This window comes from Podarcis filfolensis, assembly GCF_964270895.1.
Source record: "Podarcis filfolensis genome assembly, chromosome: 9".
NCBI lineage: Eukaryota > Metazoa > Chordata > Lepidosauria > Squamata > Lacertidae > Podarcis > Podarcis filfolensis.
Genome location: NC_139610.1, coordinates 68,743,455 through 68,815,543, shown reverse-complemented (window position 1 = coordinate 68,815,543; position 72,089 = coordinate 68,743,455). Strand labels below are relative to the sequence as shown.

The 72,089-nt window shown below is 44.8% G+C and overlaps 1 protein-coding gene across 2 annotated transcripts; it reads right to left on the bottom strand.

Moving 5' to 3' along the window:
• Positions 1–21,161: 21,161 nt before the first annotated feature.
• On the bottom strand, positions 21,162–70,289 carry NPFFR2 (neuropeptide FF receptor 2). 2 transcript variants are annotated; one of them, XM_083571569.1, is made up of 4 exons: positions 69,772–70,289; positions 26,419–26,758; positions 25,166–25,265; positions 21,162–22,541 (listed from the first exon to the last, which is right to left on the bottom strand). In XM_083571569.1, the coding sequence occupies exons 2-4, from the start codon at positions 26,744–26,746 to the stop codon at positions 21,695–21,697; spliced, it is 1,275 nt and encodes a 424-aa protein (XP_083427695.1). In that variant the 5' UTR covers positions 26,747–26,758; positions 69,772–70,289; the 3' UTR covers positions 21,162–21,694. The 2 variants fall into 2 exon arrangements, with proteins under 2 accessions (XP_083427695.1, XP_083427694.1); XM_083571568.1 differs by having other exon boundaries at positions 26,419–26,763; positions 69,776–70,287.
• Between the last annotated feature and the right edge of the window lie 1,800 nt (positions 70,290–72,089).

Below are 72,089 nucleotides of genomic sequence, written 5' to 3'. Positions count from 1 at the left end.
GTACTCTCATTTTGACTCAAGAAGATCACTATTTTATAGTTCAAATCAGGAAAATTAAATACAGTGGTACCTCGGGTTAAGTACTTAATTCGTTCCGGAGGTCCGTTCTTAACCTGAAACTGTTCTTAACCTGAAGCACCACTTTAGCCAATGGGGCCGCCTGCTGCTGCCGTGCCACCGGGGCACGATTTCTGTTCTCATCCTGAAGCAAAGTTCTTAACCTGAAGCACTATTTCTGGGTTAGCAGAGTCTGTAACCTGAAGCGTATGTAACCTGAAGCGTATGTAACCCAAGGTACCACTGTACAGCAAATGGACAAAAGTACAAAGATTCACAAAATGTTTAGGGGTATGCGTACCCCTGGGTACACCCAGAAAAAAAGTACTGGTTACATCCATCAAAACTTATTTACAATGTAGAATTTATCTTAATTCTGCCAGCGTTTTCAGCTGTACACAGTTATTTCCCAAATAGTCAATAAACGTTTTCCAATCTTCTCTAAACGTATGTTCTTCTTTTTTTCTTATTTTATATGTTAAGTCTGCAAGCTGCGTGTATTATGTCAACTTAAGCTGCCACTCTTCTTTGGTTGGGACCTCTCTCATTTTCCATTTTTTGGGCTAACAAAACAAGGGCCACAATAGTGGCATACATAAATAAACTTTTTTGACACCTGGGAATTTCAGTGCGAATTATCCCCAACGAAAAGGATTCTGGTTTGGGGGGCGGGGCAAGTACTTTTAACCATTTTTTAAAAAATTCATTATGGATCATTTCCCAATACTCTTTTGCCCTTTTACAAGTCCACCACATATGAGACACACAATAACTATTATTAAAATTTATTGAATTTACATCCCAGACTTCTTCCCCAAGGATCCCAGGGCAGCAAACAATTGGTTGGCTGGTTGGCATCCATCTGTCTTGGGGGACAATGGCGGAGTGTGACTTTGGGGGTAAAGTCAAACCATTGGACAGTTACAGCAACTGCTGTGTCTGTAGAGACTGATGCTGGAGAGACATGTTTTGTTGCAGCTAGGGCAGATGAAGGTGTCCGGTTGTGCTGCTGCAGATGCACTATGGTGTTTATTCTCTCTGCACTCCTCTCAGTGGTCATTCTTCCTCTGGTCATTGCTGTGGATACACAACCTGATTGATTCTCTCCAAACACTGCGGTTGTCTGCAAGGGATTCCACACAGTAGGGTTAGATGTACCATTAAAAGACATGGGCAGACTTGCTTGGGAAATGGCAGTTGATGATACCAGGTCTAAGTGTAACGGTTGCAAAAGCAATGCTTAAAAATCTACAGTCGTCTCCATTTTATACAACATCCATTTGTTTTAAAGTGCATTGTGATTTGAAGTGACAACAATCAAGTCCTTCCAAGGGCATGCCTGCATGCCAGACTTCCATTCCCATGGCAGCTGCAGTTCATTGATCCGATAATCTCAACACACACACAAAATGGCCACCATCATCAGCCATATGAATTGCTGCTCAGCAAGTCAATCACTTACCCAGCCGCAGATGAAGGAACTAAGAAAGCCATCTTCTGAAATGTAACCTGTCAAAGTAAAGTGGACTCTCAAGTGCCATAATTAAATCCCTGGATGAGTCAATAACCGAAGCACCCTAATCAAGTATCCAGCTTGCTTTTTTCATGGTCAGCCACTGAGACAACAGCTGGTGTGTCTGTGCATGTGAACAAGGTCACTGAGTCTACAGAACAGAAATATCTAACTGCTTCTCCCTCTCCCACACTTATTCCCTGTATGCAATTAATTCATAACTGGGACATGAATCATGAAGTCTCCACTGTTCTGCCCTCCCTGCAGAAAAATGTTCTGCAGAACATTGTGCACGTAGAGCAGCTGTAAAGAATATTATTCCTCTGGAGACCCTTGAAAAAGTCAATTGGGGGCTGTAGCCAACAGCAGGTGGTGGCAGAACCGAAAGTGGGTGGCGGTAGAAGCATGCAAGATTGCATAGTTCTCTCTTCCTCTGAGCCACCACATTACCTTCTCTGTTTTCCACCTCATTTTGTGGGCTGCATGAAAATACAGCTACAGTCTCCTTTTCCTCCTTTACCAAGTATTTGACTCCCTTGTCACCCACAGATCCAGCTGCCGTTCCAGGTAGTCTCCTGTTAGTGATGCATTTAAATCATTGTCACTGGTCTTTGTTTTTCTTTTTCTTTTAGTAAGGTGAATTCTCGGGGCAGCTGACAGCAAGAAATTGAAATAATTAATAAAGGTAAAAGCAGCAGTAAAAGTATATAAACGGGAGCTGGCAAAACACTTGGCAGAAAGTGAATCATTATCTCCCTAACATGCGGAAGACTATTGCCTTCATGATCTGTTTGTGGAGCTCCCAGGTGTATCTGGCTGAGCACTGGGGAAATACAGGAAGCTGTCTTAGTCAGACTATTGGTTCAGCTAGCTCAGTATTGGTCCAATGGGATTTCAGACATTACTTGTTGACAGCCCTGCTGGGGAAATGCCAATAACTGAAGCCGGAATCTTGCATAACTGAGGCTCAGGATGCTAGACAATTTGTCTGATCCAGCAGTTGTTGTTGTTGCTTTTTTATTTGTATGCCGTCCATCTGACCGGTTGCCCCAGCCACCCTGGGTGGCTCCCAACACAATATTGAAAACACAATAGAACATCAAACATTAAAAACTTCCCTAAACAGGGCTGCCTTCAGGTGTCTTCTAAACAGATGGTTGTCTATTTCCTTGACATCTGATGGGAGGGCCTTCCACAAGGTGGGCGCCACTGCCGAGAAGGCCATCTGCCTGGTTCCCTGTAACCTCACTTCATGCAGTGAGGGAACTGCCAGAAGGCTCTCAATGCTTGATCTCAGTATCTGGGCTGAATGGTGGTGGTGGAGACACTCCTTCAGGTATACAGGGCCAGGGCCATTTAGGGCTTTAAAGGTGAGCACCAACATTTTGAATTGTGCTCAGAAACGTATTGGTAGCCAATGTAGATCCTTTAAGACCGGTGTTATATAGGCCCGGTGGCCGTTCCCAGTCACCAGTCTAGCAGCCGCATTCTGGAATAGTTGTAGTTCCCGAGTCATCTTCAAAGGTAGCCCCATGTAGAGTGAATTTCAGTTGTCCAAGAGGGAGATAACCAGAGCATGCACCACTCTAGGGCATCCTAGGATAAGGACATGGGTTTTCTTGAGATCTACTGCATCCTTACGCACTCCAGTATTTTGGTCTTCCACTTTTTTCCCATTAGTAAGGTGATACCTTAACTCTTTGCACTGTGTCTTTCTGTTGTTTCCACTTCTGCTGCATCTGATTGCCTGTGACAGGACACAGCTGATTCCATTTAAATTATTCCATTGCCGCTGCAATTGTGCGAACCATAATGAAACATAGGAGGTGTGTAGGGTGGTGCAGCCGAAAGCATTCTGACATTCGCTACCTTCCCTCCACAAATCCCCTGTGGAGATGAGGAGAGAGGTAATTGAACTCAGCTTGTGTGGCATGAAGATCAAGGCATTGAGACCAAGACGTTAAATGCAAAGCAATAGACCTGGAAGCAGGGGTGCTATAATTTTTCTGTTCCCAATGTTAACATTAAAAAGGAAATTAAAAATGGAAGAAAAGAGAAAAAGTAGCTGACACAGCCAGCCAAGCCATTAGCCGGGGTAAGGCCACAGGTGAAATCTTGCCAGAAATCAGTGAAATCTTGCCCAAAATCTGTGCGCTCAGAGAAACGCAAGAAAACTTGGGAGCATTCCATTATCTAAGACGCGTGTCAACAAAGAAACATAAAAGAATTAAATGATACAGACTTCTAACAGATTTATAGTCCTCAAAAAACCGAGCTGAAGAAGGCGTTTACTCCGAAACAGGGCCCTGTCCTGGTCACCACTACTGAGTCGTACATCTGATTCACACTCCGGATACTCCTTTTCGGCCCTATTTGATTCTTTAGTCCTTATTTTGATTCTATATAATATGGACTCCTTTTGACTGCCATTGAGACTTGTACAAAATAATTGTTGTGTACTGGTATTTCATGTACCTCTATACTATATCACTGCATATTTGAAACTACATTATTCCTGTACTTAAACGTTTTACCTTAAAACTATCGTACTTACATGTTGTGTTTAAATCTACTATCAGCTTCAAACTGTTATTCTTAGCAGAATATATACGTTTTTCTGTTCAACTCTCGAGTAGGAATTATTCCTTATATTGAAACTTGTGGCCTGAGTTCTTGGTATATCCTTTTTAGCAAAATCTGTGCCCGGCAGCAGGATGGGCAGCTCAGGTGGCAGTGGTACGAAACAGGATGTACCAGTCCGGAAGCTGTCGTGTTTCTAATTAGGGTTCTAAACTTGCAGTGCTAATCCATTGCATTCTAGTATTCTCTGTAGGGATTCCCCCCCCCCCCCGAATCCATTTCTGGAAATTCAAAATGAAATATATAATTGAACCATCTCATGATAAGTAACTTGGGAGGGGTACAAAGAATAAAGTTATTATTGTTGTTATTATTAAAATTTTGATAATATTCTTTATTGATTTAAAAAATGTCTTTATTATTATTTCTTTGTTTCTTATCTTTGTTACTTCTTTATTTTTTATTTTTTTCTTTCTTTATAAATTTTCTATTTTATATAATTTTCCTTTTCCTACCTGTTAAGAGATAGTACATAATGTTTGTTGTTATTATAATTTTGAACGCTATTTTGTTGGCGAAGCTGACTTATTTTTTGAGCAGTTACTTTAGATACCAGGAAAACAGATGTATTGACAGGTGCTTTCTTTTCATTTACATGGTTATTATTCCGGTAATTTATAGGATACATTCAGACATCGTTTCCTTTTTATACTCACAATTTAGAACTCACAAGAAGCGGATACATTTATGAGCACTTCAGAGAGTCCTTGAAGAGAACAGTGAAAAGGAATTTTTTGTAAGATGGACATTAAAACTTTCACAATCTACAGTGTGAGAGGCTACATACTGACAATAGCTTCCATGCCAGATGAATTTATGGCTGTGCACATAAATGGGCTTTTAGAATAAAAATAAGTATGCTTTCTCCTTATCTGAGTGTTTCCCAGGGTTTCTGAAGCTCCAAATAGCTTGGTCTCGGTTCTGAAGCATCAAAACTGACACATCAGGAATTATGTAACTGAGCGAAAAAATGATCTGGGAAAGACACAATGAGCTGAATCCAAAAGGTTATCTTGCTCTATCACAAGAAGATTCATTCCATTGGAACAAGGGAATCTTTGGATCCAACCCAATATATATAGATACATGGACCAAAACTAAAATGGTATCGCCCCTGAGCAAGTTGGCCTAAATTCAGTGGTTGGACTCCTCCTTGGGTTCAATATTTTCAGAAGAAACAGAGTTACATCATGGGAGACCATGGGAGATCGTCTTCTCTGTTCAACAGAGTCATGTCAAATTTTGATATCCAGGTAACTTAGTGTCAGGAGGCAGTATCATTGAGGGATAGCTGGGATGGAACTAGGAGCTCTTAGGTGTCAGGTGATCCATCAGAGTTACACATTGGAACATCATCATAGGCCTAGGACAGGAAAAATGTGCCCTGAAGGTCACATGGGGCCCTTTGCCTAACCATGCAGCTGAGGGTAGCCCAGATAGAGAGAAGGAGGATATGAGAATTGGAGGGAGCAAAATGGAAGGTACAGCGCTAGGAAGTGATCAGTTCAGACCACCAGCGCGGGCAATATGTTTGACCCCTGATAACCTGCTGAGCAGGGAGAAGAACAGAACTAATAATTTTGTTGCTGCTGTCCAGTTGTGTGTATATTCTGAACTTTTGCACCTTTGCAATCTCATGCCGTCCAACATTTCTCCAACGAAAATAGGGATGTCCTATTCAATAATAATAATAATACCCCACCCATCTGACTGGGTTGCCCCAGCCACTTCGGGTGGCTTCCAACCTATATAAAAACATAATAAAATGTTCAACATTAAAAACTGCCTACAGGGTTACCTGTCTTCTAAAGGTTGTATAGTTACTTATCTCCTTGGCTCAGGGGTCACAACACTCCATACCTTCCAATGTGTCTCCGATGAAAATAGGGATGTCCTAAGGAAAAGCGGGACATTCTGGGATCAAACAGAAACTGAGGGTGGCTTTTGTAAATCCAGGACTATCCCTGTGTGGTGATATCACCCCTTTAAAACTGGTTTATGGGAGTGGGTTAGAACCTCAGAAATAATGAGCTTGCATACAGCTGTCTCCCGTTAAGGATTCAAGGCCGGTGTCACAAGGTGATTTGGTGGAAGAGGTGAATGCCGATGATCTAAGTTCCCATAAAACCTGGATTGCTGGGAGCTCCAGCCAGCCAAGGTTAGGTCAGTGTTTACTTGGGCTTTTGACAGCATCTAGTTCCTTTGCTCAGCTAACTGAGTTTGAAGTGTAAGCGTTTATGTTGATTAGCTGGATAAATTAGCATTTGTTGTTTTCTTACCTTCTGAGCTATTTTAATCTGTGTAATTATTTGGAGTTTTTCTCTCTTGTAGATTTTTTTTTTTTAGTAAAGCCTGTGTATGATTTTATGAAATTTGGTCTGGTCTGTGTTCCTGAACCCTTTAATTTTGACCATGCTTTTTGGAGCAAGGGTCATCCACCACACCCTGGAGAACAGGGGCACTTGGAGGGTCAACGATCTGCTGGTTTGATCCATATACTCATGAACTGGTGCAGTCTCTGTTCTTCTTTGCCATATCTTTAGTCAGCTCGGGTACTCTCAGCAATCATCATCTCAAACTAAGCTCTGATGCCATTTCCAAACTGGAGAGATTTACTTCCCCAAAGCTGTGCATATTGAACCAAGGGGGGAGGGTAAAGAATGAAGACACAGTACCTTTCCTTCACCATATGGCAGAGTCGTGCTTTCCACAAATTCACCCAGATGGCTTAATCTCTCCACCAAGTGCAAACTTATTACTTTCTGAGCAAACAGAAGAACAGGAGAGATAAATCAAGCGGCAAACCTTTGCCAAGAAAGGGGTGTTTGTAGCATGCAATCAAGTATGTGCAAACTTTGTGGAAGAGGAGAACTACAAAGAGTTTGGGGCTTCACAGCTTTGCTGTCCATTGCACCAAGCTGTGGCTCTCTTTGTAAAAAGAGTCCAGGGCTCAGAAAGACCAGCTCTTCAGTCATCCAGAGAGCCAGTTTATGTATTTAAAAAGGAAGAGGATAGAGGATTGACACGCCCTGGAAATAAGACCAGAACTAGGGCTTTGCTTACAGAAACAATGTTGTTGTTGTTTAGTCGTGTCTGACTCTTCGTGACTCCATGGACCAGAGCACGCCAGGCACTTCTGTCTTCCACTGCCTCCCGCAGTTTGGTCAAACTCATGCTGGTAGCTTCGAGAACACCATCCAACCATCTTGTCCTCTGTCGTCTCTTCTCCTTGTGCCCTCAATCTTTCCCAACATCAGGGTCTTTTCCAGAGAGTCTTCTCTTCTCATGAGGTGGCCAAAGTATTGGAGCCTCAGCTTCACGATCTGTCCTTCCAGTGAGCACCCAGGGCTGATTTCTTCCAGAATGGATAGGTTTGATCTTCTTGTAGTCCATGGGACTCTCAAGAGTCTCCTCCAGCACCATAATTCAAAAGCATCAATTATTCGGCGATCAGCCTTCTTTATGGTCCAGCTTTCACTTCCATACATCACTACTGGGAAAACCATAGCTTTTACTATACGGACCTTTATTGGCAAGGTATGTTTTTATTTTACTGTTCATGGCTGAAGCCTGCAGAGAAGCAGGGTGGTTGGGAAGGGATGAGAGCGAATTTCTGGAGTCTCTGTAGCCCCAGCTATAAATGAGTTGCAGTGCCATGCAAGCAACCACAAGTACTGTACTAGCAGGGGAGCCATCCGCAAAAGATAGATCAGTGAGTAGATAATGTTGGGCATTCTTGCAGATGGTTAGAATTATCAATATTAGAGAAGAGGCCCTATTCTGAGGTCCAGCGCCAAGGGCCTTCTGGCGGTTCCCTCACTGCAAGAAGCAAAGGTACAGGGAACCAGGCAGAGGGCCTTATCAGCAGTGGCACCCACCCTGTGGAACGCCCTCCCATCAGATGTCAAAGAGATAAACAACTACCTGACATTTAGAAGACATCTGAAGGGAAGTTTTTAATGTGTGACATTTTAATGTATTTTTTAATCTTTGCTGGAAGCTGCCCAGAGTGGCTGGGGAAATCCAGCCAGATGGGCGGGGTACAAATAATATATTATTATTATTATTATTATTATTATTATTATTATTATTATTATTACCTCCTACTGGCAATGGTATTATTCCTCTGGAAACAATGACATCTAAGGCCACATGCAACAAAAACAGGGGCACATCATCCAGTCATCATGCCCCATTTTGCTTCCTGGGAAGAAATTATCTATTTTCTTTCTTCCAAAGGTGTCATCAATTTCCTCAGACAACCATGGATTTGTAGCCCTTGCCAAGGCAGGGGAAGATCCCGCTCTTCACTTTATCCAACTGCTTGGTGCCTTCTATAAGGACTCTCATGCTCATCACTTCTCGCTTGAAAGCTAAGCATATCCCGGCACCGTCTGAGATTTGCACATTATCTTCCCTGGGCCTCAAGGGAGCTCAGAGTTTCCCAGCAGCACTTCCATCTCTTGAAAGTTTCCCATTTATCTGCAGCTTGCTTTGCCCGGCTGTCAAGTGCAGCAGCTTTTCCGCTGATGCCATTTTAGATTGCGGGGGAAATGGATGGAGACTCTGCTGCTATTGTTATCTTACAGAACAGAACTCCATTCTGTGGCAAACATCTGGATGCAAGTCAGAAGCATAAAGGACTAACACTTGAGCTGTCACTTATATCTTTCAGGCCTAGCAGAAGCTTTTGAATAAATGAGCACTCAGACTTTACTCTGTGGGTGCCCTTTGTGGGATCGCGTGTGGTGCTTTGGACCCAGGGAACTTTCCAGTTTGTATGGGCTGGCCTGCCTCTCAGTGTTATTCATGCCCAGCCTCAGTAGACAGGTTACATAGCTGGGGGCCAGTCCATAGCTGTCAACCACCCCTTATTTGCCAGGAAAATCCCTTATCCCAGTGCCGTGTCCCGCTGCTGTCCCTTATTGATGATGTCCCTTAAATTTCCTGGGTTTCAAAGGAAGCAGCTCCTCTCCCTCCCTCCCTGCCTGCCTGTCCCATCACCGCCGCTCCTGCTAGGCCATACTGCTGCTGCACCGCTGAAGGACCCAGATGAGATAGGCAGCCTGGCGCGGCCTATGAATTGCTGAGGAGACTTGAGAGGAGAGCAAGAGAGGAGGAGGCGCGGGCAGGTGTTCCAAGGGCTAACCATAGAGGGGGAAAGTGGAGGAAGGACTGCAAACACTTCTCCCATAGATTTGTAGTAGTAGACTAGCATAGATGATCTGATCTGCGGGTTTACTTCGGGCGCTATTTCCCCCCCCCCCATCTTCCTCCCGCCCCGCCTGATGGAACTGAGAGCTGCAGATGGAGCACGAGAGAAAAGATACAGAACTGCAGCAGCATCTTCGTAGCTTGGACTTCGTTTTGCCCAAAAAGTGGTTGCTGCTTGTAGTTATTTAATTGCAGTGTTTCATCAGCTGGTGTCTTGAGCACCAACCTCTGGAAACGAAGGGCTAAAAACCGGCGCTGCTCTCCAAAATTATCTGGTCCCTTTTAACTTTGTATTTCAGCTGGTTGTCTAAAATCCTTTATTTTGGCTGCTGATCCCTTATTTTCGAGGCTGCTGGTCCCTTATTTTCAAATCTGTAAGTTGACAGCTATGGGCCAGTCGCATAAATAGGGGGTGGAGCCAGCAGCAGCCAGGAAGTCAGCTCAAGAGTTTCACCTACCCAGTGGCGGAGATTCATGCTCTGGCACCGGGGGACGGAGAGCAGATGGGGCGGGGCTGGTGCGCGTCCTAGGGGCATGGTACACCGCCTGCGATGGCATGGCACCCAGTGCGGGGGGGTGGCAGCCGCGATGGCACCCCACCGCGATCGTGCTGCCAGGGATGGTGCGCTCCCCCTGCACTCCTCTTCCTCCGCCAGTGCGCCCACCCAAACCTCCCTTTGTTTAATGTTTCTTATTTACAGGTTAACCTTTTTCTTCTTGTTTAGTGGGCGCTGCTATGGTCTTTGACTGATTGCTCTTTAAATTTTCCTGCATTGGCAGGTTTTGTCTTCCCCATAGCAATTCGTCACAACTTTGGCAGTTTAAGGCTTTGAGCGGAATCCTTCTTCCCTACAATGGGTGTGTGTGTGAAGTGGTGACTCACCCCCCACCCTGCAGCAGCGATTTGAGGGTCCCCTCTTAAAGGGGTTGTCACCCATATGGGCGTCGCTGGCCATACACTGAAAGGTTGTCAGTGAACTACCCTGCATGTGGGGATATGGGGTGGGCTGCCTGTGTATACTTCTTGAGGGCTTCATTTAATCTTCTCTTTCACTTGTGTTTTGTATTACTTCTGAATCTCATTCTAAAAGAACCACCTTGCATTTGGCAAGATAATGGGTCTTGGCAGATGCTATTTGGAAGTATGGGTCTCAACAGATGCCCAGTGTTGCTGACATGTGATACCAGCTGCTGGAAACCACAGGAGGGGAAGAAGAAGAAGAGGAGGAGGAGGAGGAGGAGGAGGAGGAGGAGGAGGAGGAGGAGGAGGAGGAGTTGGGATTTGATATCCCGCTTTATCACTACCCGTAGGAGTCTCAAAGCAGCTAACATTCTCCTTTCCCTTCCTCCCCCACAACAAACACTCTGAGAGGTGAGTGGGGCTGAGAGACTTCAGAGATGTGTGACTAGCCCAAGGTCACCCAGCAGCTGCATGTGGAGGAGAGGAGAGCCGAACCTGGTTCCCCAGATTACGAGACTACTGCTCTTAACCACTACACCACACTGGCTCTGGGGAGAACACTGTTGCGCTCAGGTCCTGCTTGTGCGTTTCCCGTAGTCTTCTGGTGTCAGGGACTGGAATGAAGAGGCAGAGGCATGGTGGGGGTCTCCCCCACCCCCCGTTTCTCCTGTAGCTGACAGGGCGGAGAGAGACAGTCTTGAATTGCAGCCAAACGATGAGGAAGATAGTGAGGTAGAGATGGGTGAGCAGCCAAGCTACGCTGAATCGGGAGAATTAAGGGAGGGGAAAGAGCAGCCAGCAAACTCTTCAATAGACAGAGTGGCAGATCCTCCGTCCCCTAGGATGCGGCAGTCATTGAGGGTACAAGAGTATGCAGCTGTGTTTGGCAACAGGAGGCTTCTGTAGGGGCTGGGGAAGGGGAAGGGAGGAGGAGCCAGAGTGAACAACTCCATCATGGAGTAAAGACTGGAATTCTTTGTTACTGCAGTGACTGAATAAATCATACTGAAAAGCCTTCTTGTTTTCTCCCGTCTCCTTGAAACCCTCAGGAGGGGAGGGTGAGGTTCCTCAAGCCTGACATCTGGCCTGTCATTGTGAGAACAGGACGCTGGACTTGATGGGCCACTGGCCTGATCCATAAGGTTCTTCGTCTTCTGTTCTTACTTTGCTAATAGTTACAACAGCACCGTTGGTGAAATCCTCTCAACACCGAAAGCCTTATAAAAATGTTCAGCCTCTTACGTCAACATACATTCCAGAGCGAGCGCTTGAAGTACGGAAAAGAGTTACAGAAAGCATTAGCTTGACTTGGGGATATTTGCCAATTTCGAAACAGTGTTGTTTATCAGCCTAATGCATCATACTGTACATTAATGCCCCCAAAATGCAATCTTATGGTAATCATGAACTTCGTATTACGCGAAATGGCTTTCGTTCTTTTCTTTTTTTTAAGCCATAATCCATCTTAAAGTTGATTTGCCTTTTCCTCAAATGCTCAGTCTTTGTCCCCATAGGCGGCGTTATATCTTCAATTTGAATATTCAAGCCTAAATGTAAAAATATGTGAATGCCACAAGAGTTCGGCAATACCCATCACACCCACAGAATTAAAAAATAAAAAGGAGCCATGAGGATTTGCACCAACGGCGCTTTTTCGCGCATGAGTCCTAAACCATCTTTCATCCTCTCCAGTACTATTATGCAAATATACAATCTCCAATTAAGATAGAATAGTGAATCAGAATGCATATCTAATCTGAGAGAGCATTCAGGGCAATGTAGCATTTTATGGTGCCCACTGCGAAGTGATTTAGGCTTAAGAAATGCTTTAAATCTCATGTGCTGAAATGCCTCAAATCTGCAATGAGTTAAAGGTGTGGTTTCTTGCCTCGGGATGCAATGCAATGTTCGCCTGCCCAAAATGGAACTTTGCAAAATCCATTTCTTTGTACGCATCCTTCTGAGCATTACTTACCTGTTCAGTTAGGGGGCGGGGGTTGGAGAGAGAAAGATCTTTCTTTGATAATATTAATTCTGCCTGTGTGGAAGAAAACCAGTCTTCAGGCTTATTTTAAGGTGCAAAGTTATGTGAAAGATCACGTTATTGGAAAGCAATAGTACTTGAGATGGAACAGACAGAAAACCCAACCGAGTGCACCCCTGCTAGGCTGATTCCTCTGAAGAAGCAGGCACTTAATCACACATTAATTCATAGGTTTTTCTGCTATACAAAAAGAATTAAGGCAGGTCATTTCAAAGAATAAAGGTGTACTGAGCTCATCAGTTACAGACAGTCCTTTTTCGGGGGGGGGGGGTTACGCAGGGGTACACATACCCCTAAACATTTTGTGAATCTAAAGGGAGAAGAAACTAATTTATTTTAATTTTTTTTAAGTTTCTTCTCTAGCATGGTGAATCATCACTTCTGTTGCTACCTCCAATGGTGGCCTCATTTCCTGTCATGGTGTTTCCTGAGTCTCAGATGGAAGCAAGCGTTTAATGTGTGAAGTAGGAGTTGGAATCTAGCACAGTGATTGGTCAATTTCGTTGTATTTACTGTACTTATTTTCCCCAATTTGAACTATAAAATGGTGATTTACTTGAGTCAAAATGAGAATACCCCTAAACTTTTTTTTTTAAATAGAAAAAAGCACTGACTACATCCCTTAAGGAACAGCAGCTGTCCTGCGCCATTTACCTGTGAGTTTGGCTGGTTTTGACACCCCTTCCTTCACACCTGAAACAGTAGCTCTATTTATGAAGTCGTGTTTTGTTAATCTGCTGTTTGCCTGTTGTTTGTTTTGTTGTGATGTTTTGTGTCGTGAGTTTATGGAAAATCAGGGTTCAAAGTTTGATCCCGATCAAATTTCCCCATCAGAAATTAGTGTCATGATCAGTAAAGAAAATTCTCTAGAGAAATTGAAGAAGCAATGAGAAGAGTATGAAATCTGCCCAGTTATTGCTGTTTTATCCCATATCTATACCCCACCCCCAACTCCTGAATTTCCCTCTCAGTCTCCTTCTTAACCTTCTTTTTCTCCCTGTGTTTCAATCCCTAACACTCAAAACCATTCCCCAAGCCAGAGATCCAAGCAAGATCGGAATATTAATTACCATTAATTATCTCAAATCATGCAATACATTTTTTTGGCTCTAGTTTGTCTATTTTTAAAGGGTGGGGAGAGAGAGTTCAGTTTGTGTGTTCTAGACCTGGTCAATCTGGCACACACCCAGCAAAGTTGTTCAATTATTTGATTCCATTCCAAGTTGCATACAGAAGCATAGAACCATAGAATTGGAAGGGACCCTGAGATCATCTAGTCCAACCCCCTGCAATGCAGGAATATGCACCTGCCCCTTACATGGATCAAACCTGAAACCATGGCATTATCAGCACCACACTCTAACCAACTGAGCTATCAATTTTTCAAAAAATGTTTAAGCTGGTTAAATTGGTTTAAAGGATTTGAGAAATTTGTAAACATGTTAAGTATAAGCAAGTTGAAAAAGTTTAGCTTCGTGCTGGAAAAGGGCCAAGGTTTAAATAAGGTTTAAGATCACTGTGACCTTATAAAAGCTGGAAAATCTTTTTCCCCCAGGTGTTTGCTAAGTGCATGTATGTTCTCTCAAAAAATCATTTGTAACCTGTTAAGCTTGAAAGCTTGAGAGACTAGGAAGGTGGAAAGTGTCCAGAATATTTGTTTTCCTCATTCTCTGCCTGGGATTGTTTTTGTTTTTGGCCATTAATTTGTAGGAGACAAATGCTGTTGGAAGGCTAACAAGAAAACTTCTGCTGTTCATTAACTCTATGCTGGCTAGGATTAACATTCGACATTTGGCAGTGACTAAGTTCCAGAAATAAGAACAGTAGCATTTGCAATTATTATGATTGGTGGGAAAGTAAAATGATAGCTGCCAAATTATTTTATCCTGCCATTCTTCAGTGAAAATGGGCACCAGAGCAAAATAATCCTTTAAAAGTCTATAATGAGCCCTTATTGAGGTACCTATTGATTATGTTCAAAGAGGAAATGAACGGTCTATGTCTCAGTTTGTCATTCACCTGGCAATTTCTTTTGAATCCTTCAATTTAAGGAAATGGGTTCTATTATAATGAGATGATTTTGTAAACCAGATCAGACTATCCTCTAAGTCTTCTTCTGGGAAGCTTGGGATCTTAGCTGTTTTCCTTGCCTGGGTGAGCAGGATCAGCTCAATACGTTCTTGCAAAGGGAGACCTGCACCAAAACCTTCATTCAATGTCCCAAAGATCTGTTTCCCTACTCTCTCATCAAGTTTATCATCTTTGGGCAAAGGGTCTGTTTCCTACAGAAGCAGCTCTGCCATCATATCCTCCTGTTTGGTGGGTTTTGCCCTCCAGTGCACATAGTCTGTGTGGTACCAGGAGGATCTTTCATTTGTCTGAAATGTGATGTTGGTTCTGGAAGGCTTCTTTTCATTTTAGCTCTTTTTTCTCAGGCTGGTTGGAAGGGCCAATAGTTACCATGCAACGCACAATAATTTCTTGGTTTTGTTAATTACACCAGTCAAGGAAAGGTAAACTCTGACCGATGTGCAAGTTGCACCCCTGGGTTAAGCACAAATATTATCTTAAATTGTAATTTCAATAAAATCACTGTAAATACCACCCAGAAATCAAGCATATGACCAGGGCTGTCGTAAGCATGTGTGGTGCCGGGGTGCAAAAATCCACCCAGCGCCTCCCCCTGCCTTCTGGACGGAGCTGTTGCAGCCAGAGCTCGGTTGGATGCCAGGTGTTGGAGACAGGGAGGGGGGTTACAGATCAAATCAAATGGCCAGGGACTCCGCCGAGCCGATTTCTTTGTCACCTGCGTTGCCCTCCCTGCTCACGTGTTGCCCTCTGTATTCAGCAAGGTGTCTAAAATTTGGGAGGCAGAGAAAGGCAAGGTGGAAAGTTAAGGCTGGCAGCCGCCGGGCACCCAAGTGGCAAGCCTTCTTCCACGGGCAGCTCGACTTGGAGCACCCACTCGCTTTGGTCCCACAGCAACGCGGCACCTTAAGACTTTGATGACGACTCTGCCGTCAGATGCCGGGCAGGAGGGTGGGGAGTTGGGGTGGAGAGCCACCCGCAGCAGAGCTCACGGGCGGGCTCTTCCCCGGACTCAACTCTCGGGCCCTGGGCTCTCAGCCTGGCGCCCCTGAAAGCCTGACGCCCGAGTGCCCTGCACCCCTAGCACCTGTGGGTAAGATGGCCCTGCATATGACCCTTTATATCCTTTTCAGGATGGCAATTCCATGTTGTCCAGCTCTGATACAATTGCTACAAGCTGGACAGTGTTAACAGATTAATATACGAAGAGTGAGTCTGACTACTGTCTGCATATTTGAGTGGTACTTGCTATGTAGGGTAGGTACTTCCTCCTTGGGTAAGCCTTTGTTTGGATGGAGGGGAGGTTGTAGCCTCTGCCTGTCCCTCCTCATTAAAGGTATCATGTTAAAGGGATCCGGGGGTGTGGATTCTGTCTGATGCCCAGACATGGGCTAGGGCCATGCCACGACCCCAACTGGGACACCTCAGGGTGCCCCTATTTGATGTAAGTCATAGGGCTCCCCCTATTGGTGGTTTCACCTTAGTTGGACTCCCTGCAGATGGGCAGGAGTCGAGATATAGCCTGGCTACACCCAATGCCTAAGCCAAACTGCTCGCATCTGTAACCAATAAAGTTGTGGCCTATTTGAACCCATAAACCAAAATACTTGTGCACATGTGTTTATTATCTACTAGGGAACTACGGGTCACTGGGCCTTGGCACACAATTACAGTGGTACCTTGGTTTTCAAATGTCTCAGAAGTTGGATGCTTTGGTTTTCAAACACTGAAAACCCAGAAGAAAATGCTTCTGTTTCCGAACATACCTTGGAAGCCAAACTGCTTCTGCTGAGTGTTTCTCAATTTTCTCAATTAAATTTGCAGACTGCCCTTTGTGCCTCAGTTTCTGAACGTTTCGGAAGTCAAGCAGTCTTCCAGAACAGATGACATTCGAAAACAAAGGTACCATTGTACTTCCTCCTGTATGAGTAACAAATATTATTCTGCCTAAAAGAAGGTACCATGTTAAAACGAATCTGGAAACTTAATTTCAAAAGGGAGAAAAAATAGGGAATGCTGGAGAAAACAATAAGTTTACAAAACTGTGTCATTTGGATGATTCCATTTTCATTTGAGCCTATATGGTTCTTTGCAGCCTCCTTATTTTTGAGGCTGTCCCAATGCACATTTGTATTTCAATAAAGGTCTATCTTTTCACTTACTTTAAACTGTCCATGTCAGGAAGATGCTCTGATCCATCGATTATTGTGGCACTGCTTTTCTGTAACCTTTAAAGCTGTATGAATACCCCTTTAGAAATGGCATTGCCAGCACTGTGTACCACATTTTAAATGGAAACTATGACCTGACACTGTCAATCATGGTGTGAAAGCTAATGCTTGTGCTTATGTGGGTGGAAGGTACCGTCTTTGTACATTCAAACAAAAGTGGCACAAAAGTTCTTTTCTTTTCTTTTTATTTCTCAGATCCTCATTTTTTTTTCTTTTTTTAAAAAATAAAGTCCTTAAACGGAGGGACGGATTTACTGGGAAGCGAGACAGCACAGCACAAAAGTAACAAAAGGATGCTCAAGAGGGGAGAATCAATACAAAGAAAAGGGAAGTCTTGAAAATCTTTACCATATGCTGGTTCAAAGAAAGCCAAGCCTGAAGGAAAGAGAATGCAATGTTACCTAAGAAGGAGCCACCCAAATCCCAAATTGCCTATTTGGCTGGTGACTGGCCAAAAACGACACCAGCTTTTATCAGGCAAGTCTATCTCTAGGGCTACTGGCAATGGAAGCTTGTTCAATTAAAGACCTCCAGAGATAGACAGGGTGGTCTGGAGCCAATATTCAAAGCATAATTTTCAAGAGCAGTTGGTGGTTAATGGTGAAAAATTGTAACGTAAGACTGAAAAGAAGGCCAATTAGAGAGAATGTCTCTGCCCCCTCCCCTTTTTAAATCACATTGAAACCAGTTTGGAAAAAGTTCCGATTCCCACAAAGCACTGTGAGGACTGCAGTTTTGCCACAGCACTGAAAATTATTTGGCAAGGATATGAACATAAGAACCCTGTTTGATCAGACCACAGGTCCATGCTTCATTAGTGGCCAGGAAGGCCACAAACAGGGCATGAAGACACCAGCCCTCTCCCACTGTTGTTCCCTGATGTCATAACTAAGTTGTTCCGTTGAGATCCATGGGACTTAGTAATGGATAACTTCAATGGGATCAGGGTTAGAGCATGCCCACATTCTATAAGCACAAGTGCCCCATGGGGACAAGGTAGTTTGGGCCAAGAAGTGTTAATGTGCCCAGTGGCTGAGTGTGCATGTGCGAGAGAGGAGCTGCCTCGTATAAGAAGCCCTCTGGCATGTGGAAGATCAAAGCTTCTGCACCCCTGTTTCAGAGTATATGGTTTGGATGTAGAAGCTTAAATCCACAGACTTTCATGTTGAAGGATCTGTGGAAACAGGACAGGGGGAAGACCCTGGACAGTTGCATGCTGAAGGCAGCTCCGAACAAAGTATCACAGACCTGGCATCAAGTGTTGGGGCTTGAGGAGAATGTGTGCAAAATACCAACTTACCAGGAAGATAATTTGTAGATGGAAGGAAAGCAATAAAAAGCCAAACAAGAATTTCCCTGATTTCTTCTCTCCCCTTTGCTAATTGTTGAACGGAGTTTCTTTTCTGACATACACCAGAGATTGGCAACATGGTGCCCTCTAGGTGATGTCAGATTCTAACACTCAACCAGGGTGGTCAAAGGCCAGGGATGATGGGAACTTCCAGAGGGCACCATATTGGTGGTTCTTGTTATGCACGTTAACTCAGAAACATGTCACACTAGGCAATAACCTATTGATTTCCTTGCAGCAAAGCAAGGGTTTTTCATCCAGTGGGAAGGCTTTCTTCATGGAAAAGGGGATTTTTTGTTGGCCAATTTCTCCTGCTTCTGAGAGCCCCCAGCAGCTCCAGGAAATTTGTTTTGTAGGGTTCTCAATGATCAAGTCAGTGTCCGGCACCAGGCCAGTTGGCAGACCAACTCTGTGTTACAAAGATTTCTGCACATGTGACATGAAGGCTGGCAACATCAACGCTCCCATATCTGGGAAACCCTTGCAGATGATCACAGCACCTGGAGACACGCAGATGAGTTGTGTATCCATAGCAGTGACCAGAGGACGAACGACCGCTGGGATGAGCGAACAGAGAAGAAATGCCTTGGTGCATCTGCACCTGCAACAGCACAACTGGACACCTTCATTTGCCCCAGCTGCAACAAAACATGTCTCTCCAGCATCAGTCTCTACAGCCACAGCAGGCACTGCAAACTCCAAACAGCTTGACCTCACCCACAAAAGCACACTCCTCCTTTCTCTCCCAAGACAGACAGAGGCCAGCACAGGGTTCCCAATGGTCCAGAAATTGTATATCACCCGTTATGTTAAATGGGGCATACTCCCATGTAAGTTTGCAAAGAAAGTAGCTGTAGTCACAACTGGCTTTAGCTAGTTTGAGGCTTCCACAAACGCATTGCCAGGGGACTCTGAGAAACCATAATACAACCATGGAAAAGATATATGTATGCAAATTATAATCCTTCAAATATACTCAATTGAAAGCAGCATATTCATTATTATTTTCAAATTTTGTGATTTTATAAACCCTTAACATTTAAAACTGTTCTGTTTTTCCAGTCACGGCTTAGGGAAAACATTTCCCAAATATCAGAAAGGACTAGGAAGGACGTGCACCACCTGTAGTTTGGAATACATCACCTTTACAAAAGGGGATAGGTAGATATTAATTGCATGCAAGCAAGGTAAACATTAGAGGCACAGGATGCTTTCAGTATTTATTGAACTGCTGCCTCAAATACCTATAAAGGATGCTCAAGATACGGGGCACCACGGAGGTGAGAACTGCAATTCCAAAGCATAGTAGCTTGTGGTACCCAGTTTAGAGAAATAGTAAAATGTACTGGTACATGTCTCAAAGACTTAAGTCAGCTTTCCCCAGTTTGGTGCCCTTCCATCCTTCCTGACCATAAGCTATGCTGATTCAGGGAGGTGAAGAATAAAACACCTGACACCAGGGTAGGGAAGGCTACCTTAAGCAATTGAGACACCACACACCCAAGGGACCTGCCTTTTTCCTGTAAATGCTGTTCTTAACATGGTCTGAGGCTGCATACCTATACCCAGGGATACTGAAGCTTTGGCCCCCTGAAAGTTGTTGGATCCAAACTCCCAGCATCCCTGACCATTGCCCATGCTGGCTGGGACTGGTAGGAGTTGGAGTCTAGCAGCATCAGGAGGGACCACATTCCATATCCCTACTATATGGCCACTTACCAGAGAACTTAAAGGTGAAGGGACCCCTGACCATTAGGTCCAATCATGGCCGACTCCAGGGTTGCGGCGCTCATCTTGCTTTATTGGCCGAGGGAGCCGGCGTACAGCTTCCGGGTCATGTGGCCAGCATGACTAAGCCGCTTCTGACGAACCAGAGCAGCACACGGAAATGCCGTTTACCTTCCCACTGGAGCAGTACCTATTTATCTACTTGCACTTTGACGTGTTTTCGAACTGCTAGGTTGGCAGGAGCAGGGACCGAGCAACAGGTGCTCACCCCGCCACGGGGATTCGAACCGCTGACCTTCTAATCGGCAAGTCCTGGGCTCTGTGGTTTAACCCACAGCGCCACCCGCATCCCTACCAAAGATCTTAGTGGGGGTTATTTGTGAGTAGACACATGCAGGATTGCATTGTTAGTGCCTTCTCAATCAGACCATAATGAGCTTAGAACAGAGATGTTTGGGTAATACATTGATCTATCAATCTTCCTTTCTGGAGGTTTAGATCACTCATATGGAAGAGAGGGAGCTTAAGTACCTAGAACTGTGTTGGATCTTCTCAAATGTCAAGGTGGGTTTTATTTTTCCCCCTTTGTTCTGAAACTGGCATATTTGATGTACTGCAATGAGTTACTGTGACAGCTACACAGAGGTAAGCTGGTAGCAGATTGCTTAATTTCAATGACCCATTTGTTCCTAATAACAGGTGCTAACCAGTGGCACAGCGTGGGGGGGGAGGCCCCACAGGTGCGCTTGCCCTGGGTGCAAAATTTCAACACCCTGTACTGCCTCAATACAGTTGTGTGCTTCCATCGCTGAGCTCCATTGAGAACAGCTTCTCCATGCAAACCAGGAAGTGTCTACTCCAGACAACTTAACGACTCCTCTTTTCTTATCTCTACAACTGTGATCTCTTGGGTGACGTGGATACCATTGGGCAGTTGAATGTGCATGTGTACTCCATCTGTTTCCCTCCCACCCAGCCAGCCTTCCGCATGGCCCTGGGCACTGGCAACCCACACTATGCCACTGGTGCTACCCAACCTGAACGTTCAGGATAGCAACTCAAATATGAATACAAGCATCCATGTGCAAGCACATGTGTGTGTGTGAGAGAGAGAGAGAGCTTTAATGTTATTCAATAATAAGTGTCCTCGCTTCCATCTTTGTCAGGAGCAAGATCCCAGTCCCAGCTAAGGCAAGACTGGGGAGCCTGTCCCCCTCCAGATGTTGTTCAACTCCCATCAGTCCCAGCCAGCACAATGGTCAGGAATGCTGGGATTTGTAGTCTTCACAACATTCAGAGGGCCATGGACTAAGGGACACCCCTGAGCTAAGGGAATTCTCAGGGTGATGATACCTTCCATGTAAGTGACCTAAAATATATATTCTAGAATAATTAATAAAAGAGGTAAATGTTTATGTTAAGGCCATGGAGTGTTAGGGCATATCCAGGAGTTTTGATTGTTTTGAGTGACCCAGGATTGTCTTTTCAACAGGAAATATTTCCTAGTCTGAAGGGTGTTGGCCTTCTAACTGACAGTATGTCTTAGATAAAAGCTGGTCAAGCTTACACTGATAGGTTTTGCAACAGGCTGCATCCTGCTAAGATCCAGAGCTCCCTTAGAGTCAGGACTTTGAGACTACTCCAGTGAGATGGTCCAAATATCATCTCTAGCTTATGATATAAACATTCCTGGTTTGTACTGGCATAGGAAACCACTTCACCCCCTGACCCCCTAACCATCAGATGTAATTACAAAAATGTATATACACTGTACAAGCAAGAAAGTCCTAAAACAGCTGCAGATGTTTTTGCCAGATAGGGCTTGAATATCATGGCTCTTTTGGCAAAACCAAACGGCTGAGGTAGTTTATAGCAGGTCCTGCTTAACACCATTGTTGTTGGAAACCTGTTCGAGGTTCTCCATCATCAAAACCTGCGTCTTGTCCATCCAGTTCCCTTTCTGAGTTGACTTCCCCATCATCGCTGATGTAAGGCTATGCTCCGGCTCCTGCGGATCAGCTGCTGGCAAAATGGCATTGCTCTGTCCACGCTGGGAGTAGGTTTCCCTGGGCATCCCATCCCTAGAGCAGAGCTGAAGCCGGAAAACTGCCTGGAAGCCTCGCCGGAAGTTCTCGTTGAAAAAGCCATAGATGATGGGGTTGACGCTACTGTTGAAGAAGGCCAGCCAGTGAGCGAATGGGTAGATGTAGATGTTGATGACCTGCAGCTGTTCCTCATTCAGGTCAGCGTAGTCAGAGAGCATCGCCAAGGTCCACAAGGGCAGCCAGGAGAGGATGAAAAGCAACGCCACGATGATGAGCATCTTGATGACCTTCAGCTTCTTCCTACAGACAGAGTGGCGCTCCTGGCCCTGCTTCCCAGAGGCAGGCAATGAGGTGTTGAAGAGCGTGATCCCAATCCGGGCATACATGATGACAATGAGGGACAGAGGGGCCAGGTAGATGTTGGCAAAGAGCACGGTTGTATAGATCTTCCTCATGTCCTGGTTCGGCCAGTCCTCCCGGCACCAGTATATGGGGCTGGTTCTGTTGCCGTAACCGAGCAACACTCGGAAATGCCGGGATTCTTCCACCTTCAACATCACGGCAGACGGGCACATGATGGCAATGGCCAGGACCCAGATGACAACTATGATGACAACCGCTGTCCAAATAGTGAGCTTCTGCTTGAAAGGGTAAACAATGGAGCGGAACCTGCGAGGAAGAGATAAAAACACCTCTAAGTTCATAAACAGACAACGTTTCCGTTCTGCATGTCTCATATTCTCAACGTGTCTCCTCGGTGGAAAATAGGAAGTTGCCATATATTGATGCACCTAGTTTGGTACTGTCTACACCGACAGTGTCTCTCTTGGATTTCGGACAAATAGGGGACATTCTCAGCCTTACCTGGAGATGCCAGGAATTGAATCTAGGACCTTCTGTATGCAAAACAGCTGCTTTAGCAGTGAATTAGAGTCCTTCCCTTATTCTGGCAGCAAAAAGGAGGAGCGGGACAGTGATCAGTACAGGTCCTCTCCACCTACCAGAGTGTTACATGATGTTGAAGACTCTGTACTGTACCCAGCCAGTAAGAACAGTATTATCTCATCTTTGTAGGCTGCAGAAAGAAGAATTCACTGAAGCATTCTAGCTATTTTCCAAAGGAACATCTTTCAGTTGAAAGTGAGGTTCAGGCCGCATGTGTTTGTGTGGAATCCCAAACATCAAGGAAGGAATTCAATGCCACCCTGTCACAAAAGTTCTGACAGTGCACAATTGCTCCTCTCCTCCTTCCATCATCCACTGTTCTGTGAGTTCTGCTGACCACCGCCAATTGAAGGGAATAGGGTACCGGGGAATGAGAGAAGGGAAAGCACGAAGTGAGCTTCCACTAGCAGGACCAATTAGTTGAATCCAGTCCTAGGAATCTGCCCTTGAGTGGGTGGTTGATCGTATGGGTTATTCCCATTTATTTATTTTGGGGCATTTGTATTCTGTCTATTAGCATTTCCAGGGCCATTAGCCTATGATCATAAACAATGATCACTAAAATGGCAGATTTTTATTTGGGGCGGGGGGAGAATAAAAGAAGATGCTATGAAGTTAACAGAACCTGGAAAATATTAATAATAACTGTTATTGTGGCCAGTACTGAAAATTATTCAGTCAGATTGATGTGAGGGAAATTGGAGTGGGCTCTGCTTTCAACAAATACAAAAACCAGAGGAAGAGAGGGGTGTGAAAATGCCAGACTTCTTAACACAGTGCTAAACTATGGTTTTGTGCATGGGTGGCCAATATGGTACTCTTCAGAGGTTGTTGGACTATAGCACCCACCCATCTCAGCCAACATGGCCAATTGCCAGAAACTATGTGGGAGTCGTCTCCTTAATGGATCGCTGCCTTTTCGTGTCTTAATGAGGGTGAAAAAGGAGAGCGCAAAATATGGTCAGAAGCTCAGCATCAAAAAAACTAAGATCATGGCCACTGGTCCCATCACCTCCTGGCAAATAGAAGGGGAAGAAATGGAGGAAGTGAGAGATTTTACTTTCTTGGCTTCGTTGCAGATGGCGACAGCAGTCACAAAATTAAAATACGTCTGCTTCTTGGGAGAAAAGCAATGACAAACCTAGACAGCATCTTAAAAAGCAGAGACATTACCTTGCCAACAAAGGTACGTGTAGTTAAAGCTATGGTTTTCCCTGTAGTGATGTATGGAAGTGAGAGCTGGACCATAAAGAAGGCTGATCGCAGAAGAATTGATGCTTTTGAATTATGATGCTGGAGAAGACTCTTGAGAGTCCCATGGACTGCAAGAAGATCAAACCTATCCATTCTTAAGGAAATCAGCCCAGAGTGCTCACCGGAAGGACAGATCCTGAAGCTGAGGCTCCAATACTTTGGCCACCTCATGAGAAGAGAAGTCTCCCTGGAAAAGACCCTGATGTTGGGAAAGATGGAGGGCACAAGGAGAAGGGGACGACAGAGGACGAGATGGTTGGACAGTGTTCTCGAAGCTACTAACATGAGTATGACTAAAGTGCCATAGGCAGTGGAAGAAACAGACTCAGACCATTGGACCATCTAGCCCAGAACTTTCTGCTCTGATTGGACAAGCTACCATGGCTGGTTTATTTATTTATCAAATTTCTTTCTCACCCCTCCTCTCAGCCTTGCTCTTGGATACGTGTCTTTCCAAGCTGGTATGTGATTAGAGGAAGAGCTGTGATGGCACATCAGGCTCGCATACAGAAGGTCCCAGTTTAATCCCCAGCATCTCCAGTTAGGCCTGGGAATGTCCTCTGCCTGAATCCTTGAGGAGCCAATGCCAACCAGCATGAAACAATGGTCTGATTCAGTATAAGGCAACTTCCTATGTTCCGATGTAGAAATGTCGCAGGTGTAGCCTAAGACCTCATGAGCTCCATCATGATGCTAAGACTCCTTAGTCATAAACTCTGTGTCCTGCTAAACTGTGCATTTACCCTGATACACCTGGAATCCCCACCTCTTCTCTCTCTCTGCCTCTTTTCCTGTAATGCTTGAATCACAATAGGTTTGCGGAGGAAGTCTCTCACATCAGTCAAAAGAAGGCCACAAACCCCACATGTTCTGAAAAGCTCCTTCACAGAGCAACAAGCTCACTACTGCATAATTGTGCTGTAGTGAGCTACACTATGCTGTCTTGTCCCACCAGATTTCTTCCTGACGCTACTGCACAAGCGCATAATTGCACAATAACTGAAGAGGCTTGCAAAGACAGCAACCTTGGACAACTGGTATGACTGACATTTTATGTGTTCTATATCCATTTCCAGGCTGTTACAGAGACATACCTGTCGACTGCAATTGCCACTAAAGTGAAGACAGAAGCCGAGACAGATATTCCCTGGACCATTCCGTTCATTTTGCAGGCAATATTCCCAAAGGGCCATCCTGGAGTTTGAAAATAAAACGGTTTTCAGATATTGAAACTGCTTTCATAGCATATCAAAAGGAAAGGACACATTGGGGCTAAACTGGGTGCTTGTCAGGTATGTTTAAACATACACAGTATGAAGTGGAGTGTGAGAGGGTCTTTTAGTTCCCACTAAAATCAATGGGTGGTATTCAACAAAACTTTATTATGAACCACAGAAATTAATGAACCCAACTTGTGGATTATTGCATTAGTTCTCCTAGTTGAAGTCCTAGTGCTTCTATCCTGGATTCTAACATTCTTTTTACACTGCAAGACCTGATGGATTACAAAAGCATGGCTTTTTAATTAATATACCATCATGCTGCATTAGATTTTAAATAGTGGGAAAGAACTCTATGCTGGAATACTACTGGAATTTTTTTTTCATCATGTGAAATTACACTGCAGAACTCACATGATTTTCCAGGCTAATGGGGCTGCAAATGGGTTTTTTCATGGAAATAAATAATACAAAAATGAATGCTAAATTTCCACTAGTTTTCCAGAGGTGCCTTTTATGCTGTGTGAAAGAGCACATAAAAAATGGAAACTACCAGGTAAGGAACTGCCAGGAAAATGAAATAAAGTGCTGTCTAAATGCAGCCTGTGTCAGATCCATTACTTTCAATGGATCTACTATGCATTAAGTCATGACTAGTTTGTGGGACTGTTTTCAAGAGTCTGTTTTAAGTATGACTTAGTTCAGGGATGGGGAATTTGTGGCCCTCCAGATGTTGTTGGACTCCAATTCCCAACAGCCCTAGCTGGCATGGCCAGTGGTCAGTGATGATGGGAATGGGAATCCAGCAAAACCTGGAGGGCAACACAATCCTCACCCTGACCTAGGTTTGGAATGCTGGTCGTGATCTGCTATGAGTATGACGTTGTTCATGGTGGGAAAGTTATGGACCTCCAGATGTTGCTGGACTCCAACTCCCATCATTCCCGGCCAGAATGGCCAATGGTCAGGGATGGACCTGAGTATGATTTTGTCCATGGATGGGAATCTATGGTCCTACAGATATTGCTGGAGTCCCAACCCCCATCAGCCCTAGCCAGCATGGCCAATGATCAGTGGTGGTTCCTCTCCCATGACTTCATTGGACACAAGCTAGAGACAAGATTTACCTGATATGATGTTATCCACTAAGGTAGTGGGCATGCAAAATATCCCCACCAGCAGGTCACTGACAGCAAGGTTCAGGATGAAGAGGTTGGTGACAGTGCGCATATGTTTGCTTCTCAGCACGATAAAACACACCACTCCATTGCCAATCATGCACAGGAGGAAGATGAGAAGGTAGGAGATGATGAAGACTGCAGCCACGAGCGGCTGATGGAGGTAGAAACCCACATAGGAAATGTTGGTCTCCATGTTGCAGCTGCTTATATGTCCACTGCAATTTCTCATGGGAGGTCTGCTGACAGATGGACTGGAGTCCAGGTTCTTGCCCATGTTAAAAGTGCGCTTGACTGTGGAAAAATGAAAAATGGAGACAGTGAGGAAAGGGAATGCATCTTGGAAATCTAAAATGTGTCTTGTACCTAGTATGATAAGATGGTATACCCTATAAAATATCAGAACACTAGAAGATAAGATGAACCCTGCTGGGTCAAGCCAATAGCCCATCTGGTCCAGATTTCTGTTCTCAACAAGATGCCTATGGGAAACCCATGGAGGTTCCTGGAGGTGCAGCATAGCCTCCATTTTGGCCAATAGCCATTGATAGTGGTAGCCTCTTTGAATTTGCCTAATCCTCTTTTTAAAAAATTGGTTTTTATTAAAGATTTACTTGTGTTACAAAACAAACAAACAAGAAAAAGTACATATGGTATAACATGGGAAATGCAAGACAAACTACGGGACACTCCAATACACTGGCTGATCCACCACCAGCTACTGTACAGTCATACCTTGGGTTAAATATGCTTCAGCTTGAGCATTTTCAGGTTACGCTCCGCAGCGACCCGGAAGTAATGGAACGTGTTACTTCTGGGTTTCGCCGCTCGCACATGTGCAGACACTCAAAATGATGTCACGTGTATGCGCAGAAGCGGCAAAACGCGACCTGCAGACGCACAGTCACGTGTTACGTTCTACTCAGGATGCGAACGGGGCTCCGGATCCCGTTTGCATCCAGAGGTACCACTGTACAAGCCTTCTTTGACAACCCAGCAACATCAGGCCATTGACTTACTTTGAAAAACTCCTCCTAACAACAGAGGAACAGAGCAAAGGAGTGGTATCTACATTATACAAAATACTACTTCAAGACAGTACAACCCCCCACACACAAACCATGATTAAAGATCAATGGGAGCATGATATAGGATACAAAATAAATTCTGTCCAATGGTCAAAAATGTGTTTCAAACTACCATTTAAATCTATCTCAGCCAAAAGAAGAGAATTCACTCTGTAACTTATCTATAAAGGTAAAAGGTAAAGGGACCCCTGACCATCGGGTCCAGTCATGACCGACTCTGGGGTTGTGGCGCTCATCTCGCTTTTTTGGCTGAGGGAGCCGGCGTACAGCTTCCAGGTCATGTGGCCAGCATGACTAAGCCGCTTCTGGCGAACCAGAGCAGCGCACGGAAACGCCATTTACCTTCCTGCCAGAGCGGTACCTATTTATCTACTTGCACTTTGACGTGCTTTCGAACTGCTAGGTTGGCAGGAGCAGGGACCGAGCAACAGGAGCTCACCCCGTTGCGGGGATTCAAACTGCCAACCTTCTGATCAGCAAGTCCTAGGCTCTGTGGTTCAACCCACAGCGTCCCTTTCTATATATCTATATCTATATCTATATCTATATCTATATCTATATCTATATCTATATCTATATCTATATCTATATCTATATCTATATCTATATCTATATCTACTTATCTATAGATGGTACCTAACACCATGGAAGCTGGCACTGATACATCCAGAAACCTCAGCTAAATGCTGAAGAGGCAGCACCTCCATAGGTACATACCTCCAAATGTGGTGGGAATGCCCCAAAGTTCATTCCTGTTGGGTATCAGTGTTGCAGGAAATCTCCAGAATAACAAAACAGGTAATAGAAGCAATTGCAGAACTAGCCCTATTAAATATGCTCCAGGACAACAACACACATGCACATGACAAGACCTATCAGGAGCAAACATAGACCACTGGTACCAAAATGTATGGGAAACCGGTTGATATTTTCACCCCTCCCATTCCAAGAATCTCCTGATCTGATGTTTTGAGAAAGGAGGGGGTGGAAACTGCTCTTCTACTCTTCCGCTCCTGACTGACTGACTGACTCTTCTCTATGTAGTGACTAGATGGCTGAGTGGGAGCTGTAACACTCATGCAAGACAGTAGTTCTTTAGTTTGTAGTAGCAATTAGAAATAAAAGGAGTTATGCTTCACAGCTAGCTTCCGCGTTATTTATACTCTGCATGAGTCTGGTGCTCACAATGCACAGTTGTGAGTCCAGTGCACTGGACCTGTTTTCCAGGATTGGAAGGTCTCCAAAAGTGCTCCAGTCACCTAGCCCAGTCGGGGCAGAACCAGTTATTGAGCCCAGTCGCTGACATCGGTTGAAAGGCGTACTGACAAAACCGCCCTACTAGAAAAGTTAATCAACAAACTTAAACTAGCACGGAGACAAGCAAAGAAGGACTCCTTCACCCTGGTATGGCTCTCCTTTATCATATATACAGCAAAACAAGACAATGATCTATCCCCCCAAAAGCATATGAATCAATATGGCTAACCTGACCCAACAATTCCCTCCACCCACCTGTCACACATACAAACAAACCTCACTGCAATCGACTGAATGCCTAATCCTTTTTTAAAGCCACCTGAGGCAGTGGCCATCAGCTAATCATCATTGAAGTGTCTAGTTAATTAAGAATTAAACAGATGCATAGGCTTGTCTGCACAATCAGTGTAATATCAGGCAGACATCCATGATGACTTTGCCCAATATGCTGTATGTTGTCAGAAGAGTTTGGATTTGATATCCCGCTTTATCACTACCCGAAGGAGTCTCAGAGCAGCTAACATTCTCCTTTCCCTTCCTCCCCCACAACAAATACTCTGTGAGGTGAGTGGGGCTGAGAGACTTCAAAGAAGTGTGACTGGCCCAAGGTCACCCAGCAGCTACATGTGGAGAAGCGGAGACGCGAACCTGGTTCCCCAGATTACAAGTATATCGCTCTTAACCACTACATCACACTGGCTCTCAGTTCAAAAATCATGGATATGTTTGTGTGTATGTGGGGAGCCGTTAGTGTGATTAGTTTAGTGATTCACTGCTATGCTTACAGTGATTAATGAACCCATTCAGCATCTTGAAACAGTCTAAAAATGGAAAACTGCCAGCTGAAACCTTGCTGTACAAATTATGCAAAGGTTGAGGCTAGATAATTTGTGTGACTATGTGAGTTTGCCCATCTGCCAATTCTCTCCATAATAATCCATAATACCACCTGCCTGCCTGCTTGCCTGCCTGCCCGCCCGCCCGCCTGCCCTGGCAAAAAGTATATTTTTTCTCTCATGGGGGTGTTTCCATTCTCATGTGAATGGGCTCACATACAGAGAACAGGGATGAGCATTCTAGCAATGGAACACCTGAACAGACTATCTTGGGCAAGGTTCTCTGACCAGATCCAAGTGCTGTTGGTGGAAACTGATTTTCTAGATCCATTTCAATCAGGGTTTAGGCCCACTTTTGTCACAGAAACTGCTTTGGGCACCCTGTAGGAAGACTTCTGTCAGTAGAGGAATTAACTGTCCTTGTTAGTTCTCCTCAACCTCTCAGCAGCTTTTGATATCATTGACTATGGTATCCTTCTAGAGTGGCTGCCCAAGTTAGGGGTGGGTGGCATTGCTTTGAAGTGGTTCTGGTCCAAATTAGGTGGTTGTTTCCAGAGGTGGATGCTTGGGAAGTTCTCTTTGGCCCCCTCAGGGTTTGATTTTATATCCACATGAAACTGCTGAGCAGAGTCATCCAGAGTTTTGGAGTGTGTTGTCAGCAATATGCTGACGACACACAACTCTACTTCTCCTTTACATCTGCAGGTGAGGCAGTGGATGTGCTGGACCAATGTTTTGCCTCAGCAACGGACTAGAAGAGAGCCAACAAACTGCAGATCAATACAGATAAGACTAAGGCACTGTTAGTGGGTGGTTCCCTAGATCAGATGGCTGAGAGATTGCCTGATCTTAATGGGGTTATATTCCCCATGAAGGAACAAGTACAGTATTTGGGGGTGCTCCTGGATCCTTGAGTTTCTAGTGGCCTCAGTGGCACCCAATCAGCTTTGACTAGTGGCCTAAGTTTGCTCCTATCTGAACAGGGACTTTTGTCGTCTCTGCTCTGGTAACCTCTAGGTTAGATTACAACATGTTATTTGTAGGGCTGCCTCTGAAGACGGTTTGGTTGCTCACTGGGGCAAAACGGTTTGAGCATATTACACTGATCTTGGCCTGACTGCAGTGACTGCCAGTTTCTGAGCCCAATTCAAATTGCTGGTTTTAACTTATAAATCACTAAATGGCTCAGTACTGTAATACCTCAAGAACTGCTTCTCCTCATATGAACAAACCCAGATCCTGCAATCATCTTCAGAGCCCCTTCTTCATGTTCCTCCTCCACAAGAGGTCCAGAGGGTGGCAACATGAGACTGTGCCTTTTCTGCAGTGGCTTCATATTTGTCAAATGCTCTCCCCAGGGAGACTCGTCTGGTGCCTTCATTATGCACCTTTAGATGCCAGGAGAAAACGTTTGTCATCAAATAGGTCTTTGGCTGATTGACATCTGATGCCTTTTAAATGTGCTGTGGGAGCAGGGTATTGTTTTCTTGTGTTTATTATGTATTTTGTGTGTTTATCTCATATTTTGATGCTGTGAAGCACCCTGAGATCTTCGGATGAAGGGTGGTATACAAATTTAATAAAGAAAGGTTATAATAATAAACATTTTCATGGGCGATTTAAAAAAAACAACAAGCAAGCAAAGAAACAAACTGATGCAATGAATGGAACTTAAGTGTGGAAATATGAAAAATGGAGAGAACTTGAAGTCGATTGATTTGTCCATCCCTAGTTGCTAAATGCTTTGTTCCAAAGTGAAATTATTGTGCTGTTTGTGTTTGCTACCCTGAAAGAGAGAATCAGAAAGATAAATATGCATTTTCGCTTTCGTCAGCAGAGGTCAAAAAGGGAGTTGAAAAGAAAAGTGGGAGAAATACAAAAAGCATAGTACTGGGATAATCTGAAGACGATGTCTTGGTGTGCATCTGTGCTGATTGATTATATGGTGTCAAAAGCACATAGTGGAACCATTTTGTAACCTAAGTAGAGGTTAGAAAGGAAAAGGAAAGAAAGAAGCGGCACAATTCTTTTCAGAGCCAAATTGCTGTTTCTTCCTGAGAATGTCATTTCCTCCCTATGTGGCAAGATTTAAAAAAACAGTAAAGCAGAGAGAGCACCTGGACCATAAAACTATGTAGCATTATTAAAATAAATTAATAGTTCAGGAGAACATCAGGAACCCAGGTTCTTCAAGGTGCTGCTAGATCAGTACAGACAGAGACTGTTTTAGGCGCATCTGATACATGTGAGTTTGTGCGCACATGCATTGCTCTGAACCCAGAAATGACCCCAAAACATCACAAAAAAGGGTGGAGCAAGGGCAGAATGGGGTGTTTGCAGGTGTTATCAATGGGTTTTTTTTCAGTTATACATGATTTCGCTTAAATGTATGGTTCCTTGGAACGTAACCCCCATGTAAATGCACAACCTGCACAGAAATGAATATGGCTAAATTGCTAAATGTTACTGGACAGCAACTCTCACCATCCCTAACCATTGCCCATGCTTGCTGGAGTTAATAGGATAGATAGATAGATAGATAGATAGATAGATAGATAGATAGATGATAGATAGATGATAGATAGATAGATAGATAGATGATAGATAGATGATAGATAGATAGATAGATAGATAGATGATAGATAGATAGATAGATGATAGATAGATAGATAGATGATAGATAGATAGATAGATAGATAGATAGATAGATGATAGATAGATAGATGATAGATAGATAGATAGATAGATGATAGATAGATGATAGATAGATAGATAGACATATAGATGATAGATAGATAGATAGATAGATAGATAGATAGATAGATAGAGATAGATAGATGATAGATAGATAGATAGATAGATGATAGATAGATAGATAGATGATAGATAGATGATAGATAGATAGATAGATAGATAGATAGATAGATGATAGATAGATAGATAGATGATAGATAGATAGATATAGATGGATAGATATAGATAGATATTGGCTGAAAACAAGACTCATAACTGGCAGGGTTGCAGATCGCAAAAGCACATGTTGCGAAGGAGATGGAAAATGGAACCATGCCATAAATATCTATAACCTTGTTGATGTGGATAAAAATGCATATTGTAATGTGCATTTTTGATGAGGACGTCTGTTGAATTTCATCATTCGCTGCCAAAGGCAGAGGAGAAGAGGGAAAAGGAAAGTTGCAACACTGCTTTGTGTGGATGCAAATCAACACGGTTCCACACCAACTACGTGCAAGGGCTCAGGGGTTGGCTCATTTGAATTAAGGTAATTTGAATTACATTAAATAAAGACCCTTTTCGCTAAGCGAATGTAAATCAGGTTTCCTGTTTTGCAGGCCATTTATATCCTGAAGAAGTGTTCCTGCATATCAAATGGTGTTTACAATCACGAAAGTATAGCGGGTTGCGACTAAAAAGTACAAGAGAGAGGTACTGAATGACTGGGAATGTAACATAAACCTTTTGGGCATGAAGCTCTCATGTCTTTTTCCTTGCAGAATTGCATAGCCTCCACATTTGTTTTAATGGATGAAAATAAGGGTCCGTACTCCTACAGTCAGTGATCTCCCATTTTTGGCTGGGATTTCTAGGCTAAGCCAGCAATTGTGATTCACAAGGTTTGAGCAACCACAAGGCAAGGCATAGTAGGTGTCTTCTGTCCAGATTGCTGTTGTTGTTGTTGTTGTTATTATTATTATTATTATTATTATTATTATTATTATTATTATTTAGATTTTTTAGATTTATATACTGCCCCCTGAGGTATATGAAGAAGCTATCTTAGATGGGCTTTGCATTTTATAACATTAAGAACCATAGTGTGAGAATTCCTCAGTTGCCACTAGCCTTTCCAGAGAACAGGAAATATCAGAAGATATCATTTAAAACCTACTCTCACAAGGAAATCCCTTGGGACCAGCTCTAATTTGGTATTCAGCAGCTCCATGCTGACTTTGAAAACTGTTCCCATGACACATATGAAAACATTTTGGTCAAAGAGGATGTAAATACAGCACTCTATGAAGACAATGCTGTGAACTAGATATTGAAGACATTAAGAAGCTCAAGAACCCAGCTGGCCACCCTTATGGGAAAGGCTGGTGAGGTTTTGACAGCTTCCAGGCTCTGATGACTGCTTGCTGTCCCACCTCTGAGCACCCAAACAACTCCCAGCTCAGAACTATGGAAGGGGGTGAGGATCATGGTGGAACTAACAGGACAATTCCCCACCTCACCTCTGAAACTCTAACATAGCGAGGGAGCCTCGTCGCTCATCACACTTGCCAAAACAGGTTGGCAGAATCACCATGGTGATAGCAGCAACCAGAACTTTTGAAGCCTTCTTGTAGCAAGGAGAGCCACTCAGGCCCTTCGCCCCACAAGCAGACACACTTCTGTCAGTTCTTCCTGCTGTGTTTTTACTTATCAAAGGTGGGTCAGATAGTTACTGGGAAGAACAGGGTTTCCTCATGATAGAAAAAGTTAATATCCAGGGCACTCGTAACTATTCATAACCCACAGTTGGCACACACTAAAGGCCTCAGGTGATTAGAAGTTCCAGCCGGTGCAGATTGTGACAGATGGGGCAGATAGCCAATAACCTATGCCAACATGGTTGAAACATCTGCACTGACTGCTCATCTGCTATTGAGCATTCATTTACAAAGCCCCGAGCAATTTGTTTGTAGTGCCAGGGCTACCAGTGCATTCATGGTCCTGTCACTCATGGCCAAGTAGGAAGGTGGGAGGCAGAATATCACTACTCCAGTCTGGAGCTGGTGCAGCAATTTGGCTTGATGGTGTTGCATGACAGCAGTGAAACCAGCCTAGGGTCCAATTAACCCTGGACCAGCTCAGCTCCTCCCAGCTATAGAAATCCCCATTTTGGAGCCTTCTGATGGATATCAACAGCACAGATTCTGCTGATGGCATCCTGCCCACCTGCACAGTAGCTGGCCACCTTCACTCTCAGCTGGACAGAGGAATGCTTCTGCCTGATCCAATGCACTCCCAGCCCAATGTACACAGAGTGTGGATTGCTCTTTACCCACTTCACAGGGTTGTTGTGAGGATAAGATAGGGAAAAGAACTAAGGTTACCAGATGTCCCTGTTTTCCAGGGACAGTCCCCGGATTTACAAATCTGTCCCCGGACAAAATCCATCCCCAGTATGTCCCCGGATTTATATTTTAAGTGTTGTAGATTTATTAGTAGGGAATGAATGTTGTGTGATTGGTTCAATGGCACAAGACACATCATATGGGGACTTCTGACGAGGCAAAATGGCAGGCGCCACGGCAGCGAACAGCTCCTGAAGCCAGCCAGAGCCAACTGTGCTACCAGGCTGGCTCCGGGCTGCTGAAATTGCCACCACCGCCACAGGGGAAGCCTGGTGCATCAACTAGGGAAACCACTGACACACACACCCCACCCCACAACCCAAATCAAGCCGGGAGCGAGAGTGCCCGGCCATCCAGCCGACTGCCCAGCAGCACTCCAGGGCCAGTGAAAACCCCAGAGCCAATGCAGGGAGAAGGAGGAGAGGAGAGGGAGAAGGAAGAAAGAGGAAGGAGAAGAAAGAGGGGTACCCCAACCTTACCACACCGCTGCTGCTGAGGAGGAGAGGTAGGAGAGCACTGGGAGGGCAAGGATACGTGGCCGAACCCAGGCCCGACCCGAGCCTTCTCCACAGCATCTAGCACTCCAAGAGAGCAGGCCGGGGCCCAGAGGAAGGCCGTGCAACAGAGGAGACCACAATGGTTGGCCATTGTGAAAATGCAATGATGGACTAGTTCTTCTGATGTTTAAAGATTTCTTATTTTTGTCTCCAGAAGAGGGGACAGTAGAATGCAAGTGCCGACCAGTGACAAAGCTCACAGAGCATTACTCTGTGAGCGTTACCTATCAGACCACGGCGAGGGTCTGCTAGCAGGGCACAGTTGGTTTACGTGCCAAGCTCTTTTGAATCTCATTAGACTCTGTGCAGAAGCTGCTGGAGCATGAGGTCAGTAGCAAGCAAAAGAGAAAAGATGCTGTATTGTGCAAAACAACTACCACCACATCAAAGAACCATGTGCTTGGCAAGTGCCTGATTTGGACTAAACACTTGAAGATGCTGCATGTTAAGCAGAAGAAGAGCTTGCTGGATCAGGCCCATCTAGTCCGACATCCTGTTCTCACAGTGGCCACCCAGATGCCTTTGGGAAAACTTTCAGCATAATCCTGAAGCCATCCACAAAGCCAGGGGTAACAGCTGCCCCTGAAGTCATGCCCCTTTGCAACCTGGGCTAAAGCACTTTGTAGATTGCTGGATTGCTTGCATACTAAGGCAGATGAAGTAACCATGCTATCATGACTCTTAGTGCCTTTGAATCTAGGAGCCTTCCAGCCATGATAATTGGCTGTAATAATACAGTTTTAAAGCACTGCTTTAAGAAATATTTCATTTGCCACTCTAAAAAAAACACAGCGTTTGAGAGGAGAGGTTAAATCTTCCCTCAGATTGTTTCTGCTGCTTTTTTCCATGAGGAAATTGCATATGTGAGTGGAAGGGGGTGTTTTTAAATTAATAAAGAATAACTAGGAAAACAAAATATGTGATTCACCCCCTATTATTCTTCCAAACCAAGGACTTTTACATTTGCACGCAGCAGTCTACATGTATTAACATGCACAAAGGCTGCCTTTGTGCAGTTTGTTTCCTTTGCTGGTACATTATGTTGTCGAGCAGTTTGGCTCAAAGAGCATAAGATTGGTCAATACAGGTGCTATAATGAGGCAAGGTGAGGCTTGCGGACAGTCCCAGGGAGTGCTTCCTTCCTGCCACTAACACTGGCTGTCCAACTGTCCAGCTCTCAGCCAGCCAACCACCCCTTCTCCCAGCCTCCCTTCTCTTTCAAGAGGAATACTGCATGAGGTTGTAATAAGAGCGGGGGCTAGAAAGGCTGTTGAAACTTAGCAAAGTAACTTTAAAAATTTTGCTATGTTTTAAACAAGTTCTCTAGCTAATACAGCGGCAGCAGTGCAGGCACTGTCCCAGCCATGTCACCCAGAATGCCTTGCTCTAAGGAAGGATCCCCTGAGCCATTCCTCAGAGTGAGGCAGATGTGAGTGGGAGAAACTGCTAATGGTGCCACCAATGGAAGTCATAGTTCTGCTCTGTTCTGCCCTGGTCAGACCACACCTGGAATACTGTGTCCAGTTCTGGGCACCATGATTTAAGGATATTGACAAGTTGGAATGTGTGCAGAGAAGGGCGACCAAGATGATCAAGGGTCTGGAAACCAAGCCTTATGAGGAACAGTTGAAGGAGCTGAGTATGCTTGGCCTGGAAAAGAGGAGACTAAGAGGAGATATGATAGCCATCTTCAAATATCTCCAAGACTCGATCTGGCAACCTTGCCAGATCTAAAGCTTTATTATGAGGCCTCGTGTCTTTGTTGGCTAAAAGAATGGATGACTCTGAAAAATACGGATATACTGGACACAGAAGGATGGGACAACAGATATGGGTGGCACGCATGCCTAGGCTACAGTAACATGAAATTACATAGTGGGTTTTTAAATCATATAATTCGAAAATCTCTATATACAGTTTGGGACAGATATAAAAACTTGCTGGAGCCAATCTCTACAATTCTCTTATTCTCTGATGGTTAAACCATTCTAGGATTTGCAGCTGTGTGAGGGGAATAAGGACCTCCTAACAATTCTAGGCACCATTAACAAATTATATAATAAAAGAATGTGAGCACTGTTAACAAGTTCTACAATTCCCAGGATATTTTAAATGTATAGTACAAATGGGTGTCACAGATATTTCTATGAGAAGTGTGAACTGAGTTGTTTTCTCATGGCAAAGGTCCTGTAGTCTATCGTTTCTTCCAATGACCTTACCAATTGCCTTAGTACAAGTGCAGAGGGAAATGAATTTACAGAAAAAGGAAAGCAGGGAGTGTGTCCCGGTATCAGATTGCTACAACACAGTATCTCCTTTTTTTTCTTAACCAGTTTCCCAGAATTGTTAGGACTATTGGAGATTGCAGGGCTCTTAATTGGTTCTCAGAACACTGTGCTTTCTTCTTTGATGAAAAGGAAGTTGTCAAGAGTAAGAGAAACAAATTGGACATCCATATCATTTCTGTGAAGTAGGAAATGCGAGCTATAAATAGCACACCAAGGAAACAGAATGAGAGGGAGAGAGTCATAAAAATGGCATCAATAAAAGAAACTGAAGTGTTAAAGGATCGCTGTTGCACTTAACTTGAACTTTGCTCAGCACTTCTCAGTTTCTTTCTGGGGATGGCAAAATTTGCAATAAAGGAAGCAGCAGGGGTGTTTTCTATCCCAATGAAGTTAAGTTTTTCATGTTTTGTTACATTTTGGTTGGTGGTCTTCATGCCTCAAAGGTCCATCTCCCCCAGTGCACTGACACCTGACAACCTTCTCCACATTATATAAAATTCAGAATTCATTCAGGAATAAGTGGCTAATTCCAGAATAATGAGAAATACCAATGAGGAGAGTTTGCGCAGCATCTACCACTGCAAGCAATGCTTATCACATGCATTCATAAATAAACATCTCAAACATGTGCTATTCACAAGCAGACACACCACTTGAATTCTCTACAGTTCATGACTATGCTCAAAAATCAGCAAGCCTTTCTTGAAGCCAATTATCAAGGGCTTGATTGAAACCCACAATTTGTTCTCCTGATCCACCACCCATACACTGGGAAGGGGGGAGGCATTCTGATGTTATGCTGACCTCAAGATGCAGCACAGTTGCAGGGTGGAATGCTCTGTCCCATGAGACCAGGGCCCTGCAGGATTTAACTTCCTTCCGCAGGGCCTGTAAAACAGAGCTATTCCGCCTGGCTTTCAATTTGAACTTAGCCTGATCTTTTATTCCCCTTCCTTCCCTCCCCCTCCCCTTTTTATGAAGATTACCCGCTCTGGGATCCCACAGCTAATTCTCCCCTGGTCTCCTCGCTGGCCCAAATAGGACTAATTTATCCAGCCAGCCCTGGTGATCATCTAATGTTTATTGGATGGATTTCCCCCCTAAATTGATTTTTGAATTCTGAATTTTTTGTTATTCATGTTTTATACTTTATTTTATGCTGTTTTTTGTTGCATCAATTAAGTGTTTTAAATTTGTTGAGCCCGGTTTTCTGAACCGGGAAGGGCGGGGTATAAATAAAAATTTATTATTATTATTAGGGAGCTGACCGGCTCTCCTTCCAGAGGAGAGAGATGAGAACTATTGCATTAAGCCTCAGATGCTCAGAGAGCAGCAAGAAACCCCATGGCTTTTCAAGTGTTTCCAAGAATCACTACAGCAGCTGGAGGAGACCGTACTATTGTTAAGTGCTTTGAAGTCAACATGTCTCCCCATCATTCTTCAGGCAAGGAAGAAGTTCAGGGGTCCTCAGCACAGCAGAAAAACAACAACATACTTGTAAGTGGAATGCTTGCTGGATCAGATGAAAGCTACCTTAGATGAGGTTACAGCATTTCTCAATCCAGCCCAATATGATCTGCACTGACAGGGGTCTCAAGATGTGATCTTTCATATCAGCTGCTGCCCACTCCCTCTTTTGAAACCAGAGAAAACCAGGGACTCCACCACTAACAAACTTGGTCCCACTCAACTGTATCTGGCAAAAGCACCCATGCCACCATGTATACAAAAAAAAAAACCTGCCTGTGATCATCTGTTATCTTTGTTGAACTCATTTCCCATTGAAACCAATGAGACTTAAATCATGGCCAAAATGCTCTGTTGATTTCAATGGGAAATAAGGCCAAGATACTTAACTCTAGGTGGACGTGGGTGGCGCTGTGGTCTAAACCACAGAGCCTAGGACTTGCCGATCAGAAGGTCGGCAGTTCGAATCCCCGTGACAGGGTGAGCTCCCATTGCTCGGTCCCTGTTCCTGCCAACCTAGCAGTTCGAAAGCACATCAAAGTGCAAATAGATAAATAGGTACCGCTCTGGTGGGAAGGTAAACGGCGTTTCCGTGCGCTGCTCTGGTTCATCAGAAGCAGCTTAGTCATGCTGGCCACATGACCCAGAAAAACTGTCTGTGGGCTCCCTCGACCAGTAAAGCAAAATGAGTGGTGCAACCCCAGAGTCATTCACGACTGGACATAACTGTCAGGAGTTCTTTACCTTTTTACTTAGCTCTAGATCCAACCAAATGACTGTAAGCAATATCCAATGGAGATCTTTTGGGCCGATGCCTTTCCTGCTCTTCCACAGATATGGCCTAGCACACCCTTACATTTTTGCTCCTATTGATATCAGATCTATTGATTGCAGTGAGGCCAGGGTGTCAGAGGTTTCTGCAGAAGCCTGAAGTGGGGAAATGGGACATCAAATCTCCATCTTCAATGTCAGAAAGATTTGATAAATCCTGCGGTGCTTGGGATGCCCTCCCTATGGCCATGAGAATGCAGTCCAAAAAAATCACACTATACTACTAAAATTTCATTTAAAATGTATTATCAATTGAATACAATTTTGCCGGTTGATAGCTCAGTTGGTTAGAGCATGGAGCTGATAACTCCAAGGTTGCGGGTTTGATCTTCTTATGGGATAGCTGCATTAGAATCACAGACTCATAGAACTGTAGAGTTGGAAGGGACCCCAAGGGTCATCTAGTCCAACCCCCCGCAATGCAGAAATCTTAGCTGAAGCATCCATGACAGATGGCCATCCAACCTCCAAGGAAGGAGAACCCACCTTCTCCCTGCACTGCAGAAAGTTGGTCTACTTCCAGTATAAAATAACTGGCAGTGATCTACCCATGGACATTCAAGGGGGGAGCTTTTTTTAGGGGGGGAGTTCAAAGAAATGGAAAAACAATGTCCATTAGACGCGAGGGAGGGACAGAGCAGGGGCAGCAGGGGGCAGAGACTTTCAGCCCAATGTTTTTTTCCATCCACCGATCGGGAGGGATCACGAAATCGACCGCAATCAACAGGGAGCATCCAGGGATCTACCTGTCAATCCTGATTGACCAGTTGGACATCCCTGGTCTAGATGATCCTCAGCATCCCTAACAACTCTAGAGTTCTATGATTCTATTGTTTTATACTTGAAATATCATCTTGCCCCTTATATATCCAGTCAGCTGATATATTCTGCAGCTGAGGGCCTCCTAAACGTGGCATCTTATCAGGAGGTCACTTCTGCACTGCATTGGACCTTTAACACTGTGGCACCAACCTACCCTTTCAAATTCTCTCCCCATGAATATTAGACAGGCACTGTCTCTGTTCTCTTATTGGTGCCAACTGAAGACCCTCTTCTTGCAACAAACTTTTTAAGTAGAGATATTTTCCTAATATGCATCTATGTTCAAACTGTTTTGAGATGCTCTTGTTGTTTATTGCTTGTGGGTTTGCCACCTTGGACTCCTTTAATAAACTTTTTTTTTAAAAGGAAGGGTGGGATATAAAGAAATAAAATGTCATTAAGATGAAAGCAGCTTGAAAGTATTCAACCTGCATCTCTAGTGCTACATTGCTACACATTTATCATTTTACTAAAAACATCCATGTAAAACTGTCCACGTAGAACTCCTAACAGTTTGTAAACAAATGACAGCCTCAGCTACCAGACATTTTTTTTTGACTGCCAATTTCTTTTCAAGCTGGCTGGTTTTCCTCTGCAGCACAAAAATCAGAGGTATATGTGTGATGAATCCAAGGTGAGTCAAACCATCTGTCTTCCAAGCTCAAGAGGCAGGCATAAATTCACTAGATACTCAAATACATCAAAATTGTTGCTCCTTCCACGGGTCTCCAGTTTTCTTAATTAATCAACATATTCTAGTCCTCTGGAAAGTTGTTATTTGGTGTCATTCACAGAATTTTGAAGGCTACAGTCTCCTTCTCCCAGGAGCCAAAGAAGCAACAAGGAGGAAATCACTTGTACAGGAACTGCAACAGCAGAGATCATTCAGTTTGTAATTTAAGAGTTAATCTAGTTATCAATAAGCCAACTAACCAAGTAGGTGTGGGGAGGTGCTGCTGCTTAGCAACCAAGCTGGTGGGCATGATGTTTGGTGGGGTAGTGAGTGCATTGGCTCTGTAGTTCTGTGGCAATTTTTCCCTGACTTTCCTCTATTTAGTTGAATGTTTCTCTGATATGTACATGGCCTGAAGTAAGAAAGACAAAATCACTGTATTTCTCCTTTTTTGTTCTGTTTCCTCAGTTCCATTTCCCGTGTGCCTCACTGCCCTCTTCACACTCTGACTTGGAACCAGTAGAGGACAGTGGTACCTCAGGTTACATACGCTTCAGGTTACATACGCTTCAGGTTACAGACTCCGCTAACCCAGAAATAGTACCTTAGGTTAAGAACTTTGCTTCAGGATCAGAACAGAAATCGTGCAGCGGCAACGCAGTGGCAGCGGGAGGCCCCATTAGCTAAAGTGGTACCTCAGGTTAAGAACAGTTTCAGGTTAAGAACAGACCTCCAGAACAAATTAAGTTCTTAACCCGAGGTACCATTGTAGCGGCAAATTCAGATGTGCAGAGTTCCTTCATGATAAGTCACAGCCACACTCTCACAACCTTCTAATACAATAATCTTATAATTATATAGTAGTAATAATAATTAGGTATACCTTGCAGCAATCAATGCAGAGCTCCCTGTGTTCCTTTTTTATCCATATCCACTGTTTTCTGTGCATTTACACAGGCAGGTGATTCAGAGTGCTCCAATACCTTATTTTGGAGTGACTTACAGTAAGTTGGGTTTTCCTCAAGGTCCCATCAAATATAACAGTACCTGAGCACCATTCTCTTGAAACAGAATCAGCTTGTTTTTACAGTGTTCCCAAATGGTTAGCTTTTGAGCGTACAGAACAGCTCTCCCTCGGTATTCTTCCTGGACACCTTTTCCAGAATGACCCCAGGAGTCTATCCTCAGTGGTTGACTAATCTCCTTTCAATCTGATTGGGTCAAACGGTGAGAAGACTTATTCTCAGGGGCTTAAAATCTCCCCTTTCATGCTGATTGGGCATATCTAGGATGCTGAAGACCCTACTAGGACCCTGCCACAAAAACAGTAACAATTCCTCAACTCCTCATGACCCCAAACCCCTACCCCCATTTTGTCTCCTTCAAAGACAAGAGGTCCTTTGGCTGGGTTGGACGATATGGGGTTGGGGAGACAACTCGCATCCCTTGCAGGGGCACAATTAGTGCCAGCACCTTTCATCAAGAGTTTGGGTGTAATCTTCGACTCCTCCCTTTCTATGGAGTCGCAGGTTACAGCTACAGTGGTACCTCGGGTTACATACGCTTCAGGTTACACACTCCGCTAACCCAGAAATAGTGCTTCAGGTTAAGAACTTTCCTTCAGCATAAGAACAGAAATTGGGCTCCGGCGGCAAGGCAGCAGCAGGAGGCCCCATTAGCTAAAGTGGTGCTTCAGGTTAAGAACAGTTTCAGGTTAAGTACGGACCTCCGGAACGAATTAAGTACTTAACCCGAGTTACCACGGTATACCACGGTAGAACAAAGGCAGCATTTTTTCACCTCTGCCGAGCTAAGCAGTTGGTCCCTTATCTCTCTCGCCCTGACCTCACCACTGTGATCCATGTGGCGGTCAACTCCAGGCTTGATTATTGTAACTCACTCTACATGGGGCTGCCCTTGAAACTGACCCAGAAACTCCAGCGGGTGCAGAATGCCGCAGCGAGACTCCTCATGGGGTCCTTGCTGCAGGATCACGTTCATCTGGTGCTATAGCAGCTGCACTGGCTCCTGGTGGAGTACAGGATCAGGTTTAAGGTGCTGGTCTTAACCTTTAAAGCCCTATACAGCCTAGGACCCTCATACCTACGGGACCGCCTCTCCTGCTATGCCCCATGGAGGATCTTAAGGTCTGCAGATAATAACACCCTGAAGATCCCAGGCCCCAGGGAGATTAGACTGGCCTTGACCAGAGCCAGGGCCTTTTTGGCCGTGGCCCTGGCCTGGTGGAATGCTCTCTCACAAGAGACCAGGGCCCTGCAGGATTTGACATTTTTCCACAGAGCCTGCAAGATGGAGCAGTTCCGCCAGGCCTATGGTTGGGGTTCAGTCTAATTCTTTTCTTTCTGTATAAGAACAAGCATTAAAGAGGCCTCCTAGCCCACTCACAGGTCCTTTATAAGACCAGTGGTAACAGTTGGCCCTGGAGAATATGAACCACTCTCAATTGTACCTGTGGACTGCCGTCTGTCCAGATTTTAATTTGCTCTGAACTAATTTTAAGATGTATTTTAATTAACTGATTGCCTGTTTTTATGTTCTTATGTTCTTTGTATACTATGTTAGTTTTATGATGTTAGCTGCCCTGAGCCCGGCTCCAGCTGGAGTGGGTGGGGTACAAATAAAAATTTATTATTATTATTATTTTGAACACCTGAAGAAAAGGGCTGCCATCAACCTGTGCCCTGTATTTTCCCCTAGACGACTCAACCTAACCAAAGCTGCTGGTGGATTTCACCTGGGTTTTTGTTCTTCTATAACAGAAGCTTGTCTTATGTTTTTAGGGGTTGAGAGAAAAGAGGCAGAGAAATGTTCAGAGAAAGAGACAGGCCGGCACGTAGGATGCTCTGAGATCCAAGCAGAGCCACCAATTTGTGTTTCATGGCAACAGCCACCCATCAGCAGATTCCATGCTGAGAACAGCGAAATTTGTAGCTTGTATATATTAGTGGCAAACTGCTTGTTTTCCCCCCAGTTTAGGATAAGCTTATTGAGCTGCTGTGAGCTACATACAGTACCAAGCCTGCAACCAGTCATTAGCCACACCGTCTATTTTTACAAGAACTGAGCAAAGCCTATTTTTACAAGAACTGAGCTAAAATGTTCACCGGCTTCTCTACAGGAGTTGAGCACACTTCAGGGATATGTTGCTCTCTTTTTAGGGTAGGGGTGCAAGCAGAGGGAACCCACAAACAGGATAGAAGCACAAGAACCCTCTCCCCTCCTGTAGTTTCAAGCAACTGGTGTTCAGAAGCATTTATTATTTCCCATTGTGGAGCATAGCCACACTCCTCACGAATTTGTCTAGCCATCTGGCTTGGTAGCCATCACTGGCAATCTACAGATTATTTCTTTTTCTAGATTCTACAAATATGATCCAGGACCCTCCTGATTTATACAGCACAGATCACCATGAGCCTTGCTAAGCTACATGAGGAGTTAGCTGACTGAGTCTACCTTATCTTCTTCTTCTTTGGCGATCATTCATAGCCGAGTAAGATTGTCTTCCATAAACACGGTTTTAACAACAAGTCCGTAAGTGACTGTGGAGGCCAATTCTGGATCCACATGTCATTACACAGTGGGGACATTAGTTCCCAGGCGGGAGTTGATCACGGTGTGGATTTGCCAGGCGTGCCTTCCTCTTAGCACGTTTCTTCCTTGCGTCCTGAGTTCGATTGTCTTCAAAGCCCATGACATCTTTGATAAAGGCTCTTCTCTAACTGGAGCGCTTGCAGGCCAGTGTTTCCCAGTTGTCAGTGTTTATACTACATTTGTTTAGATTTGCCTTGAGACAGTCTTTAAACCTCTTTTGTTGACCACCAGCATTACGCTTTCCATTTTAAAGTTCGGAATAGAGTCGTTGGTTTGGAAAACAATCATCAGGCATCCACACAACATGACCAGTCCAACGAAGTTGATGTTGAAGAACCATTGCTTCAACACTGGTGATCTTTGCTTCATCCAGTACACTGATATTAATTCACCTGTCTTCCCAAGTGATGTGTAAGATTTCTACCTTATACCGCAGGATAAACCATAAAATACTGTTTTCTGCTGCAGAGGATACAGCAAGGCAGGCAACTTTAAAGTTAAACATTCATTTTTAAGCACATCCTGTAGAAACCTACAGAGCTTTCTCCTTTCCCTTTTTGCACTGCCATTCTCCCCTAACTAGCTTTATATGACATCTACTAATTATAACACAGACACACATCCCCAACAGAGAGAACTGAAGCTTGCTTCAGGGTTGGGGTGGCTCCAAGGGCTTCAAGAAGACAAACAGTGATGTGTCTTGTGCTGATTTTTCTAATTAAAAAAGGCTACTTTTGTGCAGTGTATCTTCCCACGTTTCAATAGTGATTCAACTCATTTTATGGCAAAATTCAAGGCCACTGTTCCTTCTTTGCTTATCACTGAAAACATTTGTCAATGTTATTTGTAGTTAGTCTCCATACAAGTTTAGCTAATTAACAGGGCTGAAGCAGCCAACAGTTAATTCGCTTTGATTTTTTTTTTTAAGGCATCCAAGTAGTGTCAGTAGCCTGACAGAGAAGCCAACAGGTAATTCGTTTTAAACAATTTTAAAGGGTGTGTGTGTGTATGCAGTGCAGTTCCTTTCATTGAATGGGTAACCAAGAAATATTCAGTTTGGGAATGGCTGGCTGGCTAATTAGATAGAGAAAATAAGTAAGAGGCAACTGAAGTATGCTATGGGCAGTATCCATTAGGCACAAGGATGTCCCATTAGAGCAAGAATTTAGATTTGTTGCAATGGAACTTCCTCCCCTTTTCCCTCCCATACATAATTCACACCTTCCCCAAGTCTGTTTCAGAGTTGGGAGAACCCCCCAGAACAGATTTAGGGGCAAATAAAATAAAATAAAATAATTATACCCCTCCCATCTGGCTAGGTTTTCCCAGCCACTCTGGGCTTCTCCCAACATATTATTATTATTAATAATAAAGCAATAAAACATCAAACATTAAAAACTTCCCTAAACAGGGCTGCTTTCAGATGTCTTCTAAAGGTCAGACAGTTGTTTATTTCTTTGACATCTGATGGGAGGGCGTTCCACAGGGCAGGTGCCACCACCAAGAGGGCCCTCTGCCTGGTTCCCTATAACCTCACTTCTCGCAGGGAGGGAACCACCAGAAGGCCCTCAAAGCTGGACCTCAGTGTCGGGGCTGAACGGTGGGGGTGGAGATGCTCCTTCAGGTATACTGGGCTGAGGCCGTTTAGGGCTTTAAAGGTCAGCACCAGCACTTTGAATTGTGCTCAGAAATGTACTGGGAGCCAATGTAGGTCTTTCAGGACCGGCCACCCCCAGTCACCAGTCTAGCTGCTGCATTCTGGATTAGCTGCAGTTTCCTGGTCACCTTCAAAGGTAGCCCCATGTAGAGCACATTACAGTATTCTAAGCAGGCGATAACTAGAACATGCACCACTCTGGCGAGACAAGATCTCAGCCTGCATTCCAGATGGAGCTCGTAGACAGCTGCCCTGGACACAGAATGTGTGAGAGGATGAGAGGGGCAGAAAGCTCCATTGCACAAGGGTAAATTCTTGCGCGCACACACACACAAACTTAGCACTATTCTGGATACAAGCCTATGTTTTGTCTTATATTGTGAACCTGCTACCTTACTGATACAGGTCACCAATGTTAGAAACTCAGATATATAAGCTAGGTGCCAAATTGCTTCTTGAACCAGGGTCCCAGGTGCCGAAACGGAATGTCTAGTTGCTCTTTGAGGGGCCAAACAGCTCAAAAGTCATATTTTTCAATATGACTTTTTGGTACCTGAAATTCATTCTGATTGTGCAGATAAAATATCATGGCTGGAATTCTACAGGATGTGTTGCTAGTGTGTGAAAACCGTCACAATCCAAGGATTCCCAGGCTTGCACCTCCAGATGGTGGAGACATCAGGCACCATCCTGGGGCCTTAGGCATCTTCACTAGGTCACAAGTGGCCGATAGCCAGGTGCTTAAATTGCATATGAGAGCATCTCGCCTCCCTCCAGGCAGAAGCTTCCTGGGCTTAGGGAGGGAATTACAATGGTCTGATGGGTCCAAGAGCTCTCCCACCACCTTCCCAAAATGCACCCAGCTTAGGGAAGGAGGCAGGAGGGCCCCAGCATCCTATCAGTGCCCTGACACCTCCTTCCCAAAGCCCGGGAATCTTATTCCTGGCTTAGGGAGGGAGAAGAGATGCTCACATGCACAGCATCGCCCTCACAAGCTGGTGCCTCTGGCCCTGTTTTCCCATGAAAAGTTTCACCACACGCCACTGCAAGCAGAGCTCTTATGTTCTTAGTGGCAAGCCATTGCACAAAAAGAATAGTAGCTCTGAAAGGGTTTTTTTAAAGACAATTTTTATTATCATTCATTCCCATCTGCTGCTCCACCTGTCTTGATTCCAGTTAGCTTTATCTTCTGGTTGCCCTTTGATCTTTAAATATCTGCTAAGCTCTGGAGGCTGCAGGCCAGGTTAAAAAAGGTCGAGGATTTCCTGCCCACTGAATGCATAATGGCTTTCTAAGGGCCTGAGACCACGCGAAAAAACAAATGAGCACTTAAACTGCAACGGACCAAACCGTTTGCCTCCCTGGCTGGGCCCTCATGTCTTCTTGGTCGCTGAAAGTCAGTGGAAAAAAATGTGCCAGAGGCTTTGAATCTGTTTCCCACCTTGCGTTTTTCATTTAGTGAGAACACAAAGCGCATTGACTTTGGTGGTTTTACAGGAACAAAAGATTTCTATTTTGTGATTGCCACTCACTTGACTAAAGGATCCAATGATCTAAGCCAGCCCGTGTTTCTGTTCCATGAATGGCTTGTCATTTTTCATAGATGCTACTAATAAGAATAATAATTTATATGCCACCTATCTGACTGGGTTTCCCCAGCTACTCTGCATGGCTTCCAAACACGTTAAAACAATAAGACATCAAACATTAAAAGCTTCCCTATACAGGGTTTACTTCAGATGTCTTCTAAATGTTTTCATCTCCTTGACATCTGATGGGAGAGTGTTCTACAGGGTGGGCATGACTACCAAGAAGGCCCTCTGCCTGGTCCCTGTAGCCTCACTTCTCACAGAGAGGGAACTGCCAAAAGGCGCTCAGAGCTGGACCTCAGTGTATGGGCTGGAAGATAGGGGTGGTGATGCTCCTTCAGGTCTACAGAGCCAAAGCTGTTTAGGGCTTTAAAGGTTAGCACCAACACTTTGAATTGTGCTCAGAAACATACTGAGAGCCAATGTAGGTTCTTTAGGACCAGTGTTACATGGTCCTGGCACTGCCTTGTCTGAGTCTAACTCATTACCAGATCTGCCACCTGGCAATTTCCCTCCATCTGTTCTGCTCAACCACTCGGACATTTAAGTTGGGCACATTTGGCTGGTATCCCTTCATCAAATCCAGACCAGAGAGCCTATAAATTGCATGGCTCACAAGGGCCAAAAACCACACATGGAATACAAGGGGAATGCAGATGGCGCATCTGCAGACAAGGCAAGTGTTGGCAGAGGACACAGGGACCACAAAGTGGGAACATAACAGCACCAGACAAGCAATTTGTGACAACTCAGGTCCAAATGCAACATGATCCGAAGCCTCTTGACTATTGCATTGCATTTATTGGCTGCCAAGGCATCCAAGGCCATTTACAATTTCAAAATGCTAACACAAAAAAATGGTCCTGCCAGGCCAACCCATGGTCTCTTCAGTGGCATCCACCTTTCCTCAGGATGCAGGGGTCTAAAGAAGCCCTAGCCAGAGGTGGGAGAGAGGCAGGGATGTAGTGTAGGGGGACTGCCGGGGCAATTGTCCCAGGCGCATTTTTCTGGGGTGGCACGGTGCTCACACCACCTTCCCTGATCAGATCTCAGCCTCGCCAAGCGGCACAGGGCTGGCTCAAGGAGGATGGCATGAGAAGGATGCAACACTTATGTGCCCTTTGATCCCAGCCCCTTGAGGGGGAGGGTGGGATTGAAGGATGCATGGTATACTTCTCACACAGCCCTCCCCAAGATGCAGGACCCTGTGCTACTTTGCGAGGCTGGGATCATTCCAGCTTCGTTTAACTGAATTGAAATACTTTATTGTCACTTGCACAACTTGTATACAGTGAGATTACACAAGCCCCCCCCCCCATTCTGCTCTCTTAGTCTTAATTCCCCTCGTTTACTGACGCACACCCAGCAAACCTGAAAGTCAGTTGCCCTGTTGTTATCTTTTCATTCAGCAGGCTAACAGCCCATGGATAGAAGCTGTTCTTTACCCTGTTGGTGCGACTAATCATGCTTCTATATCTTCTGCCCAAGGGCAGGAGATCAAGGAAGTGTTGGCCAGGGTGTGAATCATCCCTGAGAATTTTCCTCACTCTTCTGAGGCAACGTTCTTCTGCTATTTCATCCAGCGGATTCACGGGACAGCCCATAATATCGTGTGCTGTATTCACCACCCTCTGTAGGCACTTCCTATCAGCTGATGTCAAACCAGCGTACCACACCGTGATGCAGTATGAAAGGACACTTTCTATTGTTGACCGGCCCTCCGTGCCATGTGCCCTGATCCCCAGCATGCATGCGCATCCCTGGGCGCCATGAAAACATGCTCCGCTGCTGGAGAGAGGATGACCCAATACTTCTCTTGGACAACTGATGGCTCTGTGGCCTCTAGCTGGGGCTTCTGTTTTCCCTCAGGGCACACAGATCTTTCTCAGTACAGTCGTACCTTGGAAGTCGAACGCCTTGCGAGTCAAACATTTTGCCTTCCAAACACCACAAAGCCAGAAGTGTGCATTGCAGTTTGCGAACATTCTTTGGAAGCCAAATGGTTGATGCGACTTCCGGGGCTTCAGATTGGCTGCAGGAGCTTGGTTTCTCAACGTTTTGGAAGTTGAACGGACTTCTGGAATGGATTCTGTTCGACTTCCCAGGTACGACTGTGGTGGCCAATGAGATGGATGGGATGGGGCACCATCACTCTTCCAGCTTTCCAATCAGGGGCAGGGGAGGGCCATAGGGAGCTTGGTCCAGCCTGGTGCATCTGTAGTGGGATTCATTTGGCCATTGGTGATGGCAGCATCTCATAGCAGCCATCTCCAACTGACATTGTGTTGTAGGTCACAGACTTCCAGAACTCTTGAACTGGGGAGCTCAAAGGAAATGTAACAGGAGGTTGTGTGGAGGGACACAGCAGAGTGGGATGCAGTGGGGGGAAGAGCAGTTGTAAACAGTTCTAGATCGCCAAAAGCAGAACAGAAAAGAAATTCAGGGGTTTTTGCAGCAGTTGCCCACCGACATAATTCCTTTCACAGTGAAAAATCAAGCCTGAAGAAGATTTGGATCAAAACTAACCAGCTTTTGTATTATTTTCTGTAAACAAGTTCCTGAAGCCAAAAGAAATATCCAACTTTTAGTATTTCTGCTATATGTATTTATTTGTAAGCGCACCGGTTGTTCACAGACAAGCAGCTAGACAGATTGATGCTGCGTTTTTTAAACCTAGCACAATTTCCAAAAGGCAAACAGCGTATGCTTGCAGCCTCACAGATAGACATCTCATTCACTGGCTACAACCCAAGCAATTTCTCTCCGGTCTCACAAAATGGAAAGCAAGCAACTGTCTCAGCTCCTTCCCTCTGCCCACTGGCTAGTAGACTACAGCCATCGACCCAAAACAAAACATCTTCTAGCTCTTAGTGATGGCAGTGTGCTGAACATTTCTCCCACTTTTTTAACCCTTCCCCTTCCATTGCTGAGAAATAAATTGCATTAAAAATTGCAAAAAGGGGAAATAAAATGTTGGTGATATTCTCATGGGTGGGCTACACAGGTTTCTGTCTCACTAACATTACTTTTGACGTAGCTGAGATGTGTTTGCAAGTGTCCTTTCCTTGATTCTACAAACAATCTTGCAAAGTGCCCCAAGCTCCGCAGCCTTCCTAGGTGCCTATGTTGCAATTGAAATCCAGGAGTTGCCACTGGGCTTTTGCAGAGGTGCAGGCAGCTAGGGAGGCTGCAAATTAAGGGAGGAAAGGTTTACTGTAAAGGAAAAAAAGTACATGCATTTTTAGAATAATTTAACCATTGCAATGGCATAGTAAGCTCAAAGCCCCACACCCAACAAAATACTCAAGTGCCATGAGAATGAGACAGAAGAAAAGGGAGAAATCTTTTGTAGGCGAAGAATACTTTTGAAAAATTGGAGGATGGGGTTTTGGCACAGGACTAAGTGGTTCCCATGGAGGACAAATATTCAGCCATCAGTTAACGAAAGCCTAGAGAAAAGGGCACTTGGATTAATAGCAATATTAGCATCCTAGAACACATTCACGCCATATATTCAAAGCACTATGATACTACTTTAAATAGTCATGGATTCCTTCCCCCAAAATTCTGAGAATTGTAGTTTGTTAAGGGAGCGGAGAGTTATTAGGAGACCCCTGTTCCCCTTACAGAGCTACAATTCCCAAAGCTCCCAGTGAAGAGGGATTGATAATTAAACCCAGGGCTTTTCTTCTAGAAAAAGAGGTGCCATGACTCACCGTGAAGTTGCTACAGTAAGTAGCAGTTTTAACCGGTGTTTTTCTTCTATTAAAAAAACAAGGCCCGTACTGCATACCCTTTAGTACCCCCAGAAAAAAGCACTGATTAAATCACTCTGGGAACTATGGCTCTGCAGTGTGAATGGCTCTCAGCACCCTTAACAAACTACAGCTCCCAGAATTTTTGGGGGGAACCCATGACTGTTATGTACGGTATGACTACGGCCCTACCCTGCAATCATAGCTGTCAAGTGTCCCTTATTTGAAGGGACAGTCCCTTATTCCAGCGCCATGTCCCGCTGCAGTCCCTTATTGATGGATGTCCCTTAAATGTCCCTTAAATGATGTCCCTTAAATTTCAAAGGAAGCAGCTCCTCTCCCTCCCTCCTGGCCGGCCAGGGAGGAGGGAGGCTCCAACTGTGTTGCTTGGCTGTGTTGCTCACCCAATAAGAAGTCTAAGAACGATTGGCGGGTGGAGCTTGCATGCCTTGTGTGTGGCTAGCTAATGCAAGCTGAGGGGGTTTTTGAATGCTGGACACCATTTTGTTGCACGTGCTGCTGCAAACTTTACAGTGCAAAGCCAGGCCGGGGAGCCATCTTAAGTTGAGGCTGCATAGGCCTTGTGGTGCATGTGATTCAGATTCTATTCAGTTGAACCTCTGGTTACAAAGTTGGTTGGACAGTGTTCTCGAAGCTACCAGTATGAGTTTGACCAGACTGCAGGAGGACAGGAAGACTGGAGTGCCTGGAATAGGTGAGGCTGCAGGTCCCTTATTTTGGCTACTGGTCCCTTATTTTCAAGCCTGCTGGTCCCTTATTTTCAAATCTGTAAGTTGACAGCTATGCCTGCAATCCTTTGGTGCGACGCTGTACTTTGTTCCTTTGGAGGAAGGTGTGAGGTTCAAATCTAATAAATGGTACATAAATGATAAAAACCAGATGGAAGGTGTTGCCATTTTGTATTATTTAGCACTACTGACTGATGAAGCTTGCTGCAAAACCTGGATAATATCCGGAGAACAGGTCTCTATTTGGCTCCATTTGACTATTTGTACCATTTTCACCATGGGAGCGGTGAGGAGTTGTTCTCCCGCAACCATGCATATGTATATTGCTTAGCGCTTCCAGCAAATGACTATCTGAAGAACGCTTTCCTGCAACCGCTCCTAGGTATATGGCTTTGTGCTTCCAGTGAACGACTATTTGAAGAACAATATGTTTGCTCTAGCCGTGTAATGTAATACAGTGGACGCTCGGGTTGCGAACATGATTCGTGCGGGAGGCACGTTCACAACCCGCAGCGTTTGCAACCCGTGACCCGTGCGTCTGCACACGTGCGGGTTGCGATTTGGCGCCTCTGCACATGTTCAAGTGCCGAAACCCGGAAGTAACCAGTTCTGGTACTTCCGGGTTCAGTGCGGTGCACAACCCGAAATCGCGCAACCCGAAGCGTCTGTAACCCGAGGTATGACCGGGTTACTATACAACCGGTATAGTAAAAAGAGAGACGTTAGTTCATTCTATGTTTATTAGTCTCTCCAGGATTGGTTATGCACATTGCACTTTAGTTTGCTTATTGTTTAGTAGGTTTAAGAGTTTATATATCTATTCTAGTAAAATTGTCCTTTATATTCATAAGCCAGTTTTTGGTGTTGTTGGTTTGTTGTATAATAATTGTTATTACACCTGATACTTTTTGTGTATACTATGTTTCATTGAAATGGACATAATTTTCAAGTGAAAATACCTGGGAACGGAAACAACTTTATAATGCACATTTTTAAATAGGGACCAGCATTCTCTATTGGTGCCACTCTGGTGGAAGGTATTTTTTTCCCAGGGTTTTTATGCAGATATTTCCAAAAAACCTCAGACTCACAGAAAAGCGAGTGCTCAAACTAGGGGAAAGCTAAGAATGAGCTTCATGTATGCTCTCATGGTATTGTGAGAAGAGTCAGTATTATGGGTTAGCATTACAACTGTACAAGAAAATTATAGGATATAGCGTAGCATTACATCCTTTCTATATTTCATAAAGTCATTTGCCAAAGGACTCATAAAAACTAATAATGCGTAAAATATTAGTTGGCCAACATTCATGACTTTTGCTTCTAAGTGGAAATTTACGGCTAAGAAAGTTATCAGCGCTACATTGGAACAAGTTGGAATTAATTAAACCCATGTTAAGGTTTAATTAAAATTAAGAGAGACAAGGTAATCTAATTTTGTCAAAGAAAAACACATCTCTATTTATTTCATGTTGATTTAATGATACAAAACTAGGCCAAGCACTATATTCCAATCTGTTGATTTGCTTTCCACTTTGCTGTTTTCAGATAACAACCCTTTTAAAAAATGGCATAATCACAAATTGTTATCAGAATACTCTGACAGCTAAATTAAAATGTAATTATGGCATTGGTGTGGCAGCCAGAAATTATACATACACATACACACACACACACACACACACACACACACACACACACAGGTACCTTGAGTTAAGAACTTAAATCGTTCCAGAGGTCCGTTCTTAACCTGAAACTGTTCTTAACCTGAGGTACCACTTTAGCTAATGGGGCCTCCTGCTGCTGCGCTGCAATTTCTGTTCTCATCCTGAAGCAAAGTTCTTAACCCAAGGTACTATTTCTGGGTTAGCGGAGTCTGTAACCTGAAGCGTCTGTAACCCCAAGCATCTGTAACCCGAGGTACCACTGTATGTGTGTGTGTGTGTGTGTGTGTGTGTGTGTGTATGTGTGCCACAAGACTGATCATAGCTAGTGCTGAAGCAAGAAGAGATGCCATGTGTGCATCAAAATTTGATATTCGCAGAGTTTCTTATAAAACTCAAAGCCATGACGCACACATGGGTAGAATGATCACTGCAGATTTTCAGGTGAAAAACACAAAACAACATTTTTTTCTGGTGAGGGAGGGGTGGAAGTCAAAGTTTTGAATTTCTTTACAAATCCCAGTGTATCTGAGCTTCTTTGGGCTGGGGAAGGACAAATTAGTCTATTTATAGCCTGCATCACTTTTGCATGTTTTTGCCACAAGAAAGTAAAAACATAAGAGGAGGAGGTTGGATCAGGCCAATGGTTAATCTAGACCAGCATCCTTTTCTCATGGTGGCTGCCCAAAGGTCTGTGGGAATCAGATTCAGTGGGGTGTCTCATTTAGGTGCCGTGCGGGAAATCTTAGTGTCCCACACCAGCTGCACCTTTGTCCCGAAACCTTCCCCAGACTGCCCAAGGAACACCTGGGACGAAGATGTCTCAGGGGGAAAGTTAAGATAGATGGAGGAAGGTTTGTTGAATGATAAGAAGCTGCCTTAAACCATGTCTATGCTGGCTGGCTGGGTCTCTGTAAGGTTTCAGACACTAAACATCTCCTGTAAGGTAAAAGGCAAAGGACCCCTGGATGGTTAAGTCCAGTTAAAGGTGACTATGGGGTTGCAGCACTCATCTCGCTTTCAGGCCAAGGGAGCTGGTGTTTGTCCACAGACAGCTTTCCAGGTCATGTGGCCAGCAGGACTAAACCACTTCTGGTGCAACGGGACACCGTGAAGGAAGCCAGAGTGCACGGAAACGCCGTTTACCTTCCCGCCGCGGTGGTACCGATTTATCTACTTGCACTGGCGTGCTTTCGAACTGCTAGGTTGGCAGGAGCTGGGACGGAACAATGGAAGCTCACCCCGTTGCGGGGATTTGAACCGCCGACCTTCTGATCAGCAGACCCAAGAGGCTCAGTGGTTTACTAGACTTCCGGGTTGGCGCCATCGCCGAATGGCGGACTCCCTCCGAGCTCCGGAGGGAGTCTGCTCGGCAGGGGCTGGGTTCTACCGCACCGGCGATGCGGGGACCCTTAGAAACCACGGCCACGGAGGCCGTGGACATGGAGACTCGGCTTGCACCGTTAGCGCCCTCCCGACTCGTGAAGGAGCCTTTTTAAAGGCTACGGATCGGGTGCCGGGGAGAAGCGTGGTGCCTTGAGTTCTCTGCTTCCCCTGCTGAGCGAAGCCGCATGCCATTCGGCGGAGAGCGCTGACTTCTTCCATTGAAAATTCGGACTTTTCAACAACAACCCGTGAGTAAATTTGGAAATCGGGTTCAAAAGGAGGAAAAAAAAAAAATTTTTTTTTTTCGAATTGGATACGAGCGGGGGGGATCCAAAAAGGAAGTCAGTCCCCTCCCTATTGTAAACTTTCCAAAACAAGGACGGGGAAACCAAGACCCAAAAAGGCTTGCATTGCTGATAAAAATCCAAAATTTCACGATGGGGAACTACAAGAACTGTGCTGGAGGAGGAACTGGAGAAGGGAAACGCAACCCCCCCCCCTGGGAACCGGGGTGACTGAAGAGAGAGCCTGGTGAAAGGAGTCGGAGATCTTGACAGCTGTCAAAATAGCTGTCAAAGTCGAAAAGCGGAGTGGATTTTATTATGAGAACTTGGCTGGTTAAATTTGATACAATTTGCTACAACTTGTTAAAATTTGGATACAAAATGGCGAATATGGATAACAAATTGACTTTTGGATTAGAGGAAACAAAGATACAACAATCCCCCTTGAGGAGTTTCGGGACATTACAAGGATTGGGAAAGTGGAAAAACACCAATGGAACTTTACAGGACTGGTTATCTTCTGGGAAAGCTGCAAAACGGAAATAACATCTCGTCTTCAGGGTGTTTTCTTTTTTGTTTTTTTAAAGGAGACAATAGATTTTTCTATTGAAGAAAGGAAGGGACTGAACGTAAGGTTTTGCCCCTGAATAACAACCATCCCTGCAGACTTACCAAACTTTCGAACTACAACGTTTTAGCAGAGGAACAAAGGGAAATCAGACTACAACCTGGAAAGAACAATGGAGGGAGTTCTATTACAGTTTTATTAAAGACTGAAGTTAAAGTTTTGAAAAATAATGATAATAATAATAATTTTGATTTTCAAAAAAATTTATTTTTAATTTTAAAAAAGAAAAAGCCAGCAAGGAGCTGGGGAAAAGTTGTGATTTATGGTCTTAAGAATTCCAGGCAGACACCAGGGGTTGATGGTCAGGGGGAAATTAAACCGGGGACAGGGGGGGGAGAACTAAAACTCCAAAGGCTTGCCAACTTGGTTATTTTTTGCTGAATTGGTCTATTATTCATTATATTTTTTTATTCTCTACCTTTTCTGTTTCTATTATCTGGGGTGCTTCTTTTATTAAAAAATGGAAATTGTGGAATGACATGGGGTGGGTCTTGGGGAAAGAACACTGGGTTTTTTTTTTTTCTTTTTTTTACTGTAAAACAAATTAAGTTTCAATTTGAATGGGGAACTTGTTTGGCCAACAATATGAAAGGGGAATATGGTAGGGGTGGGGGAAGGGGGGAGTCCCGTAAAGTGATATTTTTTGTATTTTTGAAAAATTTTAATAAATATTATTTAAAAAAAAAAAAAACAAGAGGCTCAGTGGTTTAGACCACAACGCCACCTGCGTCACCTGTACTACCTGGAGATGCCAGGGGCTGAACCTAGAACCTTCTGCGTGCAAGGAAGATGCTGTACTACTGAGCTATTTTTCTATTCTTATTATTATACCTGCCCATCTGAATGGGTTGCCTCAGCCACTCTAGGAGGCTTCCACAACATACAGAACATACATAATAAAACATCAAACATTAAAAAGTTCCCTATACAGGGCTGCCTCCTTGACATCTGATGGGAGGGCGTTCTACAGGGTTGGCGCCACCACTGAGAAGGTCCTCTGCCTGGTTCCCTATAACCTCACTTCTCACAGTATGGGAACTGCCAGAAGACCCTTCCCCCCTGAGATATGGAAAATAGACAGCACATTAGCCTAGGCCAGGGTTTCTCAAACTTGGGTCTCCAACTCCCATCATCCCTAGATACCAGGACCAGTGATCGGAAGTGACAGGAATCGCAGCCCCAAAACACCTGGAGACCAAAGTTTGGGAAACGCCGGCTAAGGGTGTGCAAAGCAGACTGTGGCACACATCTCTGTAAGCTCTCCACCCCTTGGAATTTGCCGCCTGAGGCATAGAATCATAGAATCATAGAGTTGGAAGAGACCACAAGGGCCATCAAGTCCAACCCCCTGCCAAGCAGGAAACACCATCAGAGCACTCCTGACATATGGTTGTCAAGCCTCTGCTTAAAGACCTCCAAAGAAGGAGACTCCACCACACTCCTTGGCAGCAAATTCCACTGTCGAACAGCTCTTACTGTCAGGAAGTTCTTCCTAATGTTTAGGTGGAATCTTCTTTCTTGTAGTTTGGATCCATTGCTCCGTGTCCGCTTCTCTGGAGCAGCAGAAAACAACCTTTCTCCCTCCTCTATGTGACATCCTTTTATATATTTGAACATGGCTATCATATCACCCCTTAACCTCCTCTTCTCCAGGCTAAACATGCCCAGCTCCCTTAGCCGTTCCTCATAAGGCATCGTTTCCAGGCCTTTGACCATTTTGGTTGCCCTCCTCTGGACACATTCCAGTTTGTCAGTGTCCTTCTTGAACTGTGGTGCCCAGGCAGCTGGCTCACTCTGCTTCATGATAGGAGCAGCCCTGCCCTTTCTGAGCCAGCACTTTCCTTACCCAAGAATCCAACAACTGCATCTAGAATGGGGAGGAGTCAGCAGAGTCAGCCAATGTGGAGGGGAGGATGAAAGACCATTTAAGCATCCTCTGTTGGCTTCACATAAGGGAGAAGATGGAGACCGCGGGGCAGCACAGCAGCAGCTTTTAGTACAAACACCTAAGCAAGGAAGGGAACAGAGAGCCCCCAAAAGCCAGAGAATGAAAAGCCAGGAGCTTCCCTCCTTTGCCGTAAACAGGAGAGTCATCCACTCACTCAAAGGTTAGCAGCAGTGCAGGAAATGAATTTAGCTGGTATCACAGCTGGTGAGGGAAGGGGAAAACCTCTCTTCTTTGCATGCTGCATTTCCAATTAAAATTCACCCCCTCCGTGCCTGTTATTAACATTTTTTAAAAAGAAAGAAAAAGATTGACACAGTTTCTACTAATGTTACATTAAAGGCATCTGAAGCATGGCCCTCGGTAAGGTAGAGAAATTTGGTGAGGTTTGCATTTTAATTCATACCGCCCAGAGTGGCTGGGGAAACTCAGCCAGATGGGCGGGGTATAAATAATAATAATTATTATTATTATTATTATACATCCCAAATGTAAACACGAACCACAGTGTGTCCTCCATCTGGCAAGATAGGCTTTCGCACTAGATCTCCAAATCAGACATAGTAGCAGCTAACAATCATATCTTTGTAAGCATGTGGCGAGAAGACTAATGCACTCTTATGTGGCGCTGCCATGGTGAGTACCATCAACAGGCTGTGCTTATTGAAGAGTGGGATAGAGATGAACCACTTAGCCCAAGGCTACAACATTTCCACAAGCTGCTGATTATTTCATAGGCTCCTGTCACTCTGATGGCACCGGCTATAGAGAGAGCCCTCCAAAACACATCATGACAATTTATATCGGGCTTCTTCTGCCCCAAGTAGGGCACCCAGAACAGCTTACAAGCCGTATTTCAAACCAGAGAACAATATTAAAGCAATAGATATCTTGAAGAAAAACCACTTGATAGGTCAAGGCAGATCCAGCAGCAACTCTAGCTACACACAAGCTCAGCAGCCGTAGGTCAAGAAACCAGAAACATGACCATAAAAGAGAGAAATTGCGTAAAGAAAGCCATCCTGAAATATCTCCTGCATGTGCAAGCTGATGGTTCTCCTAAGGGGCGGTAAATTCCTCAGTCTAGGCACTGCCAGTGTTTAAAATTAGGTAACCACCAAGCATGTTTTGTGATTCCAATTGCGACCATGTTGAGATCTCTGAATGAAAGGTTGGTGACAACGCCATCTGACTGGCCCCTCCAGGTTTCTAAAACAGGTAAGGAAAAGAGCTTATTTATTGCATGTCACACCTTTTTCTTCAAGGAGTGCGTGGTTCCCCACTTCCTCAGTCAATCCCTACTTAAGAGGCTGTAATTGGCCCAAAGTCACCCAGTGAGCGTCATGACTGAGTGGGGACTTGAACCCTGATCTCCCAGGTCCTAGTGCAACACTGTAACCACTACACCACCCTGACTTCCTCAAGTCCTTCTGCTACGGGGCAGCTCTATAAATTAAGAAGTTAAATAAATACGGGGAAAGCAAAATATCACTTACAGAAGAATCTGAAGTATTTTCCTTGAAGACTGAATTTGTTTTATCCTGGATTGTTTTATTTGATGTTTTAATGTGCTGTAAAACTGCTTGATTTATCAGCTACTTTAAAATGAGACTGCATTTTAAATTGCATTTTAACCTGTATTTTATATTGGGTTTTTTTCTTTTCCTCCCCCCCCCTCTTTTCCCCCTATTATGTTTTTACTGTGATTTTATTGGTCTTAGCCGCCCGGAGCCCGGCTCTGGCCTGGGAGGGCAGGGTATAAATAAAATTTATTCTTATTCTTAAGGTTTTTTTTTCTTTAAAAAAATGAATAGAAGTAATAATAATAATTCTCATGGGGGGGGGGAGGTGCCTAAATATTCCACTGTGGCAACCGTAACCTAGGTTTAAGGTACCATTTGGAGATTAGCTTATACAGTGGAACCTTGGTTTCCAAACACCTCTGTTGTCGTACGTTTCACTTCTCGCACTCCGAAAACCCGGAAGTAAATGCTTCCGTTTTTTGAATGTTTTTTGGAACCCGAACATGTGATGCATAAGGTCAAACAGATTCCTCACTGGCCTTGCAGACAACTTCATTGTCCAGAAAGTGGGAGAAGCAACAAGAGGAACAGCCATTTTAGATCTGGTCCTAACCAATGTTGATGACCTGGTTAGTGGGGTAGAAGTGGAAGGATCATTAGGTGCGAGTGATCATGCTCTTCTGAAGTTCACTATACAGCGGAAAGGAGCAGCCAAGCATACTAGGACTCAATTTCTTGACTTTAAGAAAGCCAACTTCATAAAACTTAGGGAAGTGCTGGGTGAGATCCCATGGACAGTAATACTAAAAGGAAAGGGAGTTCATGATGGCTGGGAGTTTGTTAAGAGGGAGATAGTAAAAGCACAACTTCAGGCAATACCAATGAGACGGAAACATGGAAGGTGCCTAAAGAAGCCAGGGTGGCTATCTAAAGAACTTTTAACTGAGTTAAGATTAAAAAAGGATGTGTACAAAAAATGGAAAAGGGGGGGAAACCACCAAAGAGGAATTCAAACAAATAGCCAGCACGTGTAGACACAAAGTCAGAAAAGCTAAAGCACAGAATGAACTCAGGCTTGCTAGAGAGGTTAAAAGCAACAAAAAAGGCTTTTATGGGTATGTTCGTAGCAAAAGGAAGAACAAAGAAACAGTGGGGTCACTCAGAGGAGAAGATGGTGAAATGCAAACAGGGGACACAGAAAGGGCTGAACTCCTCAATGCCTTCATTGCCTCAGTCTTCTCCGATAAAGAAAACAATGCCCGACCTGAAGAATTTGGAGCAAATGATTCAGCAGAGGAAACACAGCCCAGAATAACTAAGGAGATAGTACAAGAATACTTGGCTAGTTTAGATGTATTCAAGTCTCCAGGGCCAGATGAACTGCATCCAAGAGTATTAAAAGAACTGGCAGATGTGATCTCAGAACCACTGGCAGTCATCTTTGAGAATTCCTGGAGAACAGGCGAAGTCCCGGCAGACTGGAGGAGGGCAAATGTTGTCCCTATTTTCAAAAAGGGGAAAAGAGAGGACCCAAATAATTACCGCCCAGTCAGTCTGACATCAATACCAGGGAAGATTCTGGAGCAGATCATTAAGCAAACAGTCTGTGAGCACCTAGAAAGGAATGCTGTGATCACCAATAGTCAGCATGGATTTCTGAAAAATAAGTCATGTCAGACTAACCTGATCTCGTTTTTTTGACAGAATTACAAGCCTGGTAGATGAAGGGAACGCAGTGGATGTAGCCTACCTTGATTTCAGCAAGGCATTTGACAAGGTGCCCCATGATATTCTTGTAAAGAAGCTGGTAAAATGCGGTCTTGACTATGCTACCACTCAGTGGATTTGTAACTGGCTGACTGACCGAACGAACCCAAAGGGTGCTCATCAACGGTTCCTCTTCATCCTGGAGAAGAGTGACTAGTGGGGTGCCACAGGGTTCTGTCTTGGGCCTGGTCTTATTCAACATCTTTATCAACGACTTGGATGATGGACTCAAGGGCATCCTGATCAAATTTGCAGATGACACCAAACTGGGTGGGGTGGCTAACACCCCAGAGGACAGGATCATACTTCAAAACGACCTTGACAGATTAAAGAACTGGGCCAAAACAAACAAGATGAATTTTAACAGGGAGAAATGTAAAGTATTGCACTTGGGCAAAAAAAATGAGAGGCACAAATACAAGATGGGTGACACCTGGCTTGAGAGCAGTACATGTGAAAAGGATCTAGGAGTCTTGGTTGACCACAAACTTGACATGAGGAACGGCTAAGGGAGCTGGGCATGTTTAGCCTGGAGAAGAGGAGGTTAAGGGGTGATATGATAGCCATGTTCAAATATATAAAAGGATGTCACATAGAGGAGGGAGAAAGGTTGTTTTCTGCTGCTCCAGAGAAGCGGACACGGAGCAATGGATCCAAACTACAAGAAAGAAGATTCCACCTAAACATTAGGAAGAACTTCCTGACAGTAAGAGCTGTTCGACAGTGGAATTTGCTGCCAAGGAGCGTGGTGGAGTCTCCTTCTTTGGAGGTCTTTAAGCAGAGGCTTGACAACCATATGTCAGGAGTGCTCTGATGGTGTTTCCTGCTTGGCAGGGAGTTGGACTCGATGGCCCTTGTGGTCTCTTCCAACTCTATGATTCTATGATGCATCTTCTGCTGAGTGCAAGAAGCTGTTGCGACCAAAGGGAAGCCGCGCCTTGGTTTTCAAACATTTCGGAAACCGAATGGGTTTCTGGGATGGATTTCGTCTGAGAACATCTGAGTTTCTAACACTGGGCACTGCTACCAAGAAAGCCCAGACTCACCTCATTGTCTTCCTCACCTCACAGTCATGAAACAAGTCTCTCCTAAACACCAGGGTTCCCTGGGTGTTTAAGCAGAAGAAGACAGTTTTTCAGTTGCTGGGGAGAATCATTAACCAAAGACATCTTCTAATGCAGGGATAGAGAAACTCAGACCCAGGGCCTGAATGTGAATAGCCTCCAAGTGTCCTGGTTTTCTAGGGACAGTCCTGGAATTACAAAAGTCACCCTGGCTTCTGCTTTGATCTCAGAATGTCTCGTTCCCTTGCCAGTGCAGCCGTAGAGAAAGATGAGCCAGCGCTTGTCCCGAGTGGCTGTTGCAAAGGAACTTCCCATTGCCTCTCCATGACCGCTGCTGCCAGCCTCCTGGCTTGGGCATTACAGTGGTACCTCGGGTTGCATACACTTCAGGTTACATATGCTTCAGGTTACAGACTCCGCTAACCCAGAAATAGTACCTCGGGTTAAGAACTTTGCTTCAGGATGAGAACAGAAATCATGCTCTGGCGGTGCAGCGGGAGGCCCCATTAGCTAAAGTGGTGCTTCAGGTTAAAAACAGTGTCAGGTTAAGAACGGACCTCCGGAACGAATTAAGTACTTAACCCGAGGTACCACTGTAAAGGCTTTTCTCAGGATGCGGAGGGTGTGTGTGGTGTGTTGTGGTGTGATGGGTTGTGGTGGTGGTGGCACATGCCCTTCTTCTGGTAGGAAATGCTTTGCTGGACAGGGGGAAATAGGGGGTTGAGGAGGGTCAGTTGTGGGAGGGAGTGAGATCTCCTGCAGGGTGGCGGCAGAAACACAGATGCCGAGGGGGCAGCATACCCTCCAACATTCCTCAGATGAAAATGTCCCTATTTTCATGTGAGAAATGTTGGACGGTATAGATGTGACCCTATGTTGTACTGTTGCCATATTTCTAGAAGTAAGATTCAAGACGCAAACCTTGTTGAGGAAATGAAACTCAATGTTGCTGAGCAATAAACCTCAAGATCCCAGACATTTTGCAGATTTCCCGAAATGGGTGGTTAATTTCCAAATGTCTCTGGGAAATTCCATATGGAAGACCTTTCCTACAAGCCCCCCTACAGCAGCTCTTGACCCACTAGTGCTACCCTGAAACTGGTATTCAGGGACATACTGTCGCCAACAGATCTTAGCTTAGCTGGCTAGAGCATGGTGCTGATAATGCCAAGTTTGCAGGATTGACCCCCATATGGGACAGCTGCATATTCCTGCACTGCAGGGGTTGCACTAGATGATCCCCAAGGCTCCTTCCAACTCTACAATTCTATAATTCTATGCAGTGCTTTTTTCTTTTAAAAAAATGTTTAGGGGTACAGTGGTACCTTGGTTTGCAACCGCTTTGGATTACAACCATTTTGGATTACAACCATGTCAAACCCAGAAGTGCGTGTCCCTTTTTTTGGATTACAACACATTTTTCTGGGATTACAACCCATTTTTTTGGAGGCCCCATTGGCAAAAGCACGCCTTGGGTTACAACGTGTTTTGGTTTACAACCGGACCTCTGGAACGGATTGTGGTTGTAAACCAAGGTGCCACTGTACTCTCATTTTCCCCTCAATACTGGCCCTCAATGAAGCCCAACTTAGATTCACAAAATGTTTAAGGGAATGCATCGCCCTGCGTCCCCCCAGAAAATAGCACTGATTCTGTGCATAAAATGCATTACAGTGGATGCTTGGGTTGCGAACGTGATCCGTGTGGGATGCACGTTCACAACCCGCAGCGTTCGTAACCCGTGTCTGCGCAATTTGGCACTTCTGTGCATGCACAAAGCGTGATTTAGCACTTCTGCAAATGCACAACCACCAAAACCCAGAAGTAACCCATTCCGGTACTTCCAGGTTTCAGCGGTCCACAACCCGAAAAAACGCAACCTGAAGCGTCTGTAACCCGAGGTATGACTGTAATAGCCTTATGCTCCATGGCTTTGCCTAATTCTCTTTTGAAGCCATCCCACTTCTGGTAGGAGCAAATTCCATGGATTTAACTATGTGCTGTGTGAAGAAGGACTGTCTTTTGTCCGTCTGGAAGCCCCCAGCATTCAACTTCATTGAATGCCCCCAAGTTGTAGTAGGATGAGAAAGGGAGAAAAATGTCTCCCCAGCTCTATGTCCTGGGCACGCACACTGCTGGCATTTGAAGGCAAAACGCCAAAAGTGCCCATCCAGGCATGCCAAGATGATGGCGAACAAGCACACCAGCTTGTCCCTGTGATGGAGGGGGGTTGGTGCCGCATGATGTGTGCACATGCTGCACAACGTGCTGATGTCACTCACACCTGCCGTGCGATGTGCTGATGCGTCATGGGCAGATGCTGCAGGATTTTGAGGGGGCCCAGCCCGCTCTCTGAAAATTGGGCGCCCTAGATGGTGCCCTTGACTGTGATAAAATATATTACCAGCCCTTCAGGTGTCAGGTGAGGAAAAGAAAGTCAGAAGTCTTACCCAATCAGAAAGACATTTGTGTTTCCTTCCAATAAAAGAAAAACAAAAACATTTCTTTCCTTATGTATAAAGTAACAAAACACAGAGGTGCAAAACAACAACAGCAGCAACAGCAACAGCAGCAGCAACAAAACAAATGCAGAAAGGAAAGAAAGGGGCACGTTGTCTGGAACTGCAGGCTCAAAGAAGGAGGCTTAAAAGTTCTTACACAATGGGTCCAAAAGAAGGCAAACTCCAAGCTGAAAGATGGAAGTGGCCAAATCAGCCTGCTTCCTGCTGCGTGGATTTTCTACTTATAGGTAGGGAGCTTTTCCACAAAGGAGCCATACAGAATATAATACAATACTATTACATTCAGCATGAGGTTCCAGGCTCTTATGCAGGGTGTGTGTTTCCTTTCAGAAAAATGAGGCATGGCAGAGTCCGTGGTGTCTTTGCGATATCTAGTTTATTTACACATATATACAAACCAACCCATTGCTCTCAAATGTTGTTCTCGTTCTCTCTCTCTCTCTCCAGCTCACGGCTTACTAACTGCCATTCTAAAACACTCTCTCAAAAAACATATGCACTTTTCAGGCTAGACTGCTCAGACAAATGAAAACCCAGCTAAATCTCTCAAGCACAGAGCAACTCTGATTATAAATGAAGGAAATGTCTTATTTGCATTGAAAACATTAACTCTGTCCTAATGGAAATGTGCACAAACTCCTTTTCTAAGAGACAGGCTTAGGAATCTGATTGCCTGACATTTTACATAGGAAGTTCCTCTACACCAAGTCAAATCAGTGGCCCATCAGTAGCACTGTCAAAAATGAGTGACTTGAGAGATCTAGCTTAATGCATTGGGTGCTGGAATGCAAAACAAATTGTTTTCTGGATAGAGGAGAAAGCAACAGGGAATGGAACATAGGAACATTGAATTGGGATTCAAAGGGACCTTAACAAATTGGAGAACTGGGTCCAACCTAACAAAAAATAATTTCAATAGGGGCAAATGTAAGGTTTTGCACTTAGGTTGGAAAAACCAGCTGCACAAATATAAGATGGGGGGAACACCTGGCTTGCCAGTAGTACATGTGATAAGGATCTCGGGATCTTAGCAGGTCACTAGCGTAACATGAGTCAACAGTGTGATGTGCAGCAGCCAAAAAAGCTAATGCTATTCTAGGCTGCATCAGCAGAAGTATAGTGTCCCAAGGTAAGTAAAAGTCCCGCTCTATTTTACCTTGAGTAATGTGCCCAGCTTTGGGAGCCACAATTTAAGAAGGATATTGACAAAGTGGGATGTGTGGAGAGGAGGGCGATCAAGATGACCAAGGGTCTGAAAAACAAGCCTTATGAGGAACAGTTGAAGGACTTGATGTGTTTAGCCTGGGTAAGAGGAGACTGAGAAATGATATGATAGCCATCTTCAGATATCTAAAGGGCTGTCGCAAGGAAAAGAGAGCAAGATTGTTTCCTCCTGCTCCAGAGGGTAGGACTCGAACCAATGGCTTCAAGTCACAAGAAAGGAGGTTCCAACGAAACATCAGGAAGAACTTTCTGAGAGTAAGAGCTGTGCGACAGTGGAAGGGACTCCCATGAGAGTGGTTGACTCTTCTCCCTGGAGGTTTTTAAGCAGAGGTTGGGTGGCCATCTATCATGGATGATCTAGTTGAGATTCCTTCATTGCAGGGGTTGGATGAGATGGCCCTCAGTGTCTTTGCCATCTCCACTGTTCTATGATTCTACGCCAAGTGAGACCATCAGTCCATCTATCTCAATATTGTCTACACTGGCTGGCAATTGAACTCCAGGATTTCAGACAGGGTTCTGTCCCACTCCTGCCTGGAGACACCAGGAATTGAACGTGGGACCTTCTACAGATGCTCTACCAATGAGCTACAGCTCTGTCAGTTGCCCTTTACCCAATCAGACCATTGGTCTCTCCAGCTCAGTATTGTCAGAACTGACAGCCAGCATCTCACCAAGGTTTCAGGAAGGAAACATTCTCAATCCTGCCTGAAGATGCCAGAATTAAATGTGGGAATGAAGCTTCTCCACCACTGAGCTACACCCCTTCTTCAATCTTAGGCATGTCTACGCCAGTTTTCTCCCTAGAATATTGTGGCACAAACTTGCGAACACCACATCTCTTTACCCAAAACAGTTGCTCAGAAGCTCACCCACCACACAGCTAACCGAGGTTCAGCCAGCAGAGGTTTTTTTGCTTCACCTAAAACAGATTTTTCCCGATTTCCAACCACCTTCAGTGGACATGTTTTCAGTACAAAACAAAATCAAGCGAGATCTTTCGAACAGCAAATGTCCCCAGAAAAACAGGTCCCATTACTGAGAGAGAAGCATCTTTGAAAGGAAAGGCTATTTCACACCCTTATGGTGTGAGTTGCCTGTGTACATCGATTCTGATTCATTCTGTTTTTCAGGCTCACTTCTTCTCATCCCTGCCTTTCCCTTCCTCCTCAGCCTCTTTGTTTTCTCCACACCTGAAATTCAGTTTGTAGGCTCCTTGGGACAGAGACCCACCTTCATTCTTACGTTGCTTTTTAAAGAACCTCATAAAATGATGGTGCCATAATCATACGCAGTGGCAACTGGCAATGGCTAGGGAGATTTGCGGACAGAGTTAAGGGGATTTTCAGATGCATCAGGAATATTGTCAGCCTACGATCAATGCTAATGTGGTTATTCAATACCTCCTTCCCCAAGAAGGGGTCCTGCGCCTGCAACACAAAAGTGGAAAGGCTTTGGCCCACCAGGTGTTGCTGAACTGCAACTCCCATCAGCCCTACCTAGCATGACCAATGGGCAGGGATGTTGGGAGTTGTAGTTCAGCATCATCTGAAGGACCAAATGTTTCTAAAGATGCACATAGGTCCCACCAAACACCTGTGGGACTTTCATCCAAGTAAAATGGGATAGTTGGAGAAAAGTGCTCATCCATGCAGAGTATGGAAATATCTTCTCCACCTCCTGGTCCTCATGCTACTTAAGCAGGAGCCCTTTTTTGTCAGAAGCAATTTTGTCCCATTGAACACAGCAGGTTAAACCCGATGAACTATGAGGTTTCACCAACTCATGGATCCTAGCCTTGCAAAGGGTCTCCTTCATCCTCTAGCCCAGCAGTTCCCAACTGGTGGTCCGGAGACCCCTAGGGGTCTGCAGCACCATTCACATAACATAAGCTATCTTATAGCTACCAGAATTTTCAACAGAGGGGTCCATGGCTTAGCTTTTGCAGAACATGGCATCTGCAGTACTTAACTAATTGGAAACCACTGCTTGAGGCTGTACTGGAAGTGTTCAACACCTCAATCAGCATTTGACACCTTCTTGCCTCCTGTAAGACCTCCCTCCACCGAGTCAGGTTTATTTCCTCTGTGTTCTTTTGAGCACACAATTTTATTGACTGTTGTAGTGCCATTGTAGCCTCCCTGTATGCCCTCAAAACATAGGGGAATGATAATCTCATCCATCTTGATTTGAAAGTTTATAACTCCTAGAGTTCTGGGTGTGGCCTACTCCCATGTAAACAGGAGGTAAGGCTGTCAAAGCAAGCCAGGGCTTATCTAGTATGTTAGGGGGAAAGGCTGTTATTTTATCTAATTCCATTGTTGCTTTATCATGTTTTGACTATCCCCATTGAGATTTTTTAATTTTTATTTTGTAAGCGCTTAAGAGGTGTAGGGTGTTTGGGGAAGTGTGAATGCCTGAAATGAAATAGAACAACCCCATCCATCCTCAGTACCCGACCTCTCAGCACGGAGTCTCTGGAAATAATAAATAAATAAAATAATAATAATAATAATAATAATAATAATAATAATAATAATAATAAAGTAATGCTTTGGTGCATGCACAGAATTCCCTTCCCGCTAGCCACAGCCATTCACAACAGGCGTCTGGGATAGTTCAGTCGGTACAGCACGAGCCCCAAGCTGGGCAAAAGATTCCTGCATTGCAGGAAGTTGGACAACACGACCCCCGTGGTCCCGTCCAACTCTGCAATTCTATGATGCGGGAGCCTGGACAAGAGGAAACGTTTAGATAAGCGTTACAAGGAACCTTCAGCCCCGGAACCTCTCCGTTTTTATAACTCAAGAACGGCGTGAGAAATTAAGGTCTGAGTTGGTTCCTGATTTACTCTCTCCACCCAACCCAGAACCCCGAATTCCCAATCCAAACCCCACAACTCCAAATGGTTTGTTCTCCCAGGACCACCTCGGAAAAGGGGAATCGCTCAACTTTCCCACCCCTCTTTAGATTCACTCACCGGGTTAAGGCAAAGCTCCCCACGGAAGCGGGACGCTGCGTAGGCAGAGGTCCTCCAAGTTCCACCTGGCGGGCGCGCAGTTCCGCCAAGATCCGCCGCCCTCCGGCGGTTCATGTTCCACGAGTCCCATGTCCGGACCTCGGAGCCTCTCGTGGCCTCCTTGCCCCTGGCGGTTTAGTTGAAGGCGCGTCTCTCTCTGTCCTCCCCGTGGCTCCTGCTGCTGCAAGCGACCAGGCGGCGGCGGTGGCACGACGGAGTCAGCCACGCGACGGCTGTGCGCTCTGCGCTCTGCCCACTCTCAGTGGCATTTTTTAGCATCCTGTGAGGGGGGCGGGTCTGGGTGGAGTCCGGAGCCTCCCCCAGCCGAAGAGGCACGCCAGGAGGAGGAGAGGAGGAGCCCTGCCCCGCCCTCCTATTATCCTGATCGTCGGGGCAAGGCGAAGGAGAAGAGAGGCGGAGGTAGTTTGATCTGAGCGCCCGGGTCCGCTGTCGCCTCTCCAAATACGCGCCTGGCTTGCATCGGGTCGGAGCGGGATGGAGACGCGCGCGTTCTTGATCCAAAAGCGAGAGACCGTCGAACCTACTTGAAAAGAGTAGCCAGCCGCCTTGGTTATGAGTTTGACACCTGTGTGATCAGGTGTGTGGATCGCGCAGGATTCGCGGTGCCAGGTGCAACCCAATCCTGTCTTCTTCTTTGGCGATCACTCGTAGCCGAGTAAGATTGCCTTCCAAATCCTGTACATGCTTACTCGGACGTAAATCTCACTGGACTTAATTCAGTTGGATCAAAGGAAGGGTAAGCAGAGCCTGCCTTCCGGTGTTCCCTCAGTTGCCTCGGCTCTGTAGACTTAGGCTGCAATCCTGTACCCAGTTACCTAGGAGTAAGTCCCATCGATTATCATTTTTGGTAGCGATTTCTTATGAGTAGATATGCATAGCTTTGCTAAAACCTGGTCCTATGCATAGCTAAGCATAATGGGTTAACATCACACAAGATTGGGTTGGTGCTTGCAACCCTGCCTGTGTTTACTCAGAACTAGGCCCTACAAAATTCAATAGGATAGGTGGGTTGCTGGTTGTTGCAATTCTATATGCTGTGAATAAGGGATGAGCCCTATGGAACTTAGTGGGATTTGCTTCCGAGTAACCATGCATAACATCACACTATTACAGTCCCATCCTAACCATTTTACTCAGAAGTAAATCCCATGGAAAGGGAGACTCTTTTCAATGTGTGTTTATGGCTGCAGCCTTAAGAAACACAGAGGACTGTGTATTTTCTGGATCCAAGATTAATCTTGTGTCTCTGCAGACATAGAGAGGTTGCTTTACCAGTTGTGGATTTTTCATACGGCACTCCAGTAATAAGAACATTTACTTGTTGAATTCCTATAATTATCACCAACACCATCAATATATATCAGGGCTGGGCAACCTGTAACCTTGGATATATCCAATGCAGTCATTGAGAAGGTTTCTAAAGCCTTCTCTGGAAGCAATCAGTTCATACCTCTGGCAAGAGCAACCTGCCCCTCTGAGCCATAGTTTTAAACTTGAGCCTTATGACTCTCAAATTCTTCTCTGGATCATATTTTAATGTGAGCCAGAGAAGAAATCCAACCCCCTCACTGAAGGTCTGCAAAGGCTGGACGGTCATTTGTTGGAAGATGCTGCAGCTTTGGCTATTCTGCACTGATCTGGATGTTGCATTTAGATCCCACCTTTTACTCCAAGGCATGCAAGATGGCATACATGTGTCTTGCCCTCCTAATTTGAACCCCACAACAACCCTGTGAAGTAAGTTAGGCTAAGAGGCAGTGGCTAAAACCAGAGTCTCCTAGCCCTACACCACACTGGTTCTCATTGGAAGGTTACACTAGAAGGCCTCCAGCAAGCCATATATTATTTATTTTCCCCACCACTTGCTCTGCCCGGAGAACCTTTCAGTCTTGCTGCCTACTCCCAAACACCATCCCTCTATCTCAGGGGTCAGAAACCTTTTTCAGCCATGGGCCAGTCCACCATCCCTCAGACCATGTGGTGGGCCAGACTATATTTTGAAGAGGAAAAAAATGAATGAATTCCTATGCCCCAAAAATAACCCAGAGATGCATTTTAAATAAAAGGACACATTCTACTCATGTCAAAACACCAGGCAGGCCCCACAAATAACCCAAAGATGCATTTAAAATAAAAGGACACATTCTACTCATGTAAAAACACACTGTCCGCGGACCAGATTTAGAAGGCGATTGGGCCGCATCCAGCCCATGGGCCTTAGGTTGCCTCTCTATCAAAGGTCTGGAAACCAAGC

Coding starts and splice junctions, on each gene's coding strand:
- NPFFR2 (XM_083571569.1), bottom strand. CDS start 26,746: ATGGGCAAGAACCTGGACTCCAGTCCATCTGTCAGCAGACCTCCCATG. Junction 25,266..26,418: donor AGTGGATAACATCATATCAG/GTAAATCTTGTC, acceptor TTCAAACTCCAG/GATGGCCCTTTGGGAATATT. Junction 22,542..25,165: donor GTGGCAATTGCAGTCGACAG/GTATGTCTCTGT, acceptor TCTTCCTCGCAG/GTTCCGCTCCATTGTTTACC.